Source organism: Telopea speciosissima, chromosome 4, assembly GCF_018873765.1.
Source record: "Telopea speciosissima isolate NSW1024214 ecotype Mountain lineage chromosome 4, Tspe_v1, whole genome shotgun sequence".
Classification (NCBI taxonomy): domain Eukaryota; kingdom Viridiplantae; phylum Streptophyta; class Magnoliopsida; order Proteales; family Proteaceae; genus Telopea; species Telopea speciosissima.
Genome location: NC_057919.1, coordinates 6,205,145 through 6,274,191, shown reverse-complemented (window position 1 = coordinate 6,274,191; position 69,047 = coordinate 6,205,145). Strand labels below are relative to the sequence as shown.

Genomic DNA, 69,047 nt, shown 5'->3' with positions numbered 1-69,047 from the left:
ACTAACAGAGGAGCCTAGACACTCCACCACCCATAGGTTGGAAGGCCTATACTCTCCATCGCCATGCTAAGGAGTCAGATTTGCACACCATCCCTCCTAAAAACAAGAAGATTAATCCTAAGGTAAATTCTCTAAACAACATTCAATATTGTTCCATTCATCACCGTTTTCTCATTGTTCCAAACTCTTTCCCCATTGTTTGAAGAATTCTGACTTAAGCATCGAAGAGCCTCCAACGGAGTCCACTCCATCCCTCTCTTGTGCTCACTCTCTGGTTTCAGGTAATGGTGTGTGGGTCTACCGATGACACGCCATCCATTTATATTTCAGCGGCAACAGTTAATTATATACATTGTTTACAATTGCAGGTGAATGATAGGAGAAATAAAAACATGGTCACATGTCCATTGGTTGTCTAACTTATGATCTACAACAACTCTCTAATAACTAATGGTTTTAGATAATTAAAAATTTTATTTAGGGTAGGAGATCTATACACTGCCAGTGTGTAATGTCATGTACACATTGAGTCAATAGGAACATATGAGAGGGTGCCACATGGTTCATAGTTCATATATAGGGAGACCCACAAATAAGAGGACAGAGAGTATGAGAGGGCCATACACTGATACACACTGTTGGTGTGGACATCGTTTCCCTGAATCATTATCCACTCCATTTCCCTGCCTGGTCAATTGCCCCAAGTTTCTCTAACAGCGATGAAAATGACCACTCTACCCCTTGCCCGGATGGCGTCCACCCCCCCCATATTAGAGGTACTAGGGGAAATGGACCGGACAAAGAATTACAGGAGATAATTTTTCCTACTACACAGACTTAGGGAAATGGACTGGGCAGGAACTGGAGCAGATAACTTCATTGAAGGGTGGGAGACGCTAGGTTACCTTACAGTATTTACACAGTCAGGCAGCGTTCTTTTCTCCCAAAATGTTTAGGGGCGTAGGAAAAATTGAAAACCCGGGTCTTAGAGATACTTGCCGTGTTGCTCTTGTCTGAGAGGCTGAGACCAACAGGACAGACAGTTTATGTTTCCCGCCTCTCCCTCTCTCTCTCTCTCTGTCTCTCTATCTAGCCTTTCCAGGCCTCCATTTCCGATGTCGAAGGACCAGAACCAGCAGACTCAGAACCCGTTGCAGATAATCTTTAAAGCGTCGGAGACTTGCGCACAATACATTCAGAAGCATCTCTCGCATTTCATTCCAAACATACACTTCCAATCTCCAATACAACCACAGCGCCCCTCTCCAAGTAGTCAGCTTACACTTCTCCAAACCAAAGAGGGGTTTTCCAAGGTATATAATCCCTTAAACTCTCTACCTCCCTTTCGCTCTTGCTCGCGCTATGGTTGAAATAGAATTCCGAATCGTTAATTACTATTTACGTAAGGTGATGCAATCGCTGCTGAAGGTCGAAACGTGCTTGACAAAATTCCCGAGTGGAAGCCGATATTATTAACCATAAATGTGCCCGCGTGCCAAATTACGAAAATGGGCGCCTCTCTACTCCGACTCCCGTTGTTTTTTGGGGCAGAACCAGGTACCAATCTCGCTTTGATGATGTCCTGGAGGAGTAGAGTGGATCTAACCTTTGACATTTTTTGCTTGAGTTGTCACCATGAGACTTGAACCAACCAAACTTAAACGACAAAACGGGAGTTCAAAATGCTACTATCTTCATTCCAAACACCAACCAAACCAACCAAAGAATAGCATCAAGAGATTTTATTTTATGTAATGCACCATTCATGTATCTGGTTTGGTTTTTTCTATTAATTTCTGATTTTTGGTTATATATTTCTTGTTTACTTCTCATGTGATTTTGTGTTGAGTTTGGTGATTTATGTGGCCTTGAAGAGTTGAGAGCTTGCTTGGAATGCTGATTCTGCTTCATTTATTTTCTTCATGCAGGAGCAGTCTGCTAAGCCTTTGACTAAAGAAGAGCTTGGAAGGTCCACTTGGACTCTGCTACACACAATTGCAGCGCAGGTATTCACCCATTTAAAAAATTTGAAGGAAACTGAGCTTTTTCTTGATTGTGGAGACGAAGGCAGAAAAACATTAATCTGAGTCATTCTTCTGGTGGTTCCTTTTATGACATGTATTTATGTAGACTATATTTATTTTTAGCGGAATGTGTTCCGTAGTTTGTAAAGCAACAAAGACTTGGTGTGGACCACTATGATTGGAAGCCCACTCATCTCTCCTCAATAGCTCTACAACTAGCTTAACAGCTACATCATATCTGATAATGTTCTTTAATATAAACTTCATCCCCCTTTAAAATTTTTAGGTATTCTTGTATAAATGAAGAACCATGGTGGCAATATTGACAGTTAAGAAAATAAAACATCACCAAGAATTTCCCATGAAAAGTAGTCCTAGAAAAATATTCATTTGATGCAGCAGCAGGACCACATGGTCAAAAGAGCAAAATCAGGCTAAGAGCCGTGGCCATGGGCTTTCTAGTATTCATAGATGCCTTATTTCCCATTGTAACTAGAGGTCCTGTTTTGTTACTATTTTCCGAGAGCTAGGAAGTTCTACAATAATTTAAATTTTTTATATGTACTTGTTTCCTAGTCAGTACCTTAGAGCTAGTCCATTTTTGAACTTAGAAAGTCTCTATCTTCTATATCTTGCAACGTAATGTAGCCTTGGGATCTTTATCTAGAGGTGTTTGTAAGCCCCTAGCGGCATTATGATTTTAAGCAATGCTTTCTGTTTCCTCCTACCTATGTAGATTCACGGTTGCTTGTTGAGGTAGATTCCTCAAAGACCTTGGGTGGATACGTACTCTTCTAGTCTTTGTTTCTGTTTCAGTTTAATCCATTGTAAGTTCTTGTATTTTATTAGCACCTGGTATCAGGGAACTGACCATAATACAGTCTGGTCCAATTGGACTTCTTTAGAAGACTGGAATCAGTCCCAAAAGAACTGCATAATAGAAGACCCCCCCCCCCACTTGTCCACTATACCTGAATATTATGCCATTCTGAGATAGGGTTTTCAAACTATACAATATCTTCTATAAATTCTGTTCTGTTTCATCTAGAAATTCTCTGCTTCTATTCTGCGACTGTTCTGTTACATCCAATTCAGTTTCTGTTTATTCCTGTTTTGCTCATCTATTCTACCTATTATTCTATCCTGATTCTTTGCAGAGATCGAATTCAGATCCTAATGAGCTTTAGGGTTTTGGTTTTGGTCACTGCATAATTATGACTTGGAACAAACACAGCACACATACATGTTTTATAGCCTTTCAGATGACAGTTAATTTGAAATAGCATAGTATATGCTGGTGGAGGGTTCTTTCTTTGAGATGCTTCATATGTGCAATCAACTGAGACCATATATGTAATTTGTAGATTATGTTTTTTTTTTGGTAGAATTTTTAGATTATGTTTATGTTATAATATTACAACTCTGGAAAGGTCTAAACTTGTCAATTGTTCTATCATTCCCTTTATTTAACTTCGGATACCATTTTGTGATTAAATATACTGTTGGTTGACATAGTGCATTCCATTATGAAGTGGATGTTCCACTTTATCACTAGCTTTCTGTGTAAAGTAAGGTTTCAGGGTTGAAGTAGCTTGACTTGGATTTTTTGTAACTTTTGTTAACACGGATGTTTTCCTTTTGGTCCTATCAGTCTGAAGATGATCATTTTAATGTTTTGAAGATAATTGAAAGAATAAACGAACTTCGATTTTCTTTGTATTAGTGTGCTAATAATATTCCAAGGGTTGATGACATAAAACAGTCTTCTTCATTCAAATGCCCGTCCCCTAAACAGGCTCTTCTTTAAGCATAAGAGTAGATTGATTTCCTGAAAGCTTTTTGGTTGTTTCAGTTTCCTGATCATCCGACTAGGCAACAAAGAAGAGATGTAAAAGAACTGGTATGGCTCTCTAGCTGTGTGTGTGTGTGTGTGTGTGTGTTGGGGATGCAGATGAAGTAAAATTAAGTCTTTGTACTTTTTTTTCCTCACAAATATGTGTTAAGAATGGCTGTATTGTATCAGGGGTATATGTGTAAATATCCCCTTGTATTATTTTCTTATTTTTTGTCATTTGTATAAGGCCAAGGGCCTAGGTGTAATTTACTATTCTTTTCAATATAAGCATGTTAGTCTCTAGGTTAGAGACAGAACACTTGAACACCAAAACTGTGGCTGCTCTCTTCTCTTTCTTCTCTTCTCCTTCTTCAACCTAAAATCTAACATGGTATCAGAGCTGTTTGCTGCTGGAGTTTGAAGGTGATCGAAGATTGTTTGGAAGGTGAAGAACAGTCTCTGTGAAGGAAAATAACATACCTTCTCAGACCTGTTTCTCTCTTGTCTGCAGTCCAAATGCTGAGCAACCAAGTGCTCTAGTTTCGTGTGGAGGTCTTGTTTCTTCTCATTGTGTCCTCCCACATCTCTTGGAAGAACCTAGGAGTAGAAGGGAATCTCGGCCAGGCTCTTCTGCCTCTGTTTTTCGCCAGCTGTAGTGGTTTTTGGCTCTTGTTGCTTCAATAGGTTCTTGTTTGACCAGTTTCTTTGGTCTATTTGAATCGTTTTTGGTAAGGAACAATACTCATCCTTACTCCGTGGTTGTTTGATCAGCTTTTAGGGATTTAAAGGCCTATTTTCAGGCTATTTATCTTTGTTTTTCCTGGTTTTCTATTGCTGTATTTGTGGGACTGTTGTTGTGGTTGAGATATTTGTTATTTGGGCCTATCAAGTGTTTGATTAAAAGTCAAAATGGGTGATAAAGATGCTGCAACACCCCTGCCTCTTGTAGACACAGCCCAAACAGCCCCATTTCTTCCTTCCTCCTTTGAGAGTCCCAATATCCAACTCCCTATTGCCAAACTTGAGAACCACAACTATTTGGATTGGTCCCAGTCCATGAAATTGATTCTCCGGTGTAGGGAAAAGATGGGTTACATCAATGGTAGTATACAGGCCCCTCTTCCGACTGAGCAAGGGTATCCCAAGTGGGACTCTGAGAATTCCCTGGTGATGGCCTGGCTTCTTTTCTCCATGAAGCCTGAGATTGGAAGAAGATTTATGGGCAAGGAGACTGCCAAGGACATTTGGGATAGTGTGGCCTGTAGTTTTGATCGGGTTGGGGACTCTACTAAGGTGTACCAACTTCTCTAACAGATTGTCAGCTTACGCCAGGGTGAGAGAAGTATCTTTGAATACTATAGCCTTGTTGTGGGCCTGTGGGAAGAGTATGACCATTATAGAGATCTCCAGTTATGCCCTGCTGATGAGGTCGAGGTGCATCGGTTGTTTGAGAGAGAGAGGGTCTTATTTCTTCTTGGAGGTCTTAATGCTGATTTTGAGCCTCTTAGGGTGCAAATCCTTAGCCGTCCAAGTCTTCCCTCACTGGAGGAGGTGTGTGGATATCTACAGAGTGAGGAGACCTGTAGGGGTGCTATGGGGACTGCGGCGATTGCCCCCACTATTGAGCACTCTGCACTTGTTTCTTCCATCCCTCAGGACTCCACCAAGGGGGCTGATAAGGGGGTTGCTAAGGGAGCTGTGAAGGGTCGATTCCTATGTGACCATTGTGGCAAGAATGGGCATACTAAGTGAATCCTCTCTTTCCAAGGAGGACATTGTTGCATTTTGCCGGATTGTGGCTCATTTGGATGGTTCCTCTGCCACCGGTTCTTCCACTGCACTGCAGGCTTCCTCCTCCGGCCTCACCTCTTGGGTCATTGACTTAGGTGCCACAGATCATATGACTGGTAGGTCACAACTATATAACTCCTATTCTGTTTGTTCTGGGAAAGATAAGGTAAAAATTGCTGATGGTACCTTCTCTTCTATTTCTAGTAAGGGAGATATCCAGGTTGCACCTTTTTTACCCTTGAAGTCTGTTTTTCATGTTCCCAACTTTGCCACTAACCTTCTTTCTGTTAGTCAATTGACTAGATCTTTGAACTGCTTTGTCACCTTCTTTCCTACCCATTGTCTTTTTCAGGATTTGGTGATGAAGAGGGTGATTGGCAGTAGTCGTGAAGCTAATGGCTTGTATGTTTTGGAGACTGGTACTTCCCTTATTCTGCAAGCTCAGTCCTATGTTTGTGGGCAAGAAGGTGGACGTACTCAGGAGGATATTCTGCTATGGCACCGTCGCTTGGGGCACCTCTCTTTTTTTGTTATAAGGAAACAATTGCCACATTTGTGTACTTCTCTTCCTGTCTCGCATGTTTTTCATTATGAACCTTGTCTATTTGCCAAAAGTTGTAAAACAGTTTATGCATCTAATGGTAATAGATCTACTTCACCTTTTCATCTTATCCATACTGATGTTTGGGGGCTCTCCCCTGTTACTTCTTTGCGTGGCTTCCTCTGCTTTGTTTCTTTTATTGATGACTTTTTTCCGAGTTACTTGGGTTTTTCTTTTGAAACATAAGAGTGATGTTCATGTTGCATTTACAAACTCTTATGAGTTAGTGTATACCCAATTTCAAACTCGGATCCAAATTGTCCGCTCAGACAAAGGTGGGGAGTATATGTATAGTGGTTTGGAAACCTTTTTTTTTTTCTGACCATGGCATTATTCATTAGGTGGCTTGTGTTGATACCCCTCAACAAAATGGGGTGGCTGAAAGAAAAAATCGCCATCTCCTTGAAGTGGCTAGATCACTTTGGTTTACCATGCATGTTCCAACTTCCAAAAACTTTTTGGTCTGATGCTTTACTCACTGCTGCCTTTCTTATTAATCACATGCCTTCTAGTGTCTTGAACTTCCAGGTTCCTCTTGATCTCTTGCCTTCAAGGTCCTCTTCTTTTTCTCTCCCTCCAAGGGTGTTTGGGTGTATTTGCTATGTCCATATTAGCAAATCTGCCTGCACTAAATTGGATCCTAAGGCCCTGAAGTGCATCTTTCTTGGGTATTCCTCCACCTCAAAGGGGTATAAATGCTATCATCCTCCTACCCGTCGGTGGCTCCTCTCCAAGGATGTTCATTTCTTTGAAAACATTCCGTATTTTCAGTCCCCTCTTCAGGGGGAGTGTGGTGGTGGTGTTGAAGGTGAAGAGGTTCCCGAGTTTGTGTCATATCCTTTCTCCTCTCTTGTTCCTATTTCTCCTTTCCAGCTTGACAAAGGGAAGAAAAATTCTGTGGATATTGTTGTTGAGGGGGAGCCTCCTAGCGCACAGGAAAACAGAGAACAGGGGGAGTTATTGGTGTATACAAAGGATAGGAGAAATCCTCCTTCATGGCTTCCTATAAAGAAGACCTGCCAAAATCCTTCTTCGTCTCCTCATCCTGAGCCTTCATCAGTTGAGACAGGTATACCTTCCTCTAATTCTCCATTCTCAGACTTAGATCTTCCTATTGCTCACCGAAAGGGAACTCGGGCATGCACTAATCCTATTGCCAAGTTTGTTTCCTATGATTCTATCTCCCTCACAGGTAAAACCTTTACTGTGGCTATCTCATCCATCTCTATTCCCAAGAATGTAACAGAGGCTATGGCAGATCCAAAATGGAGAGAAGCAATGAACACAGAGATGTTGGCTCTTGAGAAGAATCACACTTGGGATCTTGTTGAACTCCCTAAAGGGAGAATCCCGGTTGGGTGCAGATGGGTATTCACAGTCAAGTTCAAGTTTGATGGTACTGTGGAAAGGTATAAGGCAAGACTTGTCGCCAAGGGGTATACACAGGTGTATGGCATTGACTATCAGGAAACCTTTGCTCCAGTGGCCAAGCATAACTCCATCCGTGTACTTCTCTCAATGGCTGCAAATCTTGATTGGCCATTGTACCAACTTGATGTGAAGAATGCATTCTTACATGGTGACCTAGAAGAAGAAGTATATATGTACTCTCCTCCTGGGTTCAAGCATCCTGGTGATAATGGGAAAGTGTGTCGACTTAGGAAGGCTCTCTATGGACTCAAACAGTCTCCTAAGGCTTGGTTTGAGAGGTTCAGACAAGCCCTCCTACAGAATGGCTACACTCAAAGTCAAGCTGACCATACATTGTTTATACAGAGGAAGGGCAGCACTATTACAACTCTCATTGTTTATGTTGATGACATTATGGTCACGGGAAACAGTGAAGCTAAAATCTCAAAGCTTAAGCTTTATTTGGCTCGACAGTTTGAGATCAAAGATCTTGGTCTATTGAAGTATTTTCTAGGGATTGAAGTTTCAAGATCTAAGCAAGGGATCAATGTTTGCCAAAGGAAGTTTGTTCTTGATCTACTTAAGGAGACAGGCTACTTAGGATGCAAACCAATCTCCTCCCCTATTGAGCAAAACCACAAACTAGGGGAAGATTGTGGTGAACCTTTGGTGGATGCTGAAAAGTATCAGAGGCTAGTAGGTAAACTTATCTACCTCTCACTCACCCGACCTGGCATCACCTATGCTGTTGGAGTAGTGAGTCAGTTTATGCATGCACCCAAGATGGGACATCTTGATGCAGTTTATAGGATCCTCAGGTATTTGAAGTCATGCCCTGGAAAAGGTCTTCTCTTCTCTAGGAATGGTTACTTGAGAATTGAAGTATATACAGATGCTGATTGGGCTGGGTCTATCTCTGATAGGAGATCCACATCTGGATACTGTACCTTTGTTGGAGGCAATTTGGTCACCTGGAGGAGTAAGAAACAACCAGCGGTAGCGGTCAAGTGCTTGAAGCGAGTTTAGAGCCATGGCTCATGGTGTGTGTGAAGTCTTGTGGTTGAAGAAGCTTGTCCAAGAATTGGGGTTTGAGACAACTGAACCTATGAGTCTATATTGCGACAACAAGGCAACCATCAGTATTGCTCACAACCCAGTTTAACATGACAGGACAAAGCATGTTGAGGTTGACGGACACTTTATTAAGGAGAAAATAGACTCTAAGGCTATTTGTACTCTCTTTGTGAAGACGAATGAACAAGTGGCTGATATCTTCACCAAAGGACTTGGCTCTAATCACTTTAGTTTTATGTTAGACAAGCAGGGTATGTATGACATATACCACCCAGCTTGAGGGGGAGTGTTAAGAATGGCTGTATTGTATCAGGGGTATATGTGTAAATATCCCCTTGTATTATTTTCTTATTTTTTGTCATTTGTATAAGGCCAAGGGCCTAGGTGTAATTTACTATTGTTTTCAATATAAGCATGTTAATCTCTAGGTTAGAGACAGAACACTTGAACACCGAAACCGTGGCTGCTCTCTTCTCTTTCTTCTCTTCTCCTTCTTCAACCTAAAATCTAACAATATGTTCATACGCACTGTTTAACAGAGAACTGGACCATATATGGGGGTAACGGTTAAACACGTTCCAGTATCTGCCCCAAGTAATTGGTATTAAGGCTTTCTTTAGTTGAGGTGCAGGCATCCATGCGTATTGCAAGTCTTGGGGCCTAATCTTTGTATAACGGGTTGTTTCAAGCAAGCTTGCATTTTCTGATGGCTGAAGATCTGCTGAGTCATTAGGGCAGTATCTAATGCGCTAATTAGTAGATTGTACTGTAGTTAACCTTCCACCCCTCCCCCCCCCCTATTGGAAAACCGAAGAAACTGTATGTGAACCACAGTAATGCATGTTCAATGTAAAACACATTATTTACAGATCATTTAGTTGATCTTTCTTTGAAGTTGCATTAAAGTTATCTTACACCTCCACAAATTTGACAATAGAACGGTTTTCTAGCGTGAAGACTCAGATATAAAAGGTCCACAGAAGTGTTTTATTTTGATATGCAACTCCAGTGAAAACCTCTCCCCAATTCATTCAGATCACATAACCATTCCATCAATGTGCAGAAAGAACAGAAGAATAGTTTTCCTAGTGAAAGAAAACCTAGAGAACTGTAAACCAAAAATGAAAAACTCATCCCAGATCCATCACCAAAATTTTGAAGCCCCATTTTGCAAAAATATGGAAGAAAGGAAGCCTGAAAAATGAGAAAACCTCCTCACTTCATTATCCTGAGAAAGTTCCTCAAACTCTGTCTCCCAGGTTGCAGTATGCCTTGGACCCTATTTAGTTCTTTTGGGAGCTAGGTGCAAAGTAAGCCAGTGTAGCCCACGAGCGGAGAGAGAGGGTGGGTGTGGTCAATGGTTGAGATTAGGGCATGCCTTCTGTCATATGGGAAAGCAAAGCCCTCTTTTGTAGTTATTCTTGATGGGTTTCTAGAAGCCTAAAGGATTGGGTTTTAGAACCTCAGATTAATCAGGATCAGTGTGATGTAACAATAACCAGAATTGAAGAAAACTTGATAACAATAGATCAACAACTCAGGTGGATGTAATATTTTGATAGGAAGTTAGTACATAATAAAAAACAACTCCGTATACTCTGCTTGGAATCCAATGGCCAGATTAGGAGTTATGGCAGTATCCTACTTGAGATAGGATTCCCAAAACCCTGAGATTGATGGAAGTTGAAGAATAATGGAAAAGAAAGGATGAAGCAGAAGACGAAGATATGAACTCAGCTTCGCACTGAGAACTTGTTGGAGTCCTACCAACTAAACCTTAGAATCCTACTAAGGGTTGCTGCTGAATCCACAGTAGCTAGCTTGTTTCTCACAAACCAAGGCAAAGGCCATAAAGAACTTCATTAAAAAATCATTGGGGCCTAAAGGCCTTACATGCTCTTAAATAGGAAAACCAAAATTGAAACATAACAGTATAAGCTTCAACCAATAAGGAGCAGGTCTAGTCATAAGACTCATAGCAGGAATTTAAAATAGGCAAAATAAGAAGGGGAAACGGTCTCCTACTTATGCAGTGAAGAGGAGTCCTAATTCTACTTAACTACTTGCACAATGGATAAGATAGAGTTCTATCCAAATGGAACTCTTAAACAACTAATACAATTAATAAATGGAAGTACACAAAACAAATAGAACACCTAAAAGGTGCCCCACAGGTCAGATTGTTTGGGTGACCCAGAAACTGAACCAAAACTGGCCCAAACGGAGTCAACTCAGAACCACAAGGCTGAGTCGCTACTGAGTCAGCTTGTTCCTTCTTCTTTGGTACTTTTTAGAGTACCTATATTGCTGATGTGCATCAATTCTTTCGTTAAAAAGATTGAAGCTTCATTGGCCAGCATTATGGGGATATCGAGTTGATATGGACCAGGAGATTCAGAAGATGGCTAGTTCACTGGATTTGACTATCTAATTGGTTATCTGAATTTGTAATGGCTATCTAATTACCCAAAGGCTGTGATTAGAATAGCAATTATTGATCTAGAACAACAGGTCCAACAATAACCCTAATTAGCAACAAACCAGCAACCTGATGTTGGGTGATCAGATCTGGTTGCAACTCTGGTCACAAGGTCTTTTAGATGTATGGAATGGGTTGCCAAAATTAGAAGTGAATCCGACAGTTAGATTGGAAGATATCAAGGAGTTTGAAAATATAAAGTTACTAAAACTAAAAAACTTAGGATTAGAAACAATAGAAAATAGCAACTAAAGTGAAGAATTGCAAGTGAAAACAAAAATAGAATGTGAGGAAAGTAATTAGTAACTAAGGAAACAAAATAAGAAAAAGGAGTAGAAGCAGAAACTAGAAGGAAAATAGAAACTAGAGCATGTAAGTTGCAGCTGCAGGTCACCACAAGAAAAAACAAAGAACTGCTGCTACTAAGGATTCGATGGACTGATATGGTGGTTATTCCTACACTAGAATGAATTCTGAAACTTGAAGAAAGAGGTTCATAAATTATTACAGACTAACAACTACAGGAAAATACAGAATGGAAGAAAGAAACTGATATGCGCAAGTGTAGAAAAGTAGAGATCAGACCTTGAGGAAGAAAGAAGAAAAAGAAGTAAAGTGTAAGGGAAGTGATATGACGTAGGAATCACCATCAAAGGCCTGCGGGAATGGCATCACCACCAATCCCTATATGTTGATTCACCACAACAGGGCTGGAGCTACATCACCACAGCCCAAGGAACAACATCGCTACTGTACCAACGAGGCAATAGCCTAACTTCTCAATAACTCAAATCGTTGGGAGGTTTATGGTTCCTCCTTTATTTATAACTTCCATAACAATTAGAAAAAATAGGAAACCCCTATGTGTCATGTATGGCAGGAAGAATCCCTTGCAACTTAAGTCTCTCTATAAAATAGAATCTATCTAGAACATTACAAAATTGAAACTGTGGCTGGAATGTAGGACTTCTGTCCAGCCTTATAGAAACACTATTAAAATAAAGAATACAGCTTACTAAAATAGAAACTAACAATAATCCCATTTAGGACTCAAAATCATTTATATTTGGGCTTCTATATTTGTCCCATTACTATAGTAAACTCAAAAATACTAAGCCCATGGCCCATATAACTCATTGGACACTCAAAATTAAACATATTGGTCCATTCTTGGTCTGGTCCAATGGCCTGGTTTGCTGCTGACCTTCTTGTTCTTCTGAACTGCATCAATTCGCCGTAGCATTCTCTTTGTGTGGTTGAAAGGGCCAGTATGTTTAATTCATGTAGTTAAAAGACTATTGAGAACTTCAATGGTTCATCTTGACTTCACCAAAATAACCAAACATTCCCCTCAATGCATTCTTAAACAGTTACAGTCCATGATTTATCATAAAAGGAACTGCTGAATCAAAAAATCATGCTTTGAGGACATTGAAATATCTAGTGAATACTAAATGAAACTAGTGGGTCAAACAGAATATGACATGCTGTATTCTTTGCACAGTTAGATGGATGCAGCCATGAAGAATGCATGCCAGCCAACAGTCAGTAAAACCATTGATTGGATGCTGGAAGGAGATAGCTAGAATAGTGTCTTAAGCAGAATCGCCTATGTACATCTATATGCTGATATGAAATGTATTGATCATTATGAAATCCACCAACATGAAATGTATTCGAAACATGTATTTCATCTCCTGCAATTCTAGATTAGGTGTGACACCAAGTTGCTATTCCTAATAGGTTAGGTATGATTAACGGACTAATGGGGCTTTTCGGCATGCAGATGGATATATTATCTCGGATTTATCCTTGTAAGGAATGCGCAGATCACTTCAAACAAGTACTTAGGTACTTTTTTCATTCTCTTTTGCCTTGCTAATCCCAGTTATTATAAGTTTTGCATGTCCCACATCAATCCTCTACATGATTCTAAAAAAAAAAATTGTCCCAGTGCACGAGCTCCTGGTACAGTAGGGTCTGGGAGGGGCAATGTATGCAGCCTTACCCCCTGCTTTGCAAGAGAGGTTGTTTCAACGTTTTGAATCTGCAACCAACAGGTTGCAATACAGAGAACACCCCTCCCCCTGCAGTGAATGCTGATCTTCTTTAGCATAGTCAAGATGTTATTTTTATACAACCTGTAGATGTCACTGAATATTTCATGCCCTTATTCTCCACTTCTAACTTCTAAGGTCTTTTTCAGACAGCAAAATTCTCGAAAAATAGATTTTGCTGGATTTTCCATACTTGTAAAATCACCCTATAAATTGAAGTGGCTATGTTGGGCTCATTATCTGGCATATATTCATGTTCACCACCACAACCTCTGTTTCGCCCCTCTAGGAAAGCCATTTTAATGGTATAAGCACTGGTTGGCCCTTGTGTTGAATGCATACTGATATTGGAGTCAAATCTGATGCATGATGTGAGCTGACAAAGCATGGGTTGGATGACTGGGCATAAAAGTATTTACATTCAAACTATGTGATATTCTGAGTCGAATCTGATGCATGTTGTGAGCTGTATTCAAACTATGCATGTGTAGTTTTTCCGGTGGGTTGATAAGACGTTTGTCCTCGCATCCATTTTGAAACCCTAATGTATTTCAAAACCCACGAACCTCTGTTTGAACCTGTCAGGTTCCGTAATATTTGCTTGCCATGTCCCCCTATTAGAGCCTAGGAAGCATGAAAATTCATTCATCCTACATCTTTATTTCAGTTGTAAAATTACCTTGAAGCAAGGGCATCGATAATGTAAATGATTTACCTGCCACCCGTAAATTAATAGGCAGGAACATCATAGAAATTCAGGGAGCATAGTTGATGTCAATCTATATAAAACAATTAAGAAAAACAGAAGGAATTTCAGATATGCTCTACCAGCATCTGTGTTGTCAGAATCTGTACAAACCTGGCTCCGATAGTTCATCTATTTTAAAGGGTCATTGCAATGCTATAAGCCTGTTAGACTGCTATTGTGATGGACAACATGGTTCTCTTAGATAGCAGCATACTGCCTCATCCATGGTTTAATATTTGGTTATACTCTGTATGGTAGCTGATCAAGGATGCCAATGGAGCAAATTCCGTACCTTATCCCTAGTGCTTAGGGTATGGTATGGAGATGAACCTTAATGAATTCGGGTTAGGATTTAAAAAAAATATGGGGCCGGCCCTTACCCTCCCCCAGTTTGGTAGATTCAACCAATCCCACCTCCCTTGTGTCACGGGATGGGTTAGGTTGAGCTATGAGGATTGGGCATGGGATCGGTGAAACCCAGTGTGTTCCCATTCCAAATTCCAATGGCTGGAAAAGAGGCCAAAGATATTTCAGTCAGTTGTGGAAGTGAGATTGTTTATACACTTTATTAATATACATAGCCATTAAGTAATTCCATACTGTTTAAACTCCAAGCTATGACGTATGTTTCTTTGGTGTGGATGTTTGACAGAGCAAGTCCAGTACAGGCAGGATCACAGGCTGAATTCGCCCAGTGGCTTTGTCATGTGCACAACGTTGTAAACAGAAGGTACCGTATTTTCATTTAGTTTAACTGTGCTGTATGGTTAAAATGGCAAACCCTAGGTTCAATGATGACTACCTTCACTCCCTATGAAGCATCTAATGGATTTGAAATACTTGCATAGTTGTTTACTACTAATGGATATGATACATATTTGTTTGAACAGCCTTGGAAAACCTAACTTCCCATGCCAGCGAGTAGATGCAAGATGGGGTAAACTGGACTGCAAAGACCGTGCATGTGATCTACAAGGCATTACTCTAGACTTTGACAAGTGGACAAACACATAATACAATTATATGGATTGTATGCAAGTCATTTGATGACACTATTCTCGGGAGAGGAAATTATATTTGGTATAATTCTTATCGTTGCTACCATCCCTGATTAATGAGGAGTTCTGAGATGCAATGAGGGTAAACAGTACCTTGCCTCCAGATATGTGTGTCAAACATATTGAAATCAGGCCTATTGAAGGTTGTTTTTTTTTTCTTGTGGGGGTGGGGTGTGTTCTGTTTGGTTCACTGGTTTGACCGTTGGATCAATTCTAAGGGAAATGCCTTTGGTTTATAAAGGCAATGAAATCTAGGGAAAGAGAACTCTACTTGGGCACATGTGGTGTGCTGCCCCTGTGCCCACACACGGGCGGGCAAAATGACCATCACACCCCTAGGAAAGTCCACCTTTCCATGGGGGTTTGGTGGTCATTTTGCCAGCCCCTGTGTCTGGGCATAGGGGCAGCGCATCACACACGCCCAGGTAGTGTTCTTTCTCTCTAAAATCAAATATATTTGGTTATAAATTAATAAATGTGCGGACGATCACTGTCAGGTCATGTAGCCCCTGTGCATAGACAAGGAGGGTGAAATGACTACTCCAACCCCCGTCTAAGCCCACCCTTGTTGGATGTCTATGCATGTGCTCCCATGCCCTTGCACTACACGATTATAAAGTAACAGGGTTGAGGTGTAAGTTTTAACATGCATAGATCGAAGTGGGGTTTTAGATTCATTGAAGCCAACGAAGCCTGTACGCGAAATTTTTGGCACCCGTGTATAATACAAGTTTGTGGCTGAAACAGATTTGAGGGGTTTTTAGGGACTAGGTGTTGAGTCTGGCTGGATCCCAAAGCACCTAGTCTGGACTCTGGAGAAGCTTCATGTCGTGAGATTATAAATACGAATAAATTTCAAGAACACACACCCAAATGCACTTTTTCAAAGTATGGTGCTTTTAGTGGTCACCTACCATGAATGAGAGAGAGAGAGAGAGAGTTTTTGATGCACCAGCTTACATAAGAGGAACTCGGATTTTCTAAGCAGGCAGCATAGGGGAACATACTAATCAGGGGCGCTTCGATCTCATAACCCACGCTGACAGCTTAGGGAGACTTTTCCCAAAAATTAAGGGGAAAAGATCCGTACACCATCAGTGTGAGGATGTTTTCCCTTGCTCTCTCACATCCCTGACAATGTGAAAACCGATCCCCGCACCCCTGTTGTGGCATTGGGAGATTTCCCCCCCCACAGAGAAACCTTCTCCCAAAAATTAAATAGACCATTTTTGTGTAGAAGAAAATAATAAATCAGAGACATCCAATTTAAAAATAAAACATCGGAGCACCAGCGTATTCCTTATCTTACACATACATCCATCGCCAAGTCAGACAACTGCAAAACAAATCAACCCGTTGGTGCTGCAGGAAACTGTGCATGGCCATGTGCCTGATGCTCCAAAATATTAGCCATTCACCCATGGGGATGTTTTCACAATGGGAACCATTGAACCACAGATTGAAACGGTCAGGTCCCACATCTGAGATCATCCACCACCTCTAGAAACAATTTCCTTCAATTAAACCATTCACAATGTATAGGAATTGTACTCAAACCAGTGAAAAATAATTAGTGAAATCAAATAAAGAAAAGCATCCAATGTGATCTAGGTTCCTCTTATCAAACTAAAATATACTACATCATCTTTCAACTGCCTGAGGATGAACTGTTCATTCAACTATCACAGACCCCCCAGAGATTAAATTGTTCGAAGTGGCGGGTGCTCCCCAAACTTCAATAGGTAAGCAGTTTCATAAACAGATCGCAATTGCAGTATCACCTGAGCATCTAAATATGCATCACAGGAGAAGCACCAAACTGACAAATCACTGGTCCAAAAGAAAAAGAAAGAACGATAGTTAGGAGAAAGAAAGAATTGGAAGGATCAAGGAAGGATGGACTAGTCCCTACCTATAGCTGAGTGCTAGACAATGTTTTGTTTCTTGATAATGTTCAAGCATGTGTTTGTTCACAAAGCGGCTGCAGAGGACATCCTTACAGCACAGGCATAACCAATTCTCCGCTGTGTGATGGCACCTGAAAGAGCAAATGATTGTACAAGTTCAATGAAATAAAGTTTGGACATAACCAATTTAATAGAAAGATGAGTTAACAAGGTACAACATGGGAGCCGCCATAGATAACAACAAGAAGAAGAGAGAAGAAGACAAGGGCAAAAACGGCCAACAACTGAAACATGACTACGCCACCAAGAGCCCAAACACAACTGGTGTACCTACACCTTCCCTAGCCAACTTACCTCCAATGAAACCAGACTTCAACCTCCAAAAAATTCCCTCGCACAGCAAGGGCCATTAGCCTTTTTGAAAAGGTGTTAGTATCTCTTAAGGCCCCCCAGATCAGGTCGAAGCCAATGATAGCATATCTAGAGTCAGCTTCAACACAAATGCCAATGCCATCCAACCATGCTTCAAAGCTAGCTCCATTCCTTGAATGAGAGCATTCATCTCTGCCATAGTAAATCAACCACACCAACAGGGCCCGAGAAAGACAATATAGCTAAGGCATCGTGATTCCTAAACACTCCCCCTATCCCTACTGGACCTGGATTACCAAGAGAGCTGCCATCCATATTAAGCTTTTATGGTGTTAGGAGGGAGAGGGGGTCCAATCATGTTGAATAAGATAATGGGGAACAAAAGAAGCAGCAACCTGTTCCCAATGCCACACACACACACACACAAAAACAAAAATCTATTGGGATCCCAGCAAAAAGCCTCAATCGTTAAGGCCTGTGTAGCATTCCTCAATGAGATACTCTCAACCACCTGCTGAGTAGATCTCTCCCATCTCCAAAACATTCTGTTTAATGCTTGTTAAGGAGGACCAACTCAAACCTAAGGCTTCAATAACAAGTTTCAGAGCTTAGTTAGGCCCATCGACCACCAGGCCAAGACAGTCTATCACTTAGTGGCAAGAGGTAACGCAAGAACCTTCGACTAGTCAGGACGCGGCCTGGTAAATACGATCAGACCCTAAATGGAGGATAGGATTGCAGGGCCATATATGCTGTAAATTGTAACTCATTTGGGGGTGGGGGGGGGGGAGGAGGAAGAAGATCAGGAAATGTATGCAAACCATAGCTCTAGAGTATCGCAGCAAAAGCATAATTCCTGAATTGTTATCACATTTAAAATTTATATATGAAAAACTGAATCTCACATATGATCAGAATGTCACATAATTGGATAAGACGGTCGGACTGTCTGACCACCCACCACCAGGCCATAATAGTCCAAATCTGATTAAATTTAAAAACCATTGGTTTGAAGATAGGTAAAAATAGTTTGACCTATATACATGATGAATCAGAAAAATACGTGTACAACCATGTCAACAATACAAATTGGAAGAAGAATGGGTTTGTGACAATATATTTAGACAAAGATCAATGAAATTCCAATTGGGTTATTGGATCTCAAATGTGTACACAACCATGCATCCAGAATGGTTTATACTGTGGAAGTAGATCAAGTAAAAAGAAAAAGCATATAAGAAATTGAACAGAGACTAATCTGAAAAAATGACTGACATGGAAAGGATCGGCTCAGATAAGTAGCAAGATAAAATATAATCAAGGGTAAAAAGAGGAACTTGATGGATGCAAGAAAGCTCAAGATTCTCAAAATGATCTAAGTTCTACTAATTGGGCATATTTAAGCTGATTGTCATATGTGCTACAAGAACACGTTATACATAACTTTCCTGTGTAAATAGTGAGTGTGGTCATGGATTCTAGGGGGCTACAAATAGTCAGGCAGGATATCAGTGGCCGAGCATTAGCAGATCAGTTGATAATCCTGGGAGAAAGCCAGGGAGGGGATTCTTAAATAAAAATGATTGGCATAACTTATGGCAGAACTTATATAATACAATGGCTTGAATGACTTGAAGGACAGAAGAGAAAATTTGATGGGAAAATTGTGGTGCTTGTGGCTTGATTAGGAAAGCAATTTAATTGGGAATTTCATGTTCATTTGGTTTGATCAGGATGTAAATAAGCCAAGTGATGAAGAGCATGATTAGGCCTTGATATGCTGGTCGGTCCACATGGGTCTATTTGAGGGTTCAGTGGGTCATCTCAGAACAAGGGCATGGTTTATTGAAACTTCAAAGGCACAGTGATGTACATTTTTCACATTTAATTATTAGCTTTGTTCTTTTAATTGTTGCTGTTTTGGGTTTATTTAGTTTAGTCTAAGCAGTTTGGGCCTGGTCTAGTCATTGGGAGATCACACGTTTTAAGAAACATGCTTAGCTATTGCTGTTGGAAATTCCAAGCATGCATGGACTCGTGGGACCTAGATGTTCTCAAGGAATGCTAGTGATAGAAAGTAGAAGTTACAATTTTCCACAGATTTTTCTCTACTCCCCTTCCATAGTTTTCTGCAAATATTGTTTTTCACTGTTCAACTCAAATTCCTTTGGGATCATTTATTTTCATTTTTCCTTTCTAAAAGTCTGAAGGTCTCCAACTTCGAACCCCAACCCCTAAAATTAACCCAGAAATCACTACAGAACACAACCATATTGACCATGGTCCAGAGGAATCCATCAAGCCTACACTAAAGCCTCTACAAATCTCAATTATAGCTCTTACCAAAACTCTCACTTCTTCCCCATACTGATCTGTTTTGGTTTTGCTGGCCTCCCTGGTTGACCACAAATTAATCACCATTTGTTTTTTCAAAAACATCCATCTAGTTTATTTTTGTTTATAGCCCAACATCTAACCTACAACATCTATTTAGGCAGGAAATTGCAAAGCAATTATGGTTTATTTTGTAATATAATGATGTAATTTTATTTGAATAGTGATTTTGGACTAGGATTTCAACCACCCGATAGTGGAGAGAGAGCTACATGAGTAAGAGATATGAATACACAGGTTAATTTTAGTGTACCATAGTCTAATGAAGCAGAGGAGGTGATTGCTTCAATAGAAACTTCAGGTGGGGTTTTGGTCCATGGTTACCAGGAAACTCGTTTAACCTCAATTACATCCGTTTTCCTGACCAAAATAATCATACTAATAGGTGCTGTAAGTCTGTAAGTGTTCTCATTGCCTGTTTCTTTACCAGCCAGCAACAGATTGGGTCACCTACAAGCAGGATATCAGTGCTGATCCTGCCACGCACCCATCAGAACCATTCAGTATAGATACAAATTATATGGAGTTCCTTAACTATGAACCCATGAATAACTTAAGATGGAGGTACAGACCATTCTGTTTTCTCATTCCATTTTTCTCTGAGTCCATGGATAGCTCAATATAGAGGTATAGAACATTATGTTTCCTCATTCCATTTTCTGTGAGTGAGTGACTGCACCATCCCCTATGCCCTTTCTTACCACGCAATCCACCATCAACTTTAACCTCCCATGAAGAACAATCCAATAAAATACAGTAGTAAAATTAGCAGAAAGCTAGCTAATTTTATTGAAAAACTTCCCCTCGACCTTCTACAATCCTACCCAAGCCGTCCCCACCTCCTCTGCGGACAGGAGGATTACGATCATATAAGCATTTATTAAGGTCTCTCAGGATTTTAACAGCAAACAAGGCATTGGTATGGATTTTTAGGCTTTGTATCGATACAATTGATGGACCGCTTCTTCTGGTAGTTATGTGGATCACTGTTATGGAATTGAGATTCTGACCTGTTGCAAGGAGTATCGGGCGCCGGAACGTGCAAGAGATCAGACGACAAAGAACCCAGGTGTTCGCATGAAGTCCGTGCTTCAACCCAGCCTGATTCAGCGCCATAGACCTCTTCACCTTCTATTTGCAGACACAATTGTTCATCCTGCAATTTAAAGGTATGAAGCCTTTAAGATGCTTAGTTTGAACATGGACAGTAGAGAGAGAGAGAGGAGAAAAGGGAATTAAAAGAGAGGACGAAGATCGCCCGCCCACCCACCAGTATAGAGGACGATGATGAAGCTTCGTCCGCCATTAAACTTGTACAGTAAGATTCAAGTTCGGTTCAGAGTTTTTTTTTTGATAGCTCGGTTCAGAGTTCAGAGTTGTTTTTTTGTATTCGCACTTATAGAAGGATTAGAAGCCTTACTTAGAAGGTATTTTGGTATTTAAATAGTTATGAAGGTTATATTGGTCATTTGACCCTTGGGATAGAAAACTGTAGAAGACATAACGGCGTAGGGCGGTTTAATGGTAATTATGGCATTAACCTCAAGGGGAAATCTCTTTTGAAAGCCGTCAGATCTTGCTAAGGTATCAATCCGAGACGCAAGTTCCAATCCAACGGATGAGATCGCATTCGCATCCCCTTTTTAATAATTTAAGTTCCGACGGATGAGATCGCATTCGCATGATCGCATCTTCAAGTAGGATCCACTGATGGGAGGAAATCCAATCCAACACTCATAAGGTGACACGGTCGCTGCATTCGCTGCTTCGCAGTTCGCGCTCCCTCCGAAAGCAATTAGCCATTAGGGTTTCACTATAAAATCGTAACAACTCGGCCTTTTTTGACTACTCGTCTTCTCGCAAACAGCAGCAGCAGTGAATTAGGAATTTTCTGAGAGCGGAAGAATGGGGCACTCAAACGTGTGGAACTCCCATCCAAAGAACTACGGCCCTGGATCTCGTACCTGGTATGTGATTTCCTTCCTCATAGTTTGAAGCGTTACCGTTTTGCTTATCAACTTAGGCCTTAGGGTTTTGAATTTCAATGGGTTTTCTTCCTTTGAAAAGTGTGAGATTAACCTGGAAGCTAGGTTTTTTTGATTAATCTGGACCTGTACGACTGTGAATTAACCGATCTTGGTAAGATCGAGAGACAACTGTGAGTCTACATCCTTTTTAAGTTGGAAAAGGATTTCGAGGGAACGGCTGTTCCGTGGGGAGTGAATGTTCTTAGTAGGACCTTTAATTTGTATAAGTGGATTGTTTTTTTTCCTTCTTTGCTGCTTCCCATTGCGACATTACATTGGCGAGTTCTATATTTTAATCACTTCTATAAATCTTCATTGTATTCTGAAATAACTGGTTGCTAAGCAGATGATAGTACTATTGATATTAAGTTTCGAGCATGTTGGTAACGTTTGGTTGATGTGATATTGATTCTTCATTTGAGCAGCCGTGTGTGCGGGAATCCCCACGGATTGATTCGAAAGTATGGGCTGATGTGTTGCAGGCAGTGCTTCCGCAGCAACGCCAAGGAAATTGGCTTTATCAAGGTATCATCAATAAAAACTAAAAGTCCCATTTGTCTAGCAATACTGTCAGTACCTTATTATGTCCTTCGTATCTTGAAACTTTAAGGCTATGTTTGGTTGTCAAGAAATGAAAAGAATAGAGTAGAAAATAAAAATGTATCTAGAGAAAGGAAAGGAAAGAAACTAAAGAAATATAAAATTAAAAGAATTTTTATTTTTACCGCCACAGGGTGGCAAACCTGGAGGTATTGTGGTGGAGGAAGAAGAAAAAGAAGGATACTATTTACACAATTGGAATCCATCAAACGACTCACAGCCACTATTTCCACCTCCCCTGCTGTTACTGAATCATCAATCCCCTATAATCTAACCTCAAGCCCTACAATAACCTTCCCAACTACTCCACTATCACCAACACATTCAGTTGTTGTTCGGCATATAAATTGCCAAGTTATCAGCAAACCCAACCACAGGCTCAATATGGAGTTCCACTTGGCAGTAACTTTTTACTCCACGGTTAAAAGAGAGAAGCAATTATATTGCCAATTGATCCTCAAACAGATTTCTTGCCTGTGGACTATGGGGTATTTAGCCTTAATAGAGAGGGAAGGGATCTTAATTGTATGTTTCACCTGTGACTCTGTTCTCAAACACTTCGTGTTAGTAAGGACTCTCCACAAATGTCATACCCCGTTGACTTGTAGATTACCGTATACCATAAAAAAATGACATTTGAAACTTCTTCCAAATTTGCTGAAACCCAGCAACCCTACTGAAGATGCTTGCTGATGAAGATCAAGTAACAACTTAACTGTGTTGAGCCTGTGGCTGGTAGTGTCATTTCAGCGGCAGAGCCACGGGCCGGTGGTTGAGGAATGTATTGCTAAGAGGAGTTCTTCCCCCTCCCCTATCTCTCCATCCCTCCTTGATCTGTCTCATCTATGTGTTGAGGTATAGTCAAGCCTGAAAGACTAGAATCACAGTTGCAACCCAACCCCAAGCCCACGATGGTTACAATGTTCCTCATCTCTTTTGTCAACTTGAGCATATCATGTGCTTGATTTTTATCTGGAAACTTGCAATCAGATTTCTATAATGGTAAAAATTGGGTTACTGTAAGCCCCTCCCCTCCCCCCCTCCCCCTTTATGAAGGCATTCTTTCCATTTCTTGTGGTTATCAAACAGAATATTTTTTCTTCTCCTCTCTCTATTCTATTTTAGATTCTTTTCTTTTTTTCATTCTCTATCCATTGTTTGATATACAAACACAGACTTAGTGTTGTGTGTGTTCTTTCATGTCTGATGTGTTATTTAGATTCATGGTTTACTATCCAAATAATTTGTTTTCTGTTGTATTCTGTGTGGGAATTGTCTTGTTTTCGGTTATATAGTTACTAGTTTTTTTGTCTTTCTGTTGCAGTACCGTTAAGGAATGAATCCTTCCGTCTGGGCCCTCGTGGAGAGGTTATGGATTTTGGCTCTGCTTGTCTTGGCTTTAGTTTTTAGATTTCTTGCAGCTTAAGATTGATAACTGGTTAATGATCTATTAAATATTAATGATGCAAGTCATGTGACTGGTAAACTAAGGAATTTTGTTTTTCATAGATTTATTTGGTTCTTAAAAGTAACTTTAAGTTCTTTTTTATTATTGAACCATTAGATACTTTCAATTATTATTTTTTGCTGTTCTATCTGTTCGACCAACCAGTATTTATCCAATTAATATGTGGAGAGCACGAGGACTCTAGGAGGCTTGAGAGACCCGACTATAATGTTTCTATCGGTTTTCCTTTATTGTGCATGGGAAAGGATGCCTCTGTTGCTCTTACAAGGGCAACACAGGGCATCAAGACTATAAAACTCGTCATCCGATCTGAGCAAGAGTTCATCCTAAACCTCCTCGTAGCATTCCTGTGATGTTCTTCTACCCTTGACCCTTAGATTTCCTGCTTCAAGTTTCGAGTAACATCTGTCAAAACACCTGGTGTTTGAAGGTATTCTTGCGGTTTTAACTAGTCTCTGGTTCTTACTTTTGAGTCAAATTATACAATTGTTTCAAAATATTGGGCGAAATAATCCAAACTTTCTGAAATATTTCTCTTTCGATTGAAATCAATTGAAATTCAAGCGTCAAAATTAATTAAAATTTGGAAAATGCACCGAAATTTCATCCAATACCTAATTTGAAATGGATCAAATGGTTCAATGATAAAAAGGGGTGTACATTCCGAGGTTAGGTTGGTGGTAACCATCCCTAGTTATTTGTCTGTAGCCAATTGTGGCATAACTTGGCCTTAAGGGGTGTACATTCAGTTTTGTAGGAATCAATATTTTCTAAAAGATACATAAGTCACGCCAATTAAGTCATTGTTGAAGTACAGTGCAGTCTAGAGATGTAAATGGATTGAATATGGATCGGATAAGTTTGGATCCCAATATTTCTTGGTACAATATGGATATTTGGATACTTTCCTCGATTCTCTAGAACTGCCATATTTTCATGACCCTTAAAGATCATTGGTTATGTAATTGTTATTATTTATTAATATTTGTTTGAATAGGTTAGTTGTTTTTCCAAGATTATTCGAATGCGGATACTCAAAACCTATACGAATGCGAATCAAAATTTCTCAAGAATACCCATTTTGTGTCGAGTGCATACAGCGGAATTGGTTCTTTTGGCCATCAGAAATGTCCCTTTTGTGTCATAAATGGTAGTGGATGAGACATGTGTCTAACACAGCCTACACAGCTGAATTGGTCTCTGGTTTTGGTTTTTGTAGCATCAATGCTATAAAGATTCGGGAAGGAAAATCATCTCCTGCAATTTTCTACCCGGTCCAATTCCGTAGTGCCTGTAATAAGAGGGGTAAAGGTGGACCCTATCCAGATAGAGTGTTCGAGCAGAGGTGGAATGGTCATTGCCCTCTCCCTCTTGTTAGGGGCACTAGGGGAACTGGATTGGGCAGGGAATTACAGGAGATAAAGATCCAGGAATAAATTTCTACACACCTAAGGAATATGTTTTCTAAAACCAGAATCGTAGGAATAGAACCCCAACCAGCAATCAGGCTGTAAGCCTGGTCAAGTTTATAGCTTAAAAAACAGGGACAGAATATCAGTTCCATAACAGAGATTCCTAGAAATAGACTTGAAGGACTCTTAGGAATCGATGGCAGAAACTTGGTATTTTAGAAATGAATTAACATAAAGTTACTTGGTATTCTGAAACTAGATTTGGAAAATCAAATCACTGAGATCTGCAAGAAGTGTGGTACCAATAGGAATTTTAAATCAATTGGAAAAGATCATTTTTTATAAACAAGTAATCAAACTAGAACCTTAAACGATTAATCAGAGCTGGAATTAATAAGAAGAATAGAGTAGACTGATTAGTATTAATTCTGTAAACAAAAACTTAAGAAAACAAAGAGAGAACAGACATGTTCAGGGTAAGAATGAAGAAATCTAACTTGTTAATTGATAAAAGAAAAGGATAGAATAACGGAAGAATATGAATCAAGAATCCCACCTGATCCTCTAAGTTGGCATCTCAACAAACCCAAGCTTGGAATCTCATCAGGCCTTGAATTCTCGAGGCTGTACTGCATCTCATAACAAAACATATATCTGAGGTGAATCTCACAGAAGCAAAAGGCCACAAAAGCTTTTTTCTATTCACTAAATTCCTATGTAGGGATGAAGCTCTTACAACCTTATATAAAAGACTCAAATACAAACTTAAATCAAATCTAAAATTCCTTCAAGCAATAGCTTGCTATGAGGCATGCTTTGAGTGACTAATATTCTGCATAGAATAAAAGAAAGCCGCTTAAAACAAGGCTGGATTTATGGAAACCTATCAACGCTTAACTAAAACACTTTAATAATAATAAAAAAAATAAAGAAATATGCTCTAACTAGACTAATTAATATTTCATCAAAAAAAAAAAAAAAACTAGACTAATTAATAGAATAAATCTTGTATTCCGACCTCCTACTTATATTTTAGATTCATTAAACATAGAAAACCCATTGGATTAAAGACCCAACATATATGTAACCCAAACTAAGACTTTGTTTCACTAAAGTAAACTGATTTTCTTTGATTTTTCTACGTCAATTTGTCATAGGTAATTCTATAAGAAATCAAGCTAATTGTTTTGTTTACCATGAATAGAACTAAATGTATTGCCCAAATTGTCTTCTAGTATGGATGATATAAAATCCTATTTCCAACATCACTATGCATTGACGTAATGCATTGAGAATTATTTCAGAAGTCAATTCTATTTTTTTTTACATGGTGGGTCATATAGTTGAAATAGGTTAATATATTTGGCTCATAACCAACGTAAAGGATTCTTATCTATATAACAATTAGGATTAATAATCCTTCCTCCTAACAAACCCTAACATGACCACTTTTGAATTTAAACTGTCCAACTAGGTCAAAATTTTTGTTTAATTACCTCAAACATATTCTTAACCTAGAGAATGGTTTTTCTTTAGAGCATGCTTTCAGATATTTGGATTCGAGGATTGCACACCTAGTGTCAGAGCTTGAACTTGAGGATTGAGAGAGGGAGTTCCTCCCCTTGAAAGAGATATAATATGGGATCCAAGAGAACTACTGTAAAAGCCCTATTGTTCATGGTTTGCCACAGCTCTATTTACTACCATTTTTGCACATAAAAAAAAGCAACAATTAGACCTGGTCTGCCACTTAGGCAATTAAAAGTTACAATAAGACTTAAGTGTTCTTGCTTTTTTGGGGATGATGAGATGGGTTTAGGCATATCTAGATCTAGAAAACGATTTTCCGAAATCTTGATCTTGTTTATTGATCTTGATTGCTCCCTTCTCTACGTAATAGTTAGGGTTAACAATTAATGGGCATTGCTAACATTATATAAATTGAGAGCAGAGACTAACCTTGTAATTAAGAATAGTTGATATCTCTCCCATAATAAAACAATGTCTACACATAAAATCATACTTTACATTTTAGAGTGGATTAACTAGAAAGCCTATATGTACCCATTAAGGAGATTACTTACCGCTCCATCCAACCAACCTCATCAGTCATCACCCTTCCACTAATCCATACCCAAACAATGACCTTATTCTAAGCAGCCCATACATGATGGAAACACTACAATATGTTCCTTTCATTCAATAAAAGCCTGAAGGTCTTTCAGTTGATCCTTTTAACATTAGCCAAAGCAAAATAGAACCACAACTCTAAGCACTTTGGAATTTGGATTCTTAAGATCCATAAGTAGTCTAACAAGAAAGAGCTAAATTAATGTAGCAACTAGATTGATCTCGACCTAAATCATTTGTTTGCATCTCGCAATGGTTGGCATTTGACAATTCAATTTTGGATTTTGGTTTTCTAATTAAAGTCATTCCTTGGCATCAATTAACCACTAAATTAACCATCTCAGCCTACATCAAGCTAGTTTGGTAACAATGGCTAAAAGGGAACACCTTGATACTTCTTCTTCCTTCACTACAATGGTTTGAATATATCAGTTGCAATGCTTCATTTAGCCATCATACCTGGAAACTTTGAATAGCAGAAACAGATTAATATGTTGTTAACTTTATGGCTAATAGAAGAACTCACATCACAACACCCTCAAAAAGTACAAGCTCCTCATCTCATCCAGTCATGGAGGACAGAATGTTGAAGAATCTTGTCTAGCTAGAAGACTGGAACAATCAAAATTAAAAAGAAGAAGAAGAAGAAGAAGGTGAAGTTTCTACTTTCTAGTTAGCTAGGCAGGTACCCAAGCAGTAGCAAACACCACATTGTGTCCTTTCCATGTAAGCACCAGATCATCTTCTTCCTTCTTCAATCCCCACCCAGCTGCGTGCTCATCAAGCATGTTCTTCACCTCTGAAACTGCTTCTTCACTAAATGAAACTCCCCTGAATTCTGCATTCCTCATCCTCTGAACCCATCTGCTCTTGGGTTCAAGCCTCTCTACTCTCTGCAAACCCTCTTGAGCTATCACATTCTCTATCTTCCAATATATATCACCTTCATACCATTGCCTCTGATTACTTCCTCTGGGTAGGAATGTATCCACCGTATCATAAGGTATCCAAAGGTAATTAAAAGCAGATTTCAATCTACACACCAAATTAGTAGATGTGAAGTCTGCATCTTCATCTACCACAACAACAATCGTGGGTTCTAATCCTCGAAGAGCTTTAAGAAACAAATTCCGAAGGGACACCGATGATGTGGCTGTGCAGAGGGTCTCTTCTGGTATGGAATGAAGCATCATATGGCAGTTTACGATGAGAGCTTCACCTTCTCCTCCTCCTCCTCCTCCTCCTACCAATTGATTGATGAGGGAGGCATAGCCATCCGACCAACTTGAAGGAATAACCCTAAATTCCAACCCTACATTGCGAGATCTTGCAAATTTCATCAGCTTCGAGCCTAATTCTTCGTAAGAGAGGTCGAGTACGGGTGGGACATCGGCGGTGGCTCCGGCGACTGTAAGCTTGATGAAAGGCGGCGGGCCTTCAGGGCGGTTCGCGATGAGATCGATCAGTGTAGGGATTTGCATGCAATGGGTAGAGCTTAGATCAACTATGTGGACGACGGAGAAGCCTTCAATGGCTTCAGATATGACGGCATTGGCAGCTGTGAAGCCAAACCGATGCCAAGGCGTGAGGTCGACAAAGCTGGCCAGTTCAACTACTGAGAATTTATGGGTTTGGAGAGCTAGATTGGCGTTTGATTGAGCCATTGCGGTGAGCATCTTGCAGCTACCAGTCCTTGCTGCACGGGCTATCAAAGCTCGAAGGAAGCTGGAAGTGAGACGCTGGTTAGAGTCGCCATCAGGAGTTGCGATGTTGTTGAGTACCCAAAGGATCTGTTGGGATAGAGTTGCGTCGTTGCTCTCAATTGCATTTGCACAGTGTACCAGCAACTGCTCCATGCAATTGGCATCACCGAAGCTCCCAAATGCCTTCTGTGTGGGGAAACCAGGCAAAGACCTGGTCATGTGAAATGGGTTCTTGCTCATGGTCACATTTGAATATGGATTAATTGCATGGTGCAATGGAAGTGATGGTGATTCACTGAATTGCATCATAGACTTTTAGAGAGAAAGAAAGAGAGAGAGAGAGAGAGAGAGAGAGATAATTCAGAGTTTCTTCAGAAATCAGAATAGAAAGCAGAGAGGGAAAGAGACAAGACTTGTAGTGGTTCCTTGGGGGACGATCCATTAAAAATGGAATTCCGAATAATGAATCAGGAAATTAGACGGTTCAGCGTCTTGGGGGGTTTTCAGTTGCACAGATGAAAAAGGACTGAACATTAATAGAGGGATTGGTTGGTGTGGAAAAACCCATATCCCCAGAAGAACTTAATTAGTTGAAGTCAAATTGGGCAAAAGATCGAACACTTTAACCTCATTAGTCTCTCAAGTGTTTGGAAGAGGTGCGATGAGAGAGGGACATGAGGCTGAGTGGAACTATATTACAACGCAACTACTTATCCTTTTTTGTTACCAAAAAAACTACTTATCCTTTTTCTTGTAAAGGTATATCCTTTCCCATGGCTGCAAAACGGTCTAATCTCCCTTCTCCTCCTTAAAATCTCTATTCCTCTGATGTTTCTGTGTTTGTGAGAGAGGGACAGAGCGTGGGGGAGCCTGGGAGAGAGAGAGAGAGGTCCAGGTGTTTCTTATGCATGTGAGGTGTACCAGGGATGTTGTGTCGATCTGGAAGTTGAGGTTTTGTCGGCTAGGTTGAGGTCTGATTAAAGGTCTGCTTGGCTCCCGTGGGCATATCATATCATTGAACAAATCATTTTAAAATTTTCACCTCAACTTTCTCTCTTCTTCAATATCATCTTTCAAGAACTTTAGGATGTGTGTGTGTGTGTGGATCATCAACTCAAGTAGACTTGATTGCTCATTGATAAGAGTTAGATCTCTCTCTCGCACACACACACACTCTCAGATTCTCCCAGGCCCATGTAGCAGCCAAAATCTTTACATGTACCAATTGATCAGTCATTTTCAACACCAATAAAGATAATTTACTCTCTCTCTCTCTCTCTCTCTCTCAAAAGCATATATTTGTTAAAAAAACTCCCTGAGACGACTTAGACGACTTTAATTTACAGACCCCTCATGAAAAAACTTAAGACTTTAGAGTTAGACACTTCGATATAGTATCAGAGCTATTAAAGGCATACGTAGTTCGACAAGATGCCTATGCCCAGAGATGAGAACAATCTTCACTAACAATGGAGAAAAGGGTAACAAACTCTAATATCCTAATTAATAACCCTACCAATTTATAGGGAAAACAGTTAAATTCGATTTCTTGAATTACCCCCATGTGCACCTTAAAAAACACCGTAGGCTTCCAAGAGCCCTCTCAAAGATAGCTAACAATACACAAGTACACGACAACAATCCTCAGCACCTCTTTCTTCAATTCCCAGCTCTCATTCAAAGTTATGGTTCATATTCACTAACAAATATCTCTCAATAGAATACATGATGCCCATTCAAAAATTTTGACCTCTCTCTCCCCCTCTCCTCTCTCCAACTTGGGGGGATCTTATCCAAGTCTAGTGCCTGATGTCCACTAGAAATTAAGGTAAAGGGTAGAAGATCATATGAGAGTAGCAATATCAAATATACATGTGAAAGGGTGAGGTCCTTGGACCAGGTCAATGTCTATATTCCTGGCTTGATTTAGAGCTCTCCTGTCCCTGCCCCTGCCCGTGATATAGTCTCCTTTTAGTTGTACACACACACACACACACACACGTAGATGTGAAGGATTCTTTCTGTTTCTGTTTGGTTGTCCATTGGCCCTTCTGTTCACACTCAGGGTTCAGAGGCCAGCCCCACTTCAAATAGACTAGTCGATCTTTGATTAATGCCAATACCCACACCCAGAAAAGAAAAAGAGGATATATCTCTTGTCATCCTTCAGCTAATTCCATTTTTCCCCACTTCTCTGCTCCCCCCATCTCCATCATAACATAATGATGAGGACTGCCTGCTCTATACATTTCCCTTTTTTTTGTTCTTTCTATTCTCCTATATATTCTTAATGTCTACTATGTGAATGTGCATTACCATGAGCATGAGCATGATCCATGCATGGTTTTAATGTACAGTATTGGAACGGATATCGGTGACCTGCAAAACTGATACAGTATCGGTCTGGATCAATTGTATCGGATAAAAATACCCCTGGATTTCCTTAAAATGAGTTTTTTTGACCATTTTACCCCTAATCCATACCATGTTACTGATACAGTATCGATATCGACAACTAGCAAAACCGATACATATCACCCGATACGAATGATACGATACCGATACCTAGAACCATGTATCCAAGAATGACCCACCATCATGAGTAACCAGTCAATAGAAATGCTTGCCCCAATGTACACTCCTCTTGTTTTACCACCCAATAGAATTGTTATTAAGCATTGTAGGGATAGGTGCATGCAAGGCCATGGATTCAAGATTGCCACTTCATGGCCCCAACTAGATAAGGTTATCATAACACTCCACATAATTCTGCCATGTGGCAAGATGATAATTAAGTCTAAGAATAATTAATTATGGATAGGTAATGTATCAAATTTCATACTCAAATCCAATCAAAAACCCTTCCATATATTTGCACCTTATTTTTTACTTGGCATACTCTAATCAGATTGTGTTTTTTTTTTTTTTTTTTTACCAACAGATCTACAACTACTAAGGGAGAAATGGTTTCTTAATATAACACAAATGTGATCAGGAGAGTCGAACCCATGACCTCTTGAGGAGGGCAAGCATTCCAACCAGCAACCCTCCAACCAACTGAGCTAGCAGCTGTGGTATTTGGTACATAAATGATTCTTTCCTGTAACAAACATTAACGGTAAATCATGTCTTGACTAAATCACCCTGGTTAATTGAGTATTTAAAAAAAAATTGGTTTAGATTGAGAACTCACAAGTCTCAGAGCAGCTTGTAACTTGGTATTTTTACCCTAGTTAACCATACTTGGCGAATTTGGACATTTCCCCTCTCTCTCTCTCTCATTTTTGTCCTTAGACAATAGTTGGGTCTATAATCATTTGTATGTATTGTAGCTCTTATCTTCCCCATCATCAATAGAGAAACCAAAATTTATGTATTTGTGATCCTTTGATTTTTTTTCTTCTTAATTTCTCCATATATATATTTATTGAATTTAAGAAAATTGAAAAACATGACTCACCAGAATCGCCAAGTTTTGTTGAGGTTGAATCAAGTAAAGTCGAGTGGAATCAAAAAACATGATTTTTCAACTATGGTAACAAAATGAGCTGCTCGTGAATAAGTCGATTTCGTATTCTTAGATGATAATATTAAAATAATTATTTTTATCATATGAGAATGCAAAATCGACCTAAAATGCATACCAAACATAGCCTAAAACTTTCACCATGTGTACATACAAACTGATTATTTCTTGTACCAGGCAATGCTAAATTGCTAATTAACCATTAATTGCCATTGTAGCAAAGTGATTTTGGAGTTGGAAGTTTTGAATGAATAATAAAACCTAATTTCCCAAAAGACAAGTCAAACTCTTCATTAAAGGTTGCGAAAAGGAAGTAGTTCCAATGTAGTTAATAATTTCCTACCACATCATGGTTTTGTGCACTTTCAGGTTCGACACATTGATAGCAGAGAGAAAAGCTGACTGAGTTTGTTCTTATTTGTAGTCTAAGAACTTGTTTTTTATAGGCTTTGGAAAAGATTGCGAATCAAAAAGAGGAAGAAAGAGTATGAGAAGAATCTAAAGAGAGCAAATGAGGAGAATCAAGTAAGTTAAAAGATGGAAAGTTTAATAATCCCCACACTGAGAATTTTGAGGAGGATTCCCAATAAGCTTTTGAAACAAGGACTAGAGGACATAATGGGTGGAGCCAAAATGCTGAAATCATGTTTTTGAAGTTTTTCTGTGAGGGAATTCTCTGGTGACTATAGCCTTTATGTGGTGTCCTTTTCATTGGGACACACCATAACAGACAAAGGATTAGGAAGAGTAAGGAATGTTGAGCATGTGTTCAAGCCTCAAACAACTCCAGCCTTTAAACTTATAAAAGGAGCTACTTGATGTATGGGTAAATATATTGAGGAAAAAAGTGCATGATGTTGGAGTGCAGATTCCAATGTGTGCCTTCTTACATAATAAGTTGTGGGGTCGGAGAGGGTTCCTAATACTGTTCGAGTACAATTTCAAGCGAATGAGGGAATCCTTTTTAGAATCTGACAATAAGGGAAGGGATATTTATGACGTATCACTCCTTCAAATGAACAGTGATATGTGAGAGGGTGTGCAATTTCATTTTTGAGCAGACGTTGTGCACAACTTTTACCCTAAGGTGTGGGACCCGTATTGATACACTCATTCAGGGTTTGAAAAATCGGATCAGATCGGCCAAGGACAATTCGGATGTATGGAAACTAGGGTGACTTCTTAGCCGATTTCCTCTAATTCTAACTCAATCCGAATTGAAATCGATCGAAAGTGATATCGATCCGATTCCTGGATTTTATACTCTACACTCTCTCCTATTCTGACCCATGTACCATGTAGGCCCCATGTGGATGATACCCATGAATTTAATTCACGGTGTCAATGACGGTATCACTTGAAGTTGATAGGCTGATAAAGGATTAAAAAAAACTATTTTTGATCCAATACTAATTCCTAAACCATGATAATATCATTCTCTGCAGTGTCATGGTGTGGCGTGTAAATTCCTCTTCACACTGGCGTGGTCAGGAATCATCTCCCAAATATATTTTATGAGAAACTAGAACACAAACTTTAGGGCAGACATAAAAATTCTATAATGAGTGGCCATAACCAAAACATATGGGGGCCAAAGGCATGAAGACAAAATTTTTGTCTGTCGAGCCTTGGCCTTAGTGACAAGGATATCTCCTTTTCACCAATTCGGACTTGACTTAGACCCAGCAAGTCCAAGTTGCATTGGACCATGTGTGAATGTTTGTGGGCTCTAATAGCCCAACCCAATCATTACCAGGAGCCTAGCTACTAGCCTAAGATGGGCTAATTAATTTTTAAGTATTTGGTGAGGATTATGTGTTAAAATATGATATGGTTGAGTCATTAAGCTGTCTTAATGTAATTTATCTAATTAATGAATAAATATGCTTTTTAATATCTTATTTTCTTTGGCTGCAGGTTAATCAGCCATTTAAAAATATAAATTTGGGTCAAAACAAATCACTCAGCATTGGATGCTTATCCAGTTTCATGTCCTATTTGCTTGGGCTGCAGGTTGGTCAGCCATTTTTTTTTAACTCTTTGGGCCAAAGCAAATAACTCAGCATTGGATGCTTATCTTAACAAAAGTATTCCCTCTCTTCCTTGAAGATTAAATCCACTTTTGGTTTTTTATCTATTTCAATTTTTTTGTCCATTTCAAGAACTTAATGTATGAATCTTAATTGTTTTTTGGGAGAATGTTCTCTGTGCCGCAGCGCAAGCTGCGTCCAGGTACATGGGCCTGCCACTCAGGGGATAGGGTGGTCATTGCACCCACCCCCATGTGCCTGGGTGCAGCCTGCGCTGCGGCACAGAGAACATCGCCCCTTGTTTTCTATCTTGAAGTTTTTATTTTGCTATGTGGTCAAATTTTTTTTAGGGGGGGGTTTGAAATTTAACATGTGAGTAATCTTTGGCATCTTTATCATAAAATTTGAACCAATCCAAACTACTATATGTCAGATATTTGGGAAACCCTTTCTAACACATTTATTAGAAAATATTGAATAGAGGAAGTAATTAAGGCAAAAAAAAATTTTCCTTCACTAGTGGAGAAGAAAAGTCCCCTCCATAATAGTGATTTGACCTTTTGATTGGACCCCATGTAATCACAAACTTCCATCCCCTAATATAATATACAGGTCGAGAACACCCATCCTTAGTCTAATCAAATGGAGCTGACAACAATGGTGAGAGGATTCCTTCTTTCATCATGGGTGAAGAGAAATTTGGTTCAATCTTTTTCGGTTGTTTGGGGTGCAACCATCGCCCAATTTCTAGTAAGGGGATTCAAGTTTCGTGCACTTTCAATGGTAAGTTAGTCAGACTTGACGCGTAATTCATCTTTGAAACAAATCCTATCATTCCCTGATGAGTTCTAACATCAAATGGGAGTTAATGTTTTCTCTTCAAAGATATAGTAGTTTACAATCCAATAAAATATACTTGAAGGGTTCTACTAGGATACAATATTTTACAAACAGAGAGAGTGTTGAGATGTTGGGAATTATCGAGATATAGTTTCATAGTGTGTGGAGGTGCAAATGGGCCTGGCCAATGTCTATTACAAGCCTGACGGGTTCGGGCTAAAAGTACTCTCTCTCACTCAGGGTTTCAAGTATTGATATGCATTCTTATGTATGTTCATGCATATGGTAGTTCTACTACTATTGTGCATTCTGTCAAAGCCTTGGATATTCAAAGCTTTGTTTGCTATATGGCAAACTTTGATAGGAATGAAACTTAACACGTGAGTAGAAAAAGTAAGAATTTATTTGTCTACAAAATTTGAGGTTTCATCTATTTTTTTGGGTAAGAGTGTCGAATCTAATTTGCCATACAACAATTATTAACATTTAAAATGGACATGTAGGAAAAAAATATTCATGAGTTCTTATGAAATATTAATTTTTCCCTGTATCTTCTTAAGAAAAGATAAAAGTAACAATGAGGGTATGCTTGGCCCAAACTTGCCCTAACCCGATTAGGGCCAGGTTGGGCTTGGGAAAACCCTGCCAGGGTCAAGCTGGGTTAAAGGAATGCTTGGCCATGGCAGGGCTAGGCTGGGCTTGGGTTTAGGTTAAAGCTCCTAAGGTTGGGCTAGGGTTTAGTGCAAGCCTGATCCAGCCCGTCCCTTTGACACCCTTAAATAATAATTAGTTTAGGAGAAAGTTTCATCCACCATTGGTAAAGGAAAAGTACATTTATAAAGTCATTATAACCATGGTTTTAGGAATCGGAATTGGATCTGTCGTATTGTGCGGTCCATATTGTTATCAATTGACATCAGATCTGATACTTGACCGATCCCGTATCAGTCACAGACTAGGGTTAAAGTAGAAAAAAAAAATCCATTTTTTTTTTATTGAAAGTAGATGCAAAACTGTCTCATAAAGACTAATCCGTGTCTATCAGTACCGGTCTCATATCAGTTTCTAGGATGTCAAATACCCAATTGCCGATTTGATATTATGCACTAAATCCATGATTATTACTTTGTCCACTACTAGATGAAGTCGGGACAACTATGCCCCTCATAATGATGTCTATCCCACCATCTTAATGACTCATGATCTTTAGATTTCTCTCTTAGAAAAAGAATCCCAATTTCAACTCCTAATGAAAAGCCCGGTGGGTAATTTTGGAAATTGACATAACATTGTGTGCTAGGGTTTTGCATTATATATGAATATGTTACGAAATCCTAACAGATATAATATTATTGAACAGTTCAGTAAATTGTTGCTCTGAGTGATCAGGGTTTTAGTGAAAACCAATTGATCATGGAGGAATTTGCATTCAAAGAAACACAAAAGTTGTACATGTGCGTGAGTTTCATTGTGAAAGGACTAAGATCGTGTGGAGGCTTTGTGCTTGTGAAGTTTCAGGTAATGATCGAAAACCTAATTTCATTTTGAGATTGAATGATTTCTTTCATAAGTTTCAAAGATTTGTTTCCACGGACCGTATCGAGATTCTTACATTCTCTTCACTCTGAGTGAAGGGAAAGTGATCCATTAGATTAATGTGTCTTTTTCTTTCCTAATTTTTACCTTCCGAACCTTTCTTTTTTTGTAAAACCTTCCAAACCTACCTTGAAGACTCCTATTTTTTTAACATAGTATGGTCCACTAACCCCTTTGTGGGTCCTCTGGATCCCATGTGGGTTGGGGGCGGGGGGAAAATCCTTCACGGTGCTGCATCTGCTAGTGTGATGTCATGCAGGCATTAGAGCTCGACACGTGGAAGATGCGATATTCAACAGTATTGAGCTTGGAAAAAAAAAGAGGGTCAATCGAGCTTGCACCGTGGGATGAAGCGTCTTCCACATGCACCGACAGATACGAGCATCAAAGAAGATTTTAATCTGAGATGGATCCGGTCCACGTATGTGGAACTAATCCGGGCTCACAAACACCCAACCCATTCTAACTCAAGACCACAACACAGAATCACTGGTGAGGTGTTCTGAGTCCAGTAGTGCTTTTGGCGAAGCTGTGGCGATCAGATCGAGCATCCTTTGGGCCATAGAGGCTGGACTCTCTGATATCATCATAGAATCTGACAATATCACCATTATCAACTTACTTAGAGATGTGTCGTCTATCATCCCTCTAGAATTGGATGGAGTCATCTTTGATATTAGGGAACTGGTTCCCTCTTTCAGCTCTTGTAATTTTTCTTATGTTACTAGGGTGTGTAACTGTGTTGATCACACCTTAGCCAGGAAAGCCCTGTTCGGGACAAGCAAGACAGTTTGGCACCCTTTCGCTCTTTGGTTTCTGGATTTGTATAAGCAGGATGCCTTGCGTTCAGCTTGTCGCCTTTTGCAATAGACTTCCTTTTATCAAAAAAAAAACAGTGTTCTGAGTCCTAGTGGACCCCAAAAATCAACAGTTCTCAGACAGGATTCGGTATCCTTGGGATTTGGGAGGAAAATCCCAAACACCCCTGTTTTTTGGGTAGATCCTCAGCCCGCCAGTGAAATGATTCAAACACCCCTGTTTTTTAGGCTGGATCCTCCAGCTCCCGCCATGACTTGAGGAGGGAGAGCCGAATCCTCCGTGTCCTCGATCAAATTGGGTTGAAACTTCGAAGTTCAAATCGTATTTCAGTTAAATTACTCCCGGCAGTACCATATCAGTAAGTTTACAGGGAAGGGAAGACCCAACCGTCGATGCCCAAATGCCATCCATGAACTAAAGAGGCAGAATGACGTGCCCAACGGTTATATCAGTAGGATGTCTACGTACTTATGTAGGCTCTATCTCCCACAAGGCTCGATTTTCATCGCACCCAGCATTCAATTCTCTTTACACCCCTCTCCATTCTGCAACGGTGCACTCCAGCACAGCACCACTCATCTTTATCTTCATTATTGATCGACATAAATTGGAAGACATCGAGACTCGAGAGAGAGCAAGGGATTAATGGAGATATTAAAAATCCCGACATGGGTTCATAAGTTCTTTGCTGATCTCTACAGCTTTTCTGGTGTAGAGAGAGAGAGAGAGAGAGAGAGAGAAAAAGTCCTTTTTGCGGTCGAGAGCCTTCAGTGTGCGAGTTCAAAGTTGTCTAGAAATTTCCCTTTTTCGAGTTGTTGGGTTATAACTTCCAAGGATAACTGGGTTTTGTTTTCTATATTAACACGATGAAGATTCTTAGGATCTTGGTAGCTTCGGTGGTAGTTGGAGCAGCTTTGGTGTTCCTTGCCTTCACTAGCAGCAGCACCTCCACCTTCCATGGTAATCTTCTTTATCTCTGTTTTCTTTTATATTAGGCCCCTTCTTTTTTTTTTTTTTTTTGCTTCCCCTGTAGTTCGTTTAATTTTGTTGAGATATGGTCTTTTTGTCGATATGTAGTTGTTGAACTTCACATTGGACTGAAATGTTGAGGGTATTCATGTTAGATGCTATTCTTAAGATGTGGTTTAGGAGATGCTTAGATCTTTAGGAACTGCTCATTGGGAATTGCTTAGGTAAATAGATCTGAAATTGTGTGATTTGAAATACTATTCTTGGGGCTTATTTCCCTAATCTCTGGGCCCATTAAGGGAGTGTGTAAGTGGACAACTAGCAAAGGGATAGTTTTTCTATCTTAAGATTAAAGTGCTTGACTTTCTGCATGTAGCAATTCATTTTATCCTAAGATTACAGTGCTTGACTTTCTGCATGTATCCATTATTATGCCTCTCTTATATAATTGCTGCGCGGGGAAAAGACTAGTTGGTATTTCTCTTGGGAGTGGGGGCCTAGTCTGGAGAGAGTTCTCTAAGTGGGCCTTGGTTCTCCCACATGGCAGGTTAGACAGGGTCATAATTTTGTGGACAGGTGAGCCCTAGGGTCTCCTGCTCGCATGTGAAGTTTCATCCTTGGCGAAGTAGCAAAATCAAGGATTGAAAATGCATGTAAGGACCAAGGTGGGGAGACACAAAGGTAGAGAGAGTGGAAGAGATAAGAGTCTTTCTTCCAAGGTGGGTGAAGTCTTCAAGAGAGTGGAAGAGGTGGAGTTTCCAAAAGAGTGAGTCTTCTAAGAGTAGAAGAGGTGGAGTTTTCCAAGGTGGGTGGAATCTTCAAGAGAGTGGAAGAGATGGAGTTTCCAAAAGAGTGAGTCTTCTAAGAGTAGAAGAGTTGGAGTCTTCCAAGTGGTTGGAATCTTTTCAGGAGGTAAAGTTTTCAAGAGGGTTGAGACTTCCAAAAGGTGGAGACTTCCAAGGATAAAAAGAGATAGGTACCCTGCCAAAAGGGGGGGGGGGGGGTTAGCCAGGATCCAAGTAATGAGAAGCTAATGTAGAGAGAATGAGAGGAGAGAATGATGTACAAGCGGCTTGGGTTTGAGAATCAAATCGCAAGGATTGTACTGTTTCTCTTCTATTGACTTTTAGTTGAAGGTTGGACTCACTCTGTGGACGTAGGCAGTATTACCGAACCACATAAATTTCTCATCTCTTGTGTTTGTGCTTGTTTTATTTCCATGCTTCTTGTTCTTGCACATACGTTTTTGCGTGTCGTACACAATTCTGTGGGCGTATGCAAAAAAAGGCATACTCAGAACACGAGGCTCACGCCATTGTGGGCGTATGCAATTTTGTGTATTATACACAATTTAATGTGTTGCATGTTGGAAACAAAACATTGCTTCCACCCCCCCCCCCCACAAGTGGGTATTACGGCTGATGTTTGGCGAGCAAGTTTGGGATTGACGGTTCGGGTCAACGATGAAAGCACATGGTGTTTTGTAGACAGATGAATATTTAAAAAAAGGAAGAGTTAACCATGGATTGCCAAGCCAAAGGCAACTTCTTATAGGATAGGAAAGTTACGGTGGGCACTCCTACAACATGGTTCAAGGGAAGAGTATCCCTCCTCAGGGTGAAGACGGTGGTTGAGGGACTAGAGGGGTATGCCTAATTAAGTTCGTTGAGTACTGCTGAAGAACGGGGTGATTGGCAAGGTTGGTTGATTCAGATCAACAAGAGGGTAGAATCTACGAAGTTCGAGATGGAGAGGTTTGATCGGTGCAATCTAGGGTTCGTACCGTGATTGTGAGTATTTGTTATTCGATGAACTAGTATTGGTCATTCGATGAACTAGCACTAAGCGAGTGTAGGGTGAAGATGGGTGTGCAAGGTGAAGATTGGAGTCAAGTTCGTTCGAGGTACTAACAACGTAGGGTCCAAGTTTGACTAGGGGTAGTCAATGGATTATCGGTGTAGGGTGAAGAATGAGGTCAAAGTGGTTTTTCAGCAAGTCTTCAAGATAGGTGGCTACGATAATATCAAAGATGGAGATCATTGGGATTGGTGCTTTTATCTTGATCACTTGATTGGGGGTTTAGTTCAATGGTCCAATTAGATTTTCTATTAGGGTCTTCTAATGGGAAAGGTGGAGAGACACTAAGGTAGAGAGAGTGGAAGAGGTAGAGTCTTCCAAGGTGGGGGAAGTCTTCAAGAGAGTGGAGTCTTCCAAGTGGTTGGAATCTTCCAATGAGGTGAAGTCTTAAAGAATGTGGAGTCTTCCAAGGATAGAAGAGGAGTCCTATAAAAGGAGAGAAGTGTCTACCAAAGGGGTAGTGAGGATCCAAGTAATAAGAAGCCAATGTAAAGAGAGTGAGAGGAGATAGAATGGTGTACAAGGGGACAGGTTTGGGAATCAAATTGCAAGGGTTGTATTGTTTCTCTTCTCTTGATTCTTAGAAAATTGGATTTACTCCTTGGACGTAGGTGATATTGCCGAGCGATGTAAATATCTTGTCTCTTGTGTTTGTGCTTATTTTATTTCCTATGCTTGTTGTTCCTGTGCATACATTTTTGCGTGCCGTACACAATGCTTTGGACGTATACAATTTTGTCTACTGTAAACAATTTCGTGCGCTACTCATATCTGAAGTAGAACGTTGCTTCCACCTCCAACATATGGAGAGGGTGCACACCAAGAAATTGACGGCTGACAAATACAGGGATACATGGACATATATGGAAGGGTATTTGATTGAATTTGTGTCTGAAATTTAACATGTGATCACTCTAGACCAAACAAAGGTAGCGGGCAATTTGGATCCTTTGTTGAAAACTCCTGTAAAGATATCTTTAGGAAATTGTCTAGGGGACCCAGACTCCTCCATCTAGAGGACCCCCACTTTGGATTAGACTTCATGGAATAGAAAGTTCTTAAAATCAAGGCAATGGAATATAGGGATACCATCTAGGGGAAGTCCATTAGGGGAGGGGGTTCCTCTAGATATTTAACCCTGGGTCCTCCTAGCATTGCTTGCCCCATCACCTACACAAAGGATTAGTTACTGGACTGCTGTATCTCTCAGGGCCCTCTGTCCTCAGAACAGCCCCGCAAGGGCGGTCCAGTCTCACCTGGAGAAGAGTTGCACTAAGATACTTTCGATAACTCATACTCACCTAAACGCCTGAATAACTCAGGTTGAGGGGCGGCACTCGATTTACTGGCTAGGTTTTGTATTGAAGCATTTCTACTGTGTACTATCATCTATTCTTGTTAAATGAACCAATCAATGGCAACAATCGTCCTACAAAGGGAACTTTGCGTAACAAAAGGGGCATTGGGGGAGTTTTTTAGCTAGCAACCAGTAGCCCATTTATTGGGCAAACCACCTCTTTTTAGTGTATGACACATGCTCGATTGGGTAAATATAAAATTCATATGGTATCCAAACTCCATGAATAGAATTGTTTTTGTTCAAGATGAAGAATTATTATTATTTTTTTTAATGCTTGTTACTTTTAGTGGAGCATTGTCTTACTTTGTTTTTGTACTTGGACCCAGGATTTCTGCTCCTTATAGGGGTAATTGCCTTAACATGCTATGTTACCCTGGCAGCATCAAAGGCTGCATAGCAGGGCTCTACTCCAATGGCTTCATTTCAGATCTATCTCCAGATTTGGATGACAACATATATCCTTGCCCCCCCTAAAAAAATGATTCAATTTCCTAACGAAGTGATTTTTGTAGCATGTCAAAGACTTTTAAAATAGTGAACATGACGAAAAACACCAGTAACAAAATAGAATTATTATGTACACTGATGAGCTAGGATCTACTAATCCTATTACAATCCATATGCTTTGACGTGGTATGAAATTTTAAAAATCAATCAACAGATTCATCGTAGCCCTGGTTTCTCTCTTCAATTGAGGGGTAAAGGAAACTGACTGGACAGATGCTGCTGCTCTCATCGTCGAAGCCCTGACAGTCCCATCTGCAAGGCCACATCCCTCTTTCTCCGTCGAAAACAATCGACAGAATCGATCCTAGCACTGGTTTCTTTCTTTGATTGAGGGGTAAAGGAAACTGACAGGACAGACGCCGCTGCTCTCATTGTCGAAGCCCTGACAGTCCATCTGCAAGGCCACATCCCTGTTTCTCCGTCGAAAACAATAGACAGAATCGATTGAAGCCCTGTTTCTCTCCGATTTTTGGTTGTTGGATAATGTAAATGATGTTGTTCCACCACAGTTTGATTCGTTTTTCACTATGGAATGGAAGCCCTAACAAGATTTGAGTGAAAAATGGACTTAAAATCCAAGTTTTCAACGTTTTCACCTTGGCTGGAACCTGTTTTTTCGGCCTTCTGCACTCTCTGGTTTGTGTTTTGGCCAAAAGTGGTGTTTAAGTCGAAGTGTATTGATATGTATCGATACGTATCGATATGTATCAGTACACTTAAAATCCAAAAAAACTGTGACTAAAAGTACATATCGAGTGTATCGATACATATCGTTACACTCTATACAATATGATTTTTTTTTTAAAAAAAGAGACGTATCGACACCGACAGATACCGATACCTATTGGCCAATGCGATACGATATGTACTGATACTTCAATCCATGGCAGTACATATGGGATTGGTATCTCAAACCTGATTTCTTCTCCCTTTTTTTTTTTTTGTCTCCTATTCTCTTATTTTCTCAAGAAGATCTATCTCATCTCTCTTTCCTCCTTTTCCATCAAGCCAATTCCTTCACTTAACAACGCAATTGCTTCATTTACCTCAGATCTGATCACAGATTTGATTATTGGGACATACATTGTTATAATCTTAACAGGCGTGATGGTTTCTATAGTCTTGGGCATAGTCCAACTTCTCTCTGAATGATCCTTCTTCATGAACCATTTTGTTTTCTCTTCTTTACTAATGGTTACGCAACAGAAATGTTCTTCCATCTGGTAATTGCTTTGGGCCTTCAGAATTATTTCCCTGTGGGTTTTGCTTGTATCTTCCTGACTTTTGGCTTTTGTTGACTGGAAAATTCAGGGCAAAGATTTTTGGCTGATGCTTGAAACCATGCATTAGTGAGTTTTGATGCACAAACTATAACCACGTTCTGTTGTTGTGTACTCAGTGGGTTATATAAGTGAAGTCCTGTCTCTCTCTCTCTCCATAGGGTTTTGGTTCATGTGTGGATTTAATAATCTTGTTATTATATCTAAATATGTAGCTTTTCACAGTACATATTTAGATTTTTAAGTCTAGCTTCTATTTGTTATAGATTATTTTCTGATTTTTTTCGAATGAGTTTTCGGTAGTAGATGGCATGCTAGACAGAGTTGGGTGTTGAAATCTATGCTTTGCTGAGCTTTGATTCATTTTAATACTTTATTTGTTAGGTATTAGTTCATGGTTAACACTAGTCTGGTTTAATGTTAAACTCATCCCTTTTAAGTTGTTTTAGATCTGCATGCTAGACATAGTTGAGTGTTGAAATCTATGCTTTGCTGAGCTTTGATTCATTTTGATGCTTTATTTGTTAGGTATTAGTCCATGGTTAACACTAGTCTGGTTTAATGTTAAACTCATCCCTTTTAAGTTGTTTTAGATCTGTATTCCTTTTGGTTCATAATATTGTTTAAATTGATTTTATTTGTTAGAGTTAGTCGCATCAAATTTCTGCAATATTAGAATTCTGTATGAGATTTCATGGACTGGAAATGCTTTAGACAGGTCTTAAAGATTTGATTCCTTTTGTTAGATTCTTTGTTTTCTGTGGTTTGATTTCACTTGGATCCTTATGGGTCTTAGACCTACCAGCATTATCCAAACATATGATCATTCCTTCACTATCCTGGATTTTTGGAGTTAACTTGGAACCAGGTTTGAGTTGATGCATAAAGAGGTCACTTTCCTCAACTATGTTACCATGGAAATAAGCCATTGGAACAAGACTGCAGGCTGTAGTACTCGCTCTGATGAATATTTTGCAGTCAATAAAATTTACTTGTCACACATTTGTATGTTTTATTTTATGAACTTGCTTGAATACTGAAATTGTATTCTCCTTGCTTTGAAAACTAGATGTGATATCTGCCAGCCATCAGGATATAGGGATTGTGACTGCTAGCCGGAAGCTGAAGGTACAGATGTCGTTCTAATCGGCCTATCTATGCCTTTTGCGCTCGTTTTTTTCTTGAACAAAACACTACATGATGCTTCTGACTGGCTTAGGTGCTGTTTTTATAATCTTTCGACCATTTTTGCAGGAAAATAACTATAAATTGCACGTTGAAAAGATGAAAAGAGATGTGGGAAACATGAACCTGGAGGATTACCACCCTGTTGATCCAGCTCCGGATTCAAGGTCTACCATAAAAGAAGGACCAATTGAGCATGGCACTCCTCTAATGCCTTACATTCCCACGCCAGGTCCTCCAAGTAACCCAGGGTCTACCGAGTCTCCTTAAGTTCTCGAATCTGCTAGTTCCAACCGTAGTATCTATGCTATACTAAATAATGTTGTAACTTAAGTTTCTTAGGAGATGTTTGTCTTCTTGTAACAAGTTTATACTGCTTGTGTTTGTATTTAAGTTCATCATGTGAAGTTTCCAGTAACATGTTCATCATGTATTAATATCTAGTGCCTTTGGTTGCCTTGCATGTAATCAGGTTATCTGCCGCGCCCAGTATGGGACGCCTTGATCCGATAGGTACCTCTAATCTTTAGCTAGGATTTGAGTTCTTATACTATATACATCAATGGGCAATTTATGACTGAGATCAAGACCAAATTACTAATTTTCAGTTTCTATGAACATGAGACATGACAATGATTTCACTAACACCAATCCCTCTCCCCCTCATCCACCCAACTACCCAAATGAGCTTCAACCATGGAGCAGCAAAGAAAATTTGGGTTTCATGGTCTCACTCTGTTCGCCCTGTTTTGAAAACTCTGATAAAAATGGAATGCAATGGGATAACTGGACAGCAACGTAGAATTTGAGATGAGTTCCAAAAAAACACCTTCCTACTGGAGAGTGTGGATGTCTTTTCAACTAATGGTATGTATTTTTGGAATAGATTTTGGGTCTAAAATGTATTCCGAAGAAAAAAAATAGAGAGATTAATCGGGATTCAGAATGCATTTTAGATCCAGAATCTATTCCAAGAATGCACATACCAAACACAGCCTTTAAGTGTAAGCTGCATTGTGGCCCCCATATATGGAGCTGGAATTCTCACCTTGAATGCCTCCTACTCATCTGTTCCAGAGAACATTACCAACTACCCTACTTGGAACACAGTTGGTTGAAAAGCACATTACCAGATTGAGGTGCATAGGAGGTAACTGCCTCTGCTAGTTGGCCAGCAAGGGCATATCATTGTTGCACACTCATTAAAACAGACTGAACAGAATCTCTTGTTTTACCCTCATAAGGTAAGTGTGATGTGATAAAAAAGAAATCTTGTTGTAATCAACTAGTGAAAAAGAAGTTGTAATATTATTTTTTTGCCCTTTTAGTGTAATACCTTTCTTCTTTCAACGAATATAAAATGCTATCATTTTCACATGTATAATCAAAAAATGTGCAAGACAATGACAATCCTTCAGAACATGGATGTAGTAATTGCTATCGGATATGGATCTGCTCATGTTGGTCTGGATTTGATAGATTTGTCCTTGTTTTTTTCTAAATGATTTTTGACCTTTTTACCTTAGTCCATGCATTAAATGTTGATATAGGATCAGTCAGGAATTGATATCAATATCAATACGGATCGGTTCATTTATTACCAATTCCGCAAACCATGCTTGAGAATGTCATTATGAAAAGTTGCTTTTTAAATTGTTTTGAAAAACCCTTATTTTACCTTTTAAAGAACTTTTGAGAATAAGATAATAGACAATCAAAAGAAAGTTTCACTTTGGTTACAACAAGATGGACCGATAATGAAAACCCAAAATCTTTATTTGGTGAGAATCATGTTATCCACCAAATAATGGGAATTTTCACCTTTGTCTCCCCATATAAGAAAAAGGTATGACCAATGGTAAAAGATTAGGGTAGATCCTTACCCAACCCTTTAAGGTAAGGGCAGTCTCTACTGCACTAGGAGGTTTAGGTTAAGGCCGTTACCCAAACCTATCATACATGTATCATCCAACAAAAATTTGCAGTCCCAGACTTGGTCTAGGGGTTTAGCATGTCTTGTTGAAGCATGTGTTGCAAGTAAAAGGAAGGAATGAGAAGGGAAGCGAAATTGATTTTAAAAAGAAAAAGAAGGATTTTTTTTTTTAATCTTACTCTATAACCTACTTAAAACATTCATTATATTTGTTATGGGCTCATGTTCTCTGTGCCGCAGCGCAGGCTGCTGCGTCCAGACAAATGGGCCTGCCACTCAGGGGGCAGGGTGGTCATTGCGCCCACTCCCATGTGTCGGGGCGCAGCCTGCGCCCCCAGCACAGAGAACAGTCTCCCATTTGTTATTTATATTTGTGGGATGAAATATTTATTTTACTTTTCAAATCCAATGGATATAAAGATTTAATTTCACTTCTCTTTATTTCCCAAGCATCCATAGGGTTATATTGTCTGTTTACCAAAAAAAAAAAAAAAATAGGGTCATATTGTCTTTCACAATCCCAGTGTGGGGTGGGGGGGGCACTCTTTTATTTTAGTCAGTCTTATCCATAGCAAATATATATCCATGTACATGACAGTCAAGTGCTTAAGTTAATCCCTATTGTGTCATGCAAGGATTCAAAACTCGGAATCAGGATCAGGATCCAAATCGGGTCCAGTTGATTCTCGGTTGAATTGGTTAAGAATTGGTCATAATCTATCTTAATCCTAGAATTTGTATATGGATCCATCGATTAAAATCAGACTAATTCCAATTTTTGAACCCCTTTAATGCTTAAGGATTTTAAACTCGAAATCGATCCCAAATATTCTGATCCAAATAAAAAAAAGGGATCAAAATCGTTCCTAAAATCGACCCATTTGATCTGAAAACCCAATGATCAGGTCCAAAAAACTCTAAAATTGTCCAGACAATTCAGAATCAAAATCTTTTGACTCTTTAAGGAAGTTTTGGCCACTTTGGCAACAGAAAATCGCTTGGGTCAATCTCCTTTTGCCTTTTGTAGTGGCAAGGCCGCAGGTATAGCGTTGTCAGCTTCGCAAACTCTCAAGAGACAATAAAATTTAGGGACAAAAAGGTCAAAGTCAACAAAACTTACCCTAAAATACACACGTGCTTTTTGACCAAAACCTTAAGAAGCTTCGAAAAAAACTACGAGATTCTCCTCCTACAGTGTGAACGCTCTCCGTACGGTTGGATCAGAATAAGTGCACAAAATTTGTTCCAATCCGACCGTTGTTTAGGTTCTTATGGCGGGAAATTTTCCCACGGGAAAACGACTCAATTACCCTCTCAGTCTTTCTTCCAGACACGGAAAAACAATTACGAAAGCTAAAAGATTAGCAGCGATCGAAGCGCAGGGGAGGAGGAACACCGTCACCGTAGCGCGTGGATGCAATAATTACAAACGCGCTGCCCTCCAATAAAATTAAACCAGGTCGATCTTACTGTTCTACCCAGTTCATCCTTGGATTTTCGTTTCCTTATCGTATTGCTTTATTCTGTTCTTTTAATTTTCTCCGTGTTTGAAAAAGGTTTCCGTAATTCTGTGTGAAACCCAAATTACTGTATTCTCAATTTTGGAATTTTATCCCTAGTTTTTCCTTTTCTTTGCTTCTTTATTCAATTCATATGGTGAATTCAGGAAAAGTGGGATTTTTTTTTCTGTTAGTGTAGTATAGTTTGTCCTTTTCACTGTTTGAAAAAATTTTCCTTTCGCTTTTCTGGGATAAATTTTAGTAGTCCTTTATAGTCCAACGAACTCCCTGGAGCACGTAATTTGAGCTCGTTTACTTTGTGGGTTTTGTTGATTTTTCTTTCAGAATTCAGTAACCAAGCTAAAAAAACCCCCGAAGCACTGTTCCTGCCACGCCTCAATTTTGTATGACCAGATACTAAGAATTAGGGCTTGGGGTTCGGATTGAAGAGGGTATTTTCTGTCACTTGCGTTTCGTTGGAGATATCTGGGTTTCTTGCAGTTCCGTTTTTGATGATTGTTTGGAACTCAGAAATTGAAATGCCGTCCTGTCGGCTTTCCTCCCGAATTGACACTTTAGAATTGAAAGCTCAGATCATCAGGAAGCTCGGACATGAAAAGGCAGAGAAATACTTCAGTCTCCTGAACCGATTACTTAATCTCAGGCTTAGCAAACCTGAGTTCGATAAGCTCTGCATTACTACTATCGGGAGGAAGAATCTCTATCTTCACAACCGGCTTATTGGAGGCATTGTCAAGAACGCTTGCATTGCCAAGACTCCCCCATCCAGAGGGAGCAGAATAGAAGGCTCTCTTAGTGTTAAAATTTCTAATGGTAATCAAAGGATTAGTGTTGACACGCTCTCTGGAGATACATTCTCTCCATCCCCCCGGAAGGGGAAGTCTCCAAATCATCGAGATCTCAAGTTTAGGGACCGCCCAAGTCCACTTGGGCCCCTTGGTAAGGTCCAGAGTATCATGTCTGATGAATCAACCCCTAGGACTCAAGGGCAACAAAGTGCTACAGAACTGTTTTCTCTCAGTGGCAGACCTCCTGCTGAAGTTGTCTCTGTAGAAGATGGGGAAGAAGTAGAACAGGTGACTGGCAGTCCAAGTATTCAAAGTAGAAGCCCAGTCAGAGCTCCACTAGGCATAGCCATGAATATGGGTGGAGCACGCAAAACTCCCCATAATGGATTACTATCTACTTTTCATTCTGAGACCTGTTGTACCAGCACCGAGCTACCTGATACCAGGTCTTTGAGGAACCGGTTGGAGCAGAAGATGGAGATGGAAGGCATTGGCATCTCGCTTGACTGTGCTAATCTATTGAATAACGGATTGGATGCATTTCTAAAGAGGTTGATCAAGCCATGTATGGATTTAGCTGGATCAAGGGCTGGACATGAACACATCAAGCAAATAAATGGCCAAGATATAACTGGTTTGAATGGTGTCTGCCCTGATAGATTCATGCCAAGACCACCTCGGTCAATATCTGCATCTTTGTTGGATTTTCGGGTTGCAATGGAGCTGAATCCCCAGCTACTTGGGGAAGATTGGCCCATACATCTTGAGAGAGTTTGTTTGCATGCATCAGAGGAATGAACATGAACAAACTAATCAGCCAATGCATAGTATCAAATGGGACCATGAATTTGAGTTCATCATGTAGCGAGGGTCCAATGTTGCAAGGTATTGGAAGAGATTAAGTTGGTCACATATAGGTATCACCATTTATGGTCCCAAGAATTGGACATATTTTTACCGTATAAAGTAAGCTACCAGATGCTTCTAAGAAATTCTCTATTCCCAAGGTCCAATGTCTTTTTTCAATGATAAGGATTATTTGTTCGTTGTATTAAATTCTACCAGTAAATAAAGTTTTATTCGTCTTCATTCTGGCTGCAACTTGCTTGTGCAGAACTTTATCTATCTGAACTGCTCATTTGAAACAACCCGTTATTTTATTGGTTATTTTTCTCTAATTGGTCAAAGTGTATGTTGATTCTCTATTATGTGTTGTTTAAATACTATATTGAAGGTTCATAGTCAAGTGAATGTTAGATTGACAAACAGCCCTGGAGGTTCAAGCTCCTTTTTTGTGGTCGTGGTAGGGGGTTATCGCATAGCCTCTTGGCTTCATATTTTGATATCTTTGATATTACTTAACTATTTCAGGTTGGATATGGATTTTCTTGAAGGAATGATACTGATGACCTGATGTGATCCCGGGTTCTAAAACCTTTAAATTTGAATGTCTATGGGTCCACAAATAAAAATAACTCAATTCTTAAAGAACTGTGGCAATCTTATAAATAAATGGAAATTCGGAACCCTATTAAGAGTAACAAAACAGGGGAAAAAATGGGTATTAAATTCAAAAATCAGGGGATGTGTTTAAAAGTCTAAATGGAGGTGGGGAGAAAACAGAATAAAAGCTCAGAACAACGGGCATTCTTGTAAATAACAGGAAATATATTATTGGAAGCAAATAGAAGAAGGGGTCTTCTTCTTCCCACGATAGCAGGGAACCGACGGCAACCCCAATCAACTCTAGTTATTACAGTTTTCTCAAATTGTTTTAAATCAATTGAAATTTTAGGATCAGACCCCCAAATATCAGCCCTCACAACAGCCAGCAACAATAGCCTCAATAAAGTCGAATCAAAGTGATACAATTTCCTGCAATTTAGATCTGGCGGTAGCTTCAGAAGCAGTTTTGAAACTGATAATGGATCTCCCACTAGATTAGGATTTTTGGGACGAGTACCAGTGTCTGGTCCCCAGGGTTTGGGTAGCTCTAAGAAGGTAAACTAGATCCCAAAGTCAGACGATAGGTTTGAAAAACACACATAAAAATGGGAAGACATTTAGCGCAGAATGAGAGAGAGAAAAGTAGTAGTTGATCCAAGCACCGGCTCTTCACAGCAGCGTAAACTCATGTAAGTTCTTTCAATTCCAATCTATCTTGCATTACTTACATGCTTGTATGTTAAGGAGGATAATAAAAGACTCCTAACTGGACTCTAAAGCTGAAACAAACTCTAAATCAGGCTCTAAAACTGACTTTAAAATCAACTACTACCAACAACAACAACAACAACAACTCAGCCTTATCCCAACTAAATGGGGTTGGCTACATGGATCCTTTCAAAACAAACTAGGGAAAACTGAGGTCCTCACAAAGGGAAAGGAAAGTAAGAGGAATGAAGAATAAAAATGAAAAAATGAGATGAGAAAAGTGAGAAATGGAAAATGAAAAAAATGAAAGTAAGAGGAAAGAGGATAGCCCAGGAAATCAGGAAAATCTCAGCTACATGGTGTCGACAACATGGATCCTTACCCTGCAATAGGCTCTATCTGAGGTCATACTTGGCACTAGACCCAAACTATGCATGTCATTCTTCACAACCTCACCTATGGTCATTTTAGGCCTGCCCCTCCTTCAATCGGAATCAAATCATTCCTCCCTACTGGGGCGTTCCCAGGCCTCCGTTGAACATGACCAAACCACCTCAGACGACATTCTCGGAGCTTGTTGCTGATCGGGACTTCCACATCAGCTCTAATACGTTCATTCCTCACTTTATCCTTCATAGTCTTGCCGCACATCCATCTTAACATCCCCATCTCTACAACACATAGCTTCACCATACGACACTTCTTAACTGCCCAACATTCCGCCCCATACATCATAGCAAGTCAGACAACAGTCATGTAGAACTTTCCTTTAAGCTTTAAAGGAATGCGTCGGTCACACAGTACTTCGGTCGCACTTCTCCACTTCATCCATCCCACTTTAATTCTTTGTGAAACATCATCTTCTATGTCACCTTCTTTGTGTATGATAGACCCTAGATATCTGAAATAGTGACTTGGCAGTATCTCTCTCTCCTCAATTTTCACCATGTAATAATCCATCATAGTGTGACTAAAGTTACACATCATATACTCCGTCTTTGATCGACTAATCTTAAAGCCTCTTGTTTCCATGGTCGATCTCCACATCTCTAACTTAGAGTTAATCCCTGCTTTTATTTCATCCACCAAAACGATATCATCGGCAAAGAGCATACACCACAACACCTCATCTTGGATGTTCTTGGTTAATTCATCCATGATAAGCACAAACAAATAAGGGCTTAGGGTTGATCCTTAATGTAACCCAACCGTAATTGGGAATTCCTTGCCCTGGCCTCCTACAGATTGCACACTGGTCACCACACCCTCATACATATCTTTAATTACATCTCTATATTTACTCGACACCCCTCTTCGCAAGAACATGCCAGATTAAATCTCTAGGGACTCTATCATAAGCTTTCTCTAAGTCAATAAAGACCGTATGGAGATCCTTGTTGCTAACTCTACATCTTTCCATGAGCCTCCTCTGTGGGTAGATAGCTTCTGTCGTGGATCTACCTGGCATAAAACCAAATTGATTCTTTGAGATATGAGTCTCTCTTCTCAGACGGGCTTAAATAACCTTCTCCCAGAGTTTCATAGTATGACTCATTAGTTTTGTGCTTCTATATTTATTGCAACTCTGGACATCGCCCTTATTTTTGTAGACTGGAAATACAATGCTTCTCCTCCAATCATCTGGCATTTTCCTTGTGATCATAACCTTCTTAAATAACTTCAGCCGTGGCATCCCACCAAGGTTTCCCTACCACATCTGCATCCCACGGTAGAGTAGTTTTGAATCCCACAAAACTATACTCCGTCTCTCGCAGAAACTTGCAAGTTCAAGGCCAAATTATTTCTCAAATCAATGGTAGTGGATAATGATCACCTACTCTTTATTTATTACTTCATGGAAAAAAGCAAAATAGGAAACCCTATGTATGGTAGGGAGAATCCTTTACAACTTAAGTCTTCTTCAAAATAGAAAGCTATTCTAGAACATTAGAAAATAGAAACTAACTACTTAATCCCATATAAGACTTAAATCCCTAATATTTGGGCTTATAGAATCAGCCCATTACAAAAGTAAATCCAAAAATATAAAGCTCACGACTCATACAACCCATTGGACACTCAAAATTACACATATTAGTCCATTCTTGGTCCAGTTTGGTGGTTTGTTTTGTTTCTGGCTTGCTTATTCTTCTGAACTACATCACTAAACTTGCAGTTCAAAAAGAATTAGACAATCTATTTGGGTCTGTAGTCTATTGCAAGGTCTTTCCTTATCTGCATGTTTTTAAGATTATCAATCAGAAGGATTGACTGTTGGCATCTCCCCTGATTAGAGACAGGAACTGCCTTCAGACTTACCTGCAGAAAGCTTTAGGTTGAAAGGATATAGGCGTCACTTAAAATGTATACTTATTAGAAAACAATAATCTTAGAGAATTTCTATGTAGATGATTTTTACTGAACTGATGGTTGATCACAACTGATTTTGTGATATGCTGAACTGGTATATGCGGCAGTGGGGTTTTCTTTTTTGGATAAATAGATGAATCCATGTTATTGGCAGAACTTTGATGCTGACAACAATAATGTGCTCAATGTTGTGGCAAATAGTTTCAGAATGATTAGCTGTTTCCAGAACTGGACTTGTTAGAATAGAACTAGATTTTATTCTGCTACTCATGTTAAGAGTATCACTCAACCCGAACTGCAGGTCCCAACTGCCATTGCTGCTGATGGGTCTTCTAGGCTACTGCCATTGAAAAGCATCAAGTCGTTGCCTGACAAACAACTATTACATCTCATATCTCTAATCTAATACTAGTCGTAGGTGATTTGGTACTATATCTTGATGTGAAGGTATATGATCCAATGTGATCCAAGGATTTATGGTTCCTAAATATCTGAGCTGCATTTTGGGTTAGTGGTTGTAGCAGAAAGAATGTCTTTGATCTGAACTTCTCATCTTGTGGTAGCATGGAGAAAGAGTGAGCTTTCCCTTTCACACTTCATGTTTTTATATATTGTTGTCAGTTTTTGTAAGTTGTTGCTGGCTTGGAGAGGTAAGATGCATGGATGACATCTTTGTTCTCTGAAAGTCGTTTGAGCAAGCTCAACCAGCCAACAACCCCTCCTCTTTATTAGCAGGTTGCATCCTAGTTTCTTACCCTGGATTGGGTTTTGCCCACCAAACATTGAGCTAGGTTGGGCATTGAGGGTTAAAATAGTTGCTCTTCCCGATCCTTTTTCATAGAAGTGAAACCTTCCTCCTTGAAGTCAACCTGCCAAGGACTCGGTCAAATCAATCTCATGGAGAAACTGTAACAAAAATATTCTTCCTCTCAGAATGACTTTTTTTTTTTGTTTATTGTAACATCTCTTTGTCTGTTTTCATTGCATACTCTTTTCTTTCCTCAGCATTAGAGGTATGAAACTCTGTCCAAGATTTTTGTTCCATTTTCTTGTGATTTGCATTTGCTCTTATTTTTTGGTATCTATTTGCAAGATATTGGAAGGGGAAGTTTGCATGCTTCAATATAGATATCTTAACCTCTTTCAGCATATCATTTGACCTACTTCAGTCTGCAGAGTGCGATCCATAATGTTTGGGTGGGGTTTGTCAATCATCTTCCCTTTTATTTTTGTGTTTGTTCAATGTGAAATTTATTAGTGAGATTTTGTAAGTTTACAGATTGTCTTCCAATAACAACCTGTAATTTACGTTAAATTTTTTTTTCACTCAATTTATTTGCTATACTACTTATTTTCTTGTTGCCTTGAATTATTTGAAATGGGAAGGATGTGACTTATCAAAATTATTTTGACTTAGATGTGCCTAGAAACACTATAAGCCTGCAAAATTCTGTATATGAATGAAAAATTGGGTGAGGTTCTTTGAATTATCCATTTTCTCTGGTTTATTTTAATCATTATAGGAGGTTAGGTTATCACTACAGAGCTGGTAGCAAACAAAGAAGCTTCACCATTTTTGCACTTTTTCTTTCCCCATTTTCAAATTGAAGATGAAGAGTTGAAAGTAGCTCATCAAGTTGAAGCTGAACCTGCAAAGAATTCCTAGGGGAAATCATTTATGAGTAACAAGTGAAGATTCCTATTTGCTACCTTTGAACTTGAAGTTGTCGATTTTGTTTGTAGGGTCATGACATACTCATTCAGCTACAGTTCTTGTTAAGATGATTTTGTAATTTTTTATGACCCCTTGGAATATTGGCATATTGCTTTGTCAAGCCCAACCAAAATGATGAATTGATTGTTCCCTATCTTACTTGGTTGGGATCTACTTGAAGGGCCTGCAGGATTCATCCAACATTATTGTTTTTTTTGTTGCTGAGGTTAGAGGAAACATGCTCAGGTAAGTTGCACCCTCTAGCATTTTTACATGTATAGTGTTTGGTTCATCTATTAACCTGATGGTGCAGTGAAAAATGTGAAATATTTTATCAGTAGCCATTTGAGAATCAGATGCACGTATGAGAATTATATTGAGACTGATTCTTTCAATCAGATAGACATTACTATACTGCCCATATTGCCCTCATTGTCATCCTGGTCATGTAGACCAACATCTTTCCCTTGTAGTGGTACCTATGATCTATAATTATTGCAAACTTTGTTGATACATAATTTCTTCATTGTCGTGTTTGATTGTTTGTTAAATGAAGTAGTCAACCCCTACAATATACAACAACAACAATATAGCCTTATCCCAACTAAATGGGGTTGGCCACATGGATCCTAGCTCTCCAAGCAGCTCTATTCGAAATCATGCTTGAAGTGAGGCCTAGGCTAAGCATGTCTTTCTTCATCACTTCACCTATGGCAATTTTTGGCCTACCCCTGACTCTTTGTTCCATCAATCTGAATCGAGTCACTCCTCCACACTGGGGCATCTGAGGTGTTGAAGTTTTGGTGTCTTGACTTCTGATGATGGACTGCTATGTGGAGCCTCCGTGGGCCGCATTGGGGCATCTGAGGTGTTAAGGACTATATGGGTATTTCGGTAAATTTCCTGTATAGGGTTTTCGCTATAAATCTATAGTGAGAGTTCTTTCTCTATATTGAAAATCTGAGAGAGGTGTGAGGAATGAGCGACTGTAACCCTATTCTCCATTGATGGTGAAACAGATCTCATCTCACCGTGGACGTAGGCAACCTTGCCGAACCACGTAAATCTTTGTGCACATTGTGTGATTGTGTTTGCGATTTCCATTCTTCTCTACATCGTATTAGGTTTTACATGAGGGCCTCTGTTGAACATGGCCATGCCACCTCAAACGTCTCTCACGAAGCTGCTCCCAGTCCAGCTCTAATATGGTCATTCCTTTATCCTGAATCAACCCCTACAATATAGTGATGACAAAACTCAACCCAGCCTGCCAAACCCACCCCCCCCCCCCCCCCGGACAACCATTTATTAGCAGGATGGATTTTGCATCGTAGTTTCCAACCCTTGGTTTGGATTTTGCAAACCTACATAGAGCTGGGTTGTGATAGATTGAAGGTTCAAATAGTTTCTCTCCCCATTCCGGTTTCAAAAAAAATGAAGCCTTCCTCTTTGTTGAACTCCACTTTTGAAGATTAAATCAAATCAATCTCATGGATAAACCCCTACCTTGGAGAAACTGTAAACAAAATTCAATTTTCTCAGAATGAGATTTTCTGTTTTTGTTGATTCTAATTTAACATCTCTTTGTCTGTTTTCATTGCAGACTTTTGATCTCTGCAGCACTAAAGGTATACACCCCTGCTCAAAGATTTTTGCCCAGGAATTATGATATCCATTAGCAAGATATTTGAAGGGAAAGGTTGAATGCTTCAAAATAGACATCTTAACCTCTTTTAGCATTTCGTTGATCTAATTCCTTCTGCAGATATGTGTTCTGAAATGAATGGTTGGGTTTATCTATCATCTTCCCTGTTTCATCTACTTCCTCCCTATTTCGGTCAGGGTGAAATTTAGGGCTGGCAATGGTAATCTGTTTTACCTGCCTTACCTAACCCTAATTTGGAGGGTAAGGGTACCAATTTCTTATCCCTTTAAGAAAACAAGGTAAGGTTTAGGGGGTCACCCTCCTGTAGTTAGGGGCAAATCGGTAATGTCAGTTAGATGATATAAATGACTCTAAATTAAGCTATTCGTCGTCCCAAACACTCACAACCCACATTTACCCAAAGTATTCATAATCAGTAGGCCATAAGCCAGAATGAATAGCCCATTCAAAATCCCCCTTCCCCAAACCCCAACATCTATAACTGTACCCTAGTTTACCACTGATGATTTCTCTTTTACCTGTCTTGCCTGTGCCTGTTTACCTATCAGGTAATGGGAATTTTACTCATACCCTATAGCATAATGTTAAGGGTGAGGCAAATTTCCTCCCCCCGGGAGAGGTTTTAATTAGTTCCTTTTTGTTTTTTTTTTCCTTCAATTTCTTGGATGAGAGAATTCAATTTTTGGTGAGAGATTGTAGTTTCAACGTGGTTGAGTATTTCAGTGTATATAATCCACATCATCGAGTCCTTTATATAGTACACAACCTGCCAAGATAGCTGTGTATTTATTTTCTTGTCACCTTGAATTTATTTCATATGGAAAGATATGACACCCAAAGTTTTTTGACATGGATATTCCTAAAGTATTTATGCCCCCAAAAATTAGAAACAGTGAAATATGCAAGAGGTTCTTAAGATGGCCACATTGAACACTGTGGCTATACTGTGAGTATTAAGCATTTTAGAAGGTTATTTCTGACAGAGCTGGTGATGGAAAAAAAAAGTTTTTGTTGAAGTATTGTTCATGTGACACTGTTCACATGAACAGTGATTTGGTTGATATGTGTATCTTCTATTTCCCTAGTCCTAGTTGGAGTCCTAGTTTCTAATTATGTCAAGTCCTAATTCTACTGTGAGTTGTTAGTCTTAGTTTTAGTTTTAGTTGTTAGCTCTAGTTCTTTTCCTATTATAACTTGGAATCCTATCATGATTAGGAATTCCCCTTTCTATTGTAATTTGAGATTATAAATACAAGCATTATGAGGGAGACTGATAAGTTTAACAGTTCTCTCCTCTTCCTCATCTTCTTCTCTTTTTCTCTTCTTCCTCCTTCTCGGTTCTGGTTTTCTTCATCTATATTCTCTAACATGATATCAGAGCTAGGTTACCAGTAACTGATTCTCTCCAAGATTGCTGTTTTGAGAGTCGATTTTAAATTCTGGTTTGAAGAAGGAAACCCTAGTTCATCGAGGAAGAAGAGGAACTAGGGTTTCACATACTGGTTTCGATGACAGCTTAAATAGTGTCTGAAGATCATACCTGAAGTTGGGTGTGCATCGATTCTTGAATCTGGCTGCTATTAATTTCTGCTGAAGAACTAATGTTGTGCTCCATCGATATGTATTTGCTGCTCTATTCCGCTGCTATTCTGCTATTGCAAGTTACGATATATTTCCTCTATGGATTGCTGCTATTTACTGATCTGCTGTCATTACTCGATTTGCTGCTGAATCAACAATTTTACTGTGCTCTGTTTGTGGCAGTAATAGTCGATCAACAGAATCGAGTTGATCCTGTTAGTTGCATCTTCTTTGTTCCCGCGGCTTGGGGTACCATTACCTCTCTTGGAGGCGACCCAGTATACTGAGTTTTAGGTCGAAACTCAAAGGGAGTTGTGAGATATGTCCTTGAAATCAGACCTGAAATCATAACTACCGCTTTATCTAGTTTCAGGAATTTTTTGTTCAACCTTACCTTTGTTATTCAACTTTTTGTTGCTTGCATTCAAGATGGCATTGTGTTGCGATTCTCCACTCAAAATTTCAGGGTGATTGGCGGTCGAATGTAGAAGTTCTCTCGATATACGCTGGTTCCAGTTCTCTGCCTTCTCCTTTCTATCAAGAGGTAGGAGATAACTCCCCCTTACATGTCTTTATCTAATTTCTATGATTCCATATATGCCCCTCCTTTTACCCTTAATTCAAACATATCCTTTAGTTATTGCCCCTTCCTAGTTTGCCCCCTTACAATAATTTTAATTCCCATCATGTCCCATTGCCTCTTTAACTACCAAATTGATCCCTTGCAAATTCTGGTTTATTACCAGATTGCCACTTCTCCCTTAAATTTGGCCTTGCTTATGCATATATATATGTATGGATTTCATTTAAATTACAATTCTGCCATTCCCCTATTTGACTACCCAATTGACCCTTGAAAATTCTGGTTTATTACCAGTTTGCCCTTTGGCTTGGATTGTATTTAAAAGTGGATTTCCACCAACTTACAGCCATGCCATCCTTTTTTTTTCAACACCGTTCCCTATCAATAATTCTAATTCTCTTCATATCCCATACCTTTGGTATTTACCCATAACACCTTTGGAAACTTTTGGTAAATTATAATTTTGCCATTCCTTCCTTTTTACTTACCCATAGCACTTTTTAGAAAATTCTGGAATATTATGTTTTTGCCCTATCTCTTACATTATCTCTGTTATGTTCACGTGTACTACTACACGTGAGGGGGGGGATTATGTACAATATACCTGCAGACATTGCAGAACGCAAAACTTACAGGAACATTGGTGCAAAACATAGAAGATCAGTTTTCTCCACCATTGCCATTGGGTATCCTTCGTTATTGGGTTGAGTTTGCCGTAAGGGGGAGATTGAAGTATTGAAGATATTTGGTTGTTTCCTATTTGAGGACTTTCAGTTGGGTTGATACAGTGTTTTTCCGCTGCCTAATTCAGCTCGTTTCCGCTACTTGTTGCTCTAGTTATTTAACTTCAAAATTTTATATCATTATGACAATCTGAGATTCATCACTGGTTAGCTATTGAAGATCGTTAAAAGCTGCCTTTTTTTGGAAGAAATTCTAGTCCCGGTTTGCTGATCATGTTTGTCCAGGTTTTGAAGATCAATTATTTCAAGTTCTTGAAAGTTTATTTGGGAGCTACATTCATCTGTCAAGCTGGATTCTGCTGCAACTTAGTTTCTTCTCATTTTGTTCAAGTTGGGCATTGATACCTTGTATGCGCCAACTTGAGGGGGAGTGTTTGCATTATTATGGAGTTCTTTTTTCTTTTTTTTTGTCCCTTTTAATTCAAGCTGAATCTTCTTTCTTTACTTATTTGTATAATCCAGCTTGAGGGGGAGTGTTGAAGTACTGTTTATGTGACACTGTTCATGTGAACAGTGATTTGTTTGATATGTGTATCTTCTATTTTCCTAGTCCTAGTTAGAGTCCTAGTTTCTAATTATGTCAAGTCCTAATTCTACTGTGAGTTGTTAGTCTTAGTTTCAGTTGAGTTGTTAGTTCTAGTCCTTTTCCTATTGTAACTTGGAATCCTATCATGATTAGGAATTCCTAATCTGATTAGGAGTTCCCCTTTCTATTGTAATTTGAGATTATAAATACAAGCATTATGAGGGAGACTGATAAGTTTAACAGTTCTCTCCTCTTCCTCATCTTCTTCTCTTTCTCTTTTCTTCCTCCATTCTCGGTTTTGGTTTTCTTCATCTGTATTCTCTAACAGTTTTCATTGTTTGACTTACCAGCTTCAAATTGATAATAAATCTGCAAAGAATTTTAAGGAAAACCAATGAGTAAGGAGTGAGCATGCCTTCTAATTACCCACAAAATTGTTCATTCTGCTTGTATGGTCATCAGGTCATGACATACTCATTTAGCTTCCAGTTCTTGTTCAAAATAATTTCATACTTCTTTTTAACTCCTTTGAATATTGCTTTGCAAAGATGTCAGAATTATTAGTTTATTGTTCCCTATTTTATATCAGTGACATCTACTTGATGGGGCCTACTGGATTCGGAAAACAACATGGGGGTAAGTTGCACGCTCTAGTTGGTTCATCTATTTCCTGCTGATGCAGGGTAAAAGTGAAATATTTTTTATTTTTATAAATAAACATTCAATCATCAGTCATGTACTAAAAGAATATTGACACCGATTCCGCTGTAATTTTTGGTTGAGTTTGTCCAAATCAGGTGCTGTCCTTTCATGGTTTTTCACTTCATTTGATGAAAACCCTAGCAGGTGCTGTGCTTTCATCTGACACTCACATCTTTTTTACTTTTATATTTTCGCGTTTTCTTCTTGTATATATGCTTGTGATCTGGAAGGTTGCACTGTTCTGTAAGTCCTGCATTGTATGTATCTACTAGTGATCTGGATGGTTACACTTTTATCTAAGTCCTGTATTTTATGTACTATGTAACCCATGTTTGAACTTTTATTCTTTTTGTTCTTGTGGGATAGTAGGTTTCTTTAATTGTGTTGTTCTGGACAATATTTTAATGGACCTAAGGCCTTTTCTCCTGTTAGTTGTAAACTGAAGGTATTACTGATCATATACAATGGAGTTAGTTTTGGAGGAACAGAACCCTCGACCGTTAACATGTGTACCAGCATATGTAATTCAAGGTATTGTTGTTCTGGATGAGCTTGTGGTTTCTGATCGATTCTAGTTTTGTATTAACATCATTTACCTTTCAACCAGACAGTTGATGTGGTAAACTATTAGATAAAGATAATTTTCATTCAAGTCATTGTGTGGTTTAACATACGGGCACTGTTATTTTTATTTTTCGAACAAGGTGAGATTTATATGGTAGATGGATTAGAGTCCAAATTCATGTTAAACTTAAGATCAATCCAACATCTTTATGTTTTGTAATGCTTAAAAAATTGTTTTAAATAGTCGATTCAGGGAATTCTTAAATAATAACAATCATTAAAAAAAAAAATAAGGGAAAAGTCCGAAACATGAATGGTTTGCCGTGAGATTGAGATGAGTCATTAAATTTGACAATCTGGCATTCAGTGAATGTCAAGTAATTTGAACGTTAACATGACAAAAATAGACGGCATAAAGGTTTCTGCAATGGCAATTTCGATTTTTTTTTTTTAAATTTAATTTATTAAATGTGCATTATTCGAATGGAAAGGTATGTGCCCCACAGTTTCGGCCATGGCGGTGACTGATACACCGTGCACTAAAACCCTTTGGGAAAGGGTAGAAGAAGAATTGGTTCAGACATCAATCGCCTGAGATTGACTCTGTTTAATTGCTCAAGAACTACGGACTTTATTATTCGACGGGAGAATGCTTTCTGCAAAACGTACCGGCAAAGCCACAGCAGCAGCAGCGGCAGAAACCTCATTCACTGCTTCTGCCAAGACAGCGTTATTGTACCATTGGTATTGGCAAGGAAGGAGGTATTTCTTGATCAACAACAAGAATCATCTCAGCCTTATCTCAAGTAAAGAATGTATTTCTTGATCAATTCAGATAAAAATTAGGACATACTTGCTTTCAGATGATCATTATCCACCATGAACAGGGTTTCAAAAATGGGTAAATCAGATCGGGGATTGGCCAATTTTGTATCGAACGATTCCGATTTTTTCCATTTTGAATCGAAATGGTCCCCGATTTCTGCCCTTCCAGGCCGATTCTAGTGTTAATCCAATCTGAATCGGGAATTGACAGAGAGCGGGGTTCGGTTTTAAAACCCTGACCATGAGCCACTCTCTCCAACCAAAACCCTGTTCCATGTATTTATAAAAAAGTAGAGGGTTCTCTAAGCAAGTGGGGTAGTCTACACCCCCTCAGATTTTTTTCTGTTCATATATATTTTTTGGAGAAAAATTCTGTGGGACATGGCCAGTCCATATATATTTTCTCATTGACTGTCGCACATGTGTACACCCTGCAATCCCCCATATATTTTTTGAATGCTCTGTACTGGAGGTGCAGATTGCGCCCAGACCACATGGGATGGGGCAGAATGATCACCCTACCGCCCGAGTCATAGGCCCATGTGTCTGGGGTACAGAGAACATGAGCCCTAATTGAATTAAAAAAAGGCAAATAGGCGTAGGCACTGTGTGAATCTTTCCATCAAAGCCTGCTTGCTCAGAGAGACTTTTCACTTCTTTTTTTTTTTTTTTTCAGAGATTCACTTGTATATAAATGGAAAGCAAAAGAAGAGAATATCCAAATTAAATATGATTGGAGAACATGCCATCCACTCATAGATAAGAAATTACGAACAACACATGAAAAAGAGTCCCAGAAGAAGCGACCGAAACCATATGTTATTCGATTGATCACTAGGAAGTGGGAGAGAGGCAATATCTACAAGCGCCAACCTGAACAAAAGGGTAATCCCATCTGAATATTTCTACCATTAGTATTAGGAAGACTTATCAACATCCATCCATGATCATCAACTGGTAGATCAAAAGGTACGGGAGAGACAGTTAGCACTTCTGGCCCACATGACAAGCTTCTTAAGGGCTCTCTTTTGTTTCTTTGTTGGAGATCGAGCAAGTTCTGTGTCTGTCCTATTCAGCATCTCCCACATCACACGCACATCTTCATACTCGCATTCGCATACGTCACGCCGGAGCTTCAATAACCCTGTTTCATTCCCCCCCCCATTGCATGATTCCACATGATAACACAAATTAGCAAGATAATTGACTGGTTATAACCAACAACTTGTTCTATAATTGAAGGGTTATTAAACTTATCGGTACTATATCTGAGTTCCTCAGATATAAAAAAAATATATTAATTTCCAATTCTGTCTGTCCTTCCTAGTGCTGATGAAAATCTGAAAAGGATGAGTGGTAGAAAATCCAAGAAATTTCAGAATCCCAGCATGTGCTGCTGCCCTTGCTTATTATTCTTTCCATTGGGTGAGGGAGGGAGGGAGGGAAAATCGATTTTTAGTCTTTACATGTCAGAGTATTATGTGTTTTTGGTTGATTGATATGGCTTGCTTAGTTCCATTTTTGTATTAAGGTAGTTTTTTACAGTCATTAGTCATATAAATTTCATTCATTCTTGTTCTGCAGGGAATTATCATGATCAAAAGATAAGGGGTAGAAAAATTGATTAGTCTCAGCCAGGGTAGACTTGTGATCCCCCACCCCTTTCAGCCTATCTGAGTTTCTACCCTTCACAGCAAGACAGCCAACATGGCGTGATATTCAATGTAGTCTTGGTTTCTATTATGATGCTGTTAAGATTTAGTTTCTAAATAGGAGATGTTATTTGAAGCTCTACTGGAAGGGTTTGTATCCAGATCCAGATGCTTGTTCTCAATCAATGAAGAACTCCGCAACACAAATGTTTTCCCCCTGTTTGTATGGATTCAAGATAAAAGCTTGGCGCTTCACTTTTTTCTTTTATATTTTGGCCCAAATAGACCATCAAATCTCTACAGTTTCCAAAAATACACTCAATTCATTAACTACCACACAAACATTCAAGCTTCTAATGTTCCAACACTAACCCAACAGGCTGCTCTGAACCCCAATCGATTGACTTTCTATATACATGAAATCTTTTATGTTTCCCTTCCTTGCAGGCCAGCAAGCCATCACCTTAAAAAGAAAAACCATTAACCCTAGTTTCTTGTACTGCTCCTGTAAAACCATATTCAAGAACCCTGCTCTCTATCCAAATTTCCACTCTCTAGGATCAGCCCTAATTTACTGAAAACCAAATGTATCCGTTTAACTTATATCACCTAGTATTGCCCATCATCCATCTCAACAAGTTAATCACAGCTACCCCCATTTTAAATGTACATTGTTTCTTGATGTCCAAAAACTAGATCAATACAAAATAGTTGGTCTCATAACCATCTTAAACAATTACTCCTATGATGGTGGAATTTCCCAATCACAACGATTTCAAGCTCCCCTCCACTACATCTATCCCACTTAATTTCAAGAGTGAGATTCTCTTCGATTTGCTGGTCCTTGTGTTAAACCAGTGGTAATTGTAGGTTATAGCCATGTATTGATAATCAACCTTACTTGGTCATAACAGCTCCTATTTTCACCGAAATTTCTTGCTACATAATTTAAATCTTTGAATTCTAAAGCAATCTATCTCTTATTTTGAAATTAGAATTCAGCACTCATCCGATCTCATCAACTAATATATCATTGCAAACAGCATACACCATATGAGTCCCACTCCGATCAACTCATCTGTAACCAAATGAAAAAACGTATGACCCAATACAACCCCTAGTGTAGGCAAAATATGATTGGCCACAACTCTGATCTTTATGCTGTTAATTCTGATACTTGTTATAGTTCCATCAAACCAACTCCTCCACTATGTCAATATATTTTCTTGAAACATTTTTTTTCTCTCCAAAGCCAGTCAAATGATCATTTTATACATATGCTCACTCCAAGTCATAAAATCAATGTGAAGATTAACTAAGATTGATATTATGACATTTTGGTTCTGTTTCTTAATTTAATCTTTGATCTAGAGTTCTCTTGATGGTAATTACCCTATAAAAAATTTAGTTGAAATAAGATAATCCACCAAGTTCACCAACTCCCATGCATTTACAAACCTCAATCAGGATACCATCTTGTCCTAAAGATATATAAGTTTTATATGTCTTGTTGTAAGTTTTTTTTTTTTTTGACTGACAATTAAATAAAATGCTACAAAAGTAAATACCATTTGCAATTTCTTTCTAGTATTGACACCTCCTAAATAGTCGTTTTACTAGCGTTTCCATCTAATAATTACTGAAAATAATTCTTCCATCTTTCACCAAACTGTCTATGTCCTCACTCTAAGTGCATCTAATATGATCTAGGTTTCTATTTACCCTCTTCGTTCTACCATGTATGTACAATATTTCTTAGAATCCTGAATACCTAAATTGTGATTAACATCATTGCATGCCATCTTCCCAATGCCCCAAATTAATCAACGAATCCCCCCCCCCCCCCCCCCCCCCCCCGAGATGGACCAGTTGCAACTCAAACCTCCTTTTTGCTAATATAAGAGTTTAAACTTTAAAGCATATAATATCTTTAGAAGGTAATAATTCGTTATATGTGATAAGCGGGAATTGGGGATCACTTTCACAATTTCAGGTACCAAACCAGGGATAAGAGCAAAAAGTAAGCGTTGTAATCCGAAATCAAAAGAGAAAGCGTAGTTAGGACGACATACCGCTCTTACGCATACCAACATGCCTAGCGACGCGGCTCCAGACTCTTCGCAGGAGAAGCATTACCTCCGTCCACCACTCCATACACCTCTCTTTCTCACTCTCTCTCACCATCCCTCAGTTGAAGGCCCTTTCTCTTTTGAGCGCGAGCGCGAGCGAGAGAGAACGAGGGAGAGCGAGAACCAGGGAGATCAGAAGAGAATTAATCCCTTCCTGAACCCTCGCCCCTAGAATCTCAAGATTGTTTCAGAACAGATTAAAAACAAGAAAAAGAATGGGAGGAAAATAAATACGAAGACAATAAATAGAAATTAGAAAAAGAGAGAACCCGGAACTCTAGGGTTTGCAGAAACTAACTCGGCAGTCGGCAATGGCTATGGTTTTCTCTCTCTCTCTCTCTCTCTCTCTCTCTCTCTCTCTCTCCTCCCGCGCTTTCTTGAGTGACTTCAGTTAATCCCTCGGTCGTGGAAGTGGTCGTCAATCACGACCCATAGTCTTCTTCTAAGGAACCGCCACGTGTTATCTTATAGCCTCTGCAACCTTGTCCGGATCCAATGCTCTTCGTCACGTTGATTGATTTAGACAGGACAGGGGTTTTCAGATCTCTCCCGTACACGTGGCTAGATTCTTTTGTATTCTACCCTTAGATCATGGGATTTTTATTCCCGAGTCCCAGACGGCAGGAAGTGGTGGGTGTTATGATGAATTACGTGTCGATCAGGAAGTGGTTGGTGTCCTTTTGGTTCCTTCCACGTGATTAAAAACTCCGTCCCCGGATGGGTTACATGGAGTGTCAACCAATCTGTCCGATCCCTTTCGATTGGTCATAATCGGTCCCCACTAATTATAGGTTCTATATAGTTATCAACTCTTTAGTAATCGGCTCTCATAGGCTTAGGGCATTGACACGTTTCTATTCAGTTGATCCGTCGAACGCCCATTAGGTACAATCAAATATTGTTACCAACCTTTCCCATAATTGGGTGAGGCCTAGCATCGGACCGTTTATTAACCAATCAGTCCATTCTCAAGCTTTAATCAATCAGGCCTACTGGTGCGGGCTAGTATTTGATACCCTTAGGTTTATGTATTCAACTAAACCGAATTTATCGAGTTATAGTTCTCTATTGGAATGTTTAGGTTCTTGGTGTTTTTGAATATTTGAGGAACTCTCTCCACCTTAAGGTTTTCGGTTAGGCCTTCAACATCCTATCAAAATCCACTGTTCCTTTCTCATAAAAAAAAAATAAAAAAAAACATCCACTGTTCCTTGATTTTTTCTCCTTCATGTTATCTTTCCACATATATAAAAAAGTTTCGTTCAGCCTACACATAAAGGGAATGTTAAGAACTATAGAGTTATAATCCTACATCAGTTTATTCATGTCCTTGATGCCTTTAGGTTTGGACCCTCCAACAGATCTGAAAGATCATTAGAATCAATAGGCAACAATTGACTAGTACTAGGCTCACCTAAAATTTGGACGAGTTTGCTCCACTGTGACTCACCTAGAGGACTCACTTCACTGAAAAATTGGATGAGTTACCTTGTGTTTAACTTGAAATAATGAAAAAAATAAAAATGATTGTAAGGGAACATCAAAAAGAGAAAAAGAAAAGAAAACCATCTTAGGGAAAGTGATTGCTACTAGCAAGGTATTCTCTCTCTCTCTCTCTCTTCTCTCTCTCTTCATTGACACGTGAGGTCTTCTAATATACGAACCGTGCGACATCCCCTCTCAAACTCCCATGGGCTTGACATGGGAGATTTTACTGTACACTGGTAGTGTGACAATCATTTGCCTATATAAGGAGAATGCAAGTATTCTAAATTAAATATCAAAGAGTCTCAACAAGGTTTTAATTCACAGTATCAATTGTCGGTATTGGTTGCCACCAATATTGACACCGTACAGATTAGCCGTATCAATCTGTAATGAATCAATTCCAATAAAAATCACTTTTTGACCATATCAGCCATTAGTATCAGTGTTGTATCCATGTTGTATTGATGCTGATCACCACTAATACAGATACCTAAATTCATGGTCTTCAACATTCCAAACAGCATAGGATAAGAAGCACCTATATGTTGCAAGTAAAGAGAGGATGAGGGACTACATTAGTTTTGACCTAGTGTTAGTTATGTGTAGAAACTAAACCTATAAGATGCTAGAAAAGAATAAAAATTTTAAACAAACAATCACAATGTTACGTGGTTCGGTAAAATTGCCTACGTCCATAGTGAGATTAAAGTTTGTTCACTATCAATGGAGAATAGAATTACAACCACTTGTCCTCACACCTCTCAGATTACATAGAATGAATCATCGTTATAAATTTATAGTGAAACCTACATTGACACACATTACCAAAATATTCTTGCAACCCTAGAAAAAATTTTGGGGTTTGTTGTGTCTCCCGAACCCTGGCATGGATCTGCCACTTCATAAAACGTAAGGTGGCTCGATTCCTCTGGACCTCTAAGCCTCGAATCTTACGTCCCTTCAGAATCAACCACAAACGCAAGTGACAGAATACAAAACATTATCCTCCCAACATTATGTTATTGGTCTTATTTTGACTAAATTTTAGTAA

At 39.3% G+C, this 69,047-nt stretch overlaps 6 protein-coding genes and 1 long non-coding RNA gene across 7 annotated transcripts; 5 read left to right on the top strand and 2 right to left on the bottom strand.

Moving 5' to 3' along the window:
* The first annotated feature begins 1,055 nt into the window (after window positions 1-1,055).
* Window positions 1,056-15,168, top strand: LOC122657699 (FAD-linked sulfhydryl oxidase ERV1). Its single transcript, XM_043852487.1, has 6 exons — window positions 1,056-1,313; window positions 1,929-2,006; window positions 3,877-3,924; window positions 13,000-13,064; window positions 14,671-14,748; window positions 14,909-15,168. Exons 1-6 carry the CDS (start codon window positions 1,116-1,118, stop codon window positions 15,030-15,032), a joined length of 591 nt encoding a protein of 196 aa, XP_043708422.1. The 5' UTR covers window positions 1,056-1,115; the 3' UTR covers window positions 15,033-15,168.
* Window positions 15,169-16,569: 1,401 nt separating this feature from the next.
* Window positions 16,570-21,055, bottom strand: LOC122658218 (histone deacetylase 6). The gene is made up of 4 exons (XM_043853132.1): window positions 21,020-21,055; window positions 20,760-20,929; window positions 16,989-17,114; window positions 16,570-16,906 (listed from the first exon to the last, which is right to left on the bottom strand). Exons 1-4 carry the CDS (start codon window positions 21,053-21,055, stop codon window positions 16,777-16,779), a joined length of 462 nt encoding a protein of 153 aa, XP_043709067.1. The 3' UTR covers window positions 16,570-16,776.
* Window positions 21,056-21,564: 509 nt separating this feature from the next.
* On the top strand, window positions 21,565-23,933 carry LOC122659677 (40S ribosomal protein S29). Its single transcript, XM_043854779.1, has 3 exons — window positions 21,565-21,716; window positions 22,202-22,301; window positions 23,701-23,933. The coding sequence occupies exons 1-3, from the start codon at window positions 21,655-21,657 to the stop codon at window positions 23,707-23,709; spliced, it is 171 nt and encodes a 56-aa protein (XP_043710714.1). The 5' UTR covers window positions 21,565-21,654; the 3' UTR covers window positions 23,710-23,933.
* A 3,920-nt stretch (window positions 23,934-27,853) lies between these two features.
* On the bottom strand, window positions 27,854-29,672 carry LOC122657593 (scarecrow-like protein 32). Its single transcript, XM_043852342.1, has one exon. The coding sequence runs from the start codon at window positions 29,396-29,398 to the stop codon at window positions 28,064-28,066; it is 1,335 nt and encodes a 444-aa protein (XP_043708277.1). The 5' UTR covers window positions 29,399-29,672; the 3' UTR covers window positions 27,854-28,063.
* Window positions 29,673-38,659: 8,987 nt separating this feature from the next.
* On the top strand, window positions 38,660-45,516 carry LOC122659784. Its single transcript, XM_043854920.1, has 3 exons — window positions 38,660-38,860; window positions 44,943-45,001; window positions 45,128-45,516. Exons 1-3 carry the CDS (start codon window positions 38,767-38,769, stop codon window positions 45,326-45,328), a joined length of 354 nt encoding a protein of 117 aa, XP_043710855.1. The 5' UTR covers window positions 38,660-38,766; the 3' UTR covers window positions 45,329-45,516.
* Window positions 45,517-48,328: 2,812 nt separating this feature from the next.
* LOC122657359 lies at window positions 48,329-50,388 on the top strand. The gene has a single exon (XM_043852036.1). It carries the CDS (start codon window positions 49,003-49,005, stop codon window positions 50,095-50,097), a length of 1,095 nt encoding a protein of 364 aa, XP_043707971.1. The 5' UTR covers window positions 48,329-49,002; the 3' UTR covers window positions 50,098-50,388.
* Window positions 50,389-52,824: 2,436 nt separating this feature from the next.
* On the top strand, window positions 52,825-66,741 carry LOC122657842. The gene is made up of 3 exons (XR_006332374.1): window positions 52,825-52,835; window positions 54,352-54,354; window positions 66,606-66,741. It is a non-coding gene; the product is annotated as an uncharacterized LOC122657842 (long non-coding RNA).
* Window positions 66,742-69,047: the final 2,306 nt, after the last annotated feature.

Excerpts from the sequence above, each read along its gene's own strand:
- LOC122657593 (XM_043852342.1), bottom strand. The coding sequence starts at position 29,398 with ATGATGCAATTCAGTGAATCACCATCACTTCCATTGCACCATGCAATT.
- LOC122659677 (XM_043854779.1), top strand. The coding sequence starts at position 21,655 with ATGGGGCACTCAAACGTGTGGAACTCCCATCCAAAGAACTACGGCCCT. Across the intron at positions 21,717-22,201 it reads GGCCCTGGATCTCGTACCTG|CCGTGTGTGCGGGAATCCCC; the intron begins GTATGTGATTTC and ends TCATTTGAGCAG.
- LOC122658218 (XM_043853132.1), bottom strand. The coding sequence starts at position 21,055 with ATGGCGGACGAAGCTTCATCATCGTCCTCTATACTG. Across the intron at positions 17,115-20,759 it reads CCCGATACTCCTTGCAACAG|GTGCCATCACACAGCGGAGA; the intron begins GTCAGAATCTCA and ends TTGCTCTTTCAG. Across the intron at positions 16,907-16,988 it reads TGTCTAGCACTCAGCTATAG|TGATTTGTCAGTTTGGTGCT; the intron begins GTAGGGACTAGT and ends CTTTTGGACCAG.
- LOC122657699 (XM_043852487.1), top strand. The coding sequence starts at position 1,116 with ATGTCGAAGGACCAGAACCAGCAGACTCAGAACCCGTTGCAGATAATC. Across the intron at positions 1,314-1,928 it reads CCAAAGAGGGGTTTTCCAAG|GAGCAGTCTGCTAAGCCTTT; the intron begins GTATATAATCCC and ends TTCTTCATGCAG. Across the intron at positions 14,749-14,908 it reads CACAACGTTGTAAACAGAAG|CCTTGGAAAACCTAACTTCC; the intron begins GTACCGTATTTT and ends TTGTTTGAACAG.
- LOC122659784 (XM_043854920.1), top strand. The coding sequence starts at position 38,767 with ATGAAGATTCTTAGGATCTTGGTAGCTTCGGTGGTAGTTGGAGCAGCT. Across the intron at positions 38,861-44,942 it reads CAGCACCTCCACCTTCCATG|ATGTGATATCTGCCAGCCAT; the intron begins GTAATCTTCTTT and ends TTTGAAAACTAG. Across the intron at positions 45,002-45,127 it reads CTGCTAGCCGGAAGCTGAAG|GAAAATAACTATAAATTGCA; the intron begins GTACAGATGTCG and ends CCATTTTTGCAG.
- LOC122657359 (XM_043852036.1), top strand. The coding sequence starts at position 49,003 with ATGATTGTTTGGAACTCAGAAATTGAAATGCCGTCCTGTCGGCTTTCC.